Raw genomic sequence first — 72,089 nt, 5'->3', positions numbered from 1 at the left:
CAGCCCCCATCACCCGTGATGCCACCCTGCAGGCAGCCCCGCCACATGAGTCACCCCATCCCAGCCCCCATCACCTATGACACCACCCTGCAGGCAGTCCCTTCCACATGGACCTAGCACCCATCACCGGTCACCCCACCCTGCAGTCAGCCCCCTGCATATGGCACATCCCCAACCCAGCCCCCAACCCAGCCCCCATCACTCATCACCCAACCCTGCAGGCAGCCCCCTCCACAGGGGACATCCCCAGTCAGACCCCATCACTCCACCCTGTAGGCAGTCCCCTCCACATGGGACACCACAGCCCCCATTACCCGTGATACCACCCTGCAGGCAGCCCCCTCCACTTGGGATACCCCTGGCCCCCATCACCCGTGATGCCACCCGGCAGGCAGCCCCCTCCAAATGGGACACTCCTGGCCCAATCACCCATCACCCCACCCTGCAGGCAGACCCTTCCACATGGGACACCCCTAGCCCAGCTCCCATCACCCACCACACAGATAGCCCCCTCCTCATGGGACACCCCAGTCCCCATCATCCGTGACACCACCCTGCAGGCCGCTCCCTCCACATTGGACACCACTAGCCCCCATCACATGTGACGCCACCCTGCAGGCATCCCCCTGCAGACAGGACATTACCTGCATGCTGGACGCTGACATAGTGACACATCATCACTCCATCGATGGTGTGTCGTGCACCTTGACTGCCGTGTTGTGTCACTCTGAATATCCACTGGAAAATGTATCCTGCAATCCAAAATAAATGCATACACCTGGCCCACATCCATGAGTGTGGCAGCTGCTCAAACACAATTGCTGTCCGCAACCATCTCCCAACATACACATATAACAAGTTAATGTTAAAGTGAGGCCCTGCTGGCCATGTGACAATGTCATGTCAAAAATCCCCAGGGACAAATAGTCCTACAATGATAGAATAAAAAGCAGCCTCAATGTGTGCCACATGAACATACACTGGCCAGACATCTCACAGCCTGAGCCTCAATGAGCTGCTATTTCTAGAATAGATTTCCTAATAAACACATCACTGTTCCTCCCATGTGTGAAGGATATGATATTAAATCATATGAAATGATATGGCATTAATAGCGCGCCTATACACAAGTGTTTGAAGGTGCAACGAGGCAAGGGATGAGGAACAGAGGGAAGACAGAGACAATGATCTTACTATGCCAGGTGACATTGAAAAGTGCAGTGGTTCGGGGGAGGGTGGAGTGCAGTACATAGGAGGACATTAAAATAAATAGAATAACAAAGAAATTAATTAAAGTGTGGCAAGCTGGTGGCAAGTGCAAGGGTAAGTTCAGACATCTGGTGTCAAGTGCTGGTAGGGGGCTGTAGGAATACAGAAAAACAGTCCAAGTGCGGGGGATGCCAGGGAGGCAGTGCAGGGGTGCAAGTGGCGGGCGAGGGACCTGGGCCTTAGGTCAGAAGGTAGCCAGGTGACCAGTGCAGATTCAGTCAGGAGTTCAGCAGGGGAGAGGAGGAGAGAAAGCGCAAGCAAAGAGGAATGTTTTGAGGTCTGATTGAGTACATGGCAATCAGGCAGTGTGTCACGCACCGAGACAGCTGCATTGGTCAGCCGATGTGTAGATACAAAAAAATGCCAATATTGTATGCCAGGCAAGAGGTTGACCAACACCAGAGATAATGATAACTGCACAAATCATGTGCCAATATCCTGAATATGTAACACTCCCACAGTTACCCCACCCACCTCCATCACAAACATATTGTGGGTTAATACACAGTGATGCTGCACATGTGAAAGTAAATGCCATTTTACCATGCACACCCAAACTCCCACTTCACACTCCACCACCGGTCAGACACATTTGTATACTCACCCCGCAAATGAACCCCAAACATGACAAATGCATGCAAGTAACCACACACATGACCAACGGTGGTCAGAACCAGGGCCACTAAACGGACTACCAAAACGGCACACTGCAAAAATAACTGTGAGAAACAATGACCGTGAGATAAGAAAATAAATTATACTAAACAGTTTCATTGCGTTCATACAGACTGTAAATCAAAGTTCAAAATCTGTCCATGAAAATAGAAAAGATGTAAAAATGTTCATGTACATTAACATCATTTACAATGCCACCAAAAAATTAAAATAAACCATTAGCGCACGGTGAACACTAAAACACACGCTAATAAAACTACGTACATAATAAACATGGAGTAATGTTCAAAGTCCACTCCAAATAATAAAATAAAGAAAAGGAAGACTACACATGAAGAACTATGTACAAAAAACGGACTAATGTCGAAAAGCTCCAAATAATAAATCAAATCAATGGAAACTTACATCTAAAAAACTATGTACAAAGACAGCAGGCTAGTCCTCCTCCTCACCAATGTCGCTCAATGTCCGGGTCAGGGCATCATCGAGCACTGCGTCCACTTCCCCAATGCATGCCTCTGCTGCCTCCTCGAGGGCTTGCAGCTCCACCAACATGGCCCTCTCCCTCGCCTCCGAGTCCCTGCAAGCCTCCTGAAGGAAGAGGAGACTCCGCCTTGCCCGACGCAGTGCAATCTCGGCCCTGGCCATGGTGAGTCTCGCTTCCAAAGCCTGTTGCCTCTCTGCCCCGATTTGCTGCCCATATTGCTCACACATGGTAGACATCCTCGACCGGAGGTCAACATTTGTGTCCTGCCTGATGCCGGATACCTGCTCCCTTTGGATGGTATGCCCTGAGTTCCGAAGCCTCCTACTCAGAGACTGCTGCTGCCATATTGCCCGGTGCCTGCCTTGCTGCACACCCTGCAGGCTGATGAAATTCCCTGGGGGAGTCTGGTATGTGCCCTGATACTGGGTGCCTGCTCTCCCTCCATTGCCATTGCTCCTGTCGTAGCCTGGATCAGTGTGGTGACCACCTCAGCTGATCCACTGGTGACTCCCAACTCAGGCAGGGATGGTAGCTCCACCAGGCTGGCCGACGTGGGTAGGACTAGTACACAGGGGCCCTGGTGGTATCTGGGCTGGAAGGTGCCTGGGAGGATGACTGGCACACAGAGAAGCAAGACGAGGAGGGGGTCGCATAAGTGGCCAGCCCACACATCAAATGTGAGACCAGGAATGCTGCTAGCCAGTTCAGGAGACACCATACCTCATTGTGATGATGTGCAAGCCCACAAGTGTAAGCCTGCACATCATCACAAATGACGGCTATAGGCCTCACAATACCGGCTAGCAGGGGTTCCACTCTGTCTCAAATGGCCAGATCTGCAGGTATTGAGGTGTCGGTTTGGGTGGAAACATCTGACACCTGTGGATGGGTCTGGCCAGGGGCATGCCGGCAGGTGCATACTGGTGCAGGCACTGGCCCAGTGACAGGATTTGCCACAGGCACCTCCAGAGAGACCTGCACTGCCTCCTACCCCTGAGTCAGGAATGCACCAGTCACACCCACCTCACCACCCCTGCCGGGCCCCATGGACTGGACTAATACAGACCCCTCCTCCTCCTCCCCCGCCAACCTGGATGCCTCCCCAGCGTATTCCGCAGTGGATTGCCCCTATGTCAGCTCACCTGTCCCCCCGCTGCCAAGGAGTCCATGTCCTCCTTTGCCCTCTTGGACCTCTCCTCAGCAACTGTGGCCGATGGTTGAGATGCGGTCTCTGCCCGGTGGAGGCATCCCTGCTCCCTTGCTCCACAGCACTTTCTCTGCCCTCTTCTTCCAACGCCTCTGTGGATAATGAGACATAGAACATAAACATCAAGGTACTGTACCTATGTGTGTTTGGCACAACACATATGCACATGAGGTACACTGTCAAAGGTCACAACCCTCATCACCCTCCACAACACACAGGTACATGCAATGCACAAACATACGCATACATGTCTGTCCTTCACAACCGACAATCACATCCTTGGACATGGCACTGTGACCACCTCCAAATTGTGCATGCTAAACACATGCATCATGGGCCATACACAAGTCATGCACACACATCACCTGACAGTCCTGAAGCAGTGCACTGAGCTATCATATCAGAGTCCCGTCAACGTCAATCAGGCAACAAGACTAGGCCACACATTGAATTGCACCAGTTACATCCATCAAGGAGTGATGGCCAGTAACACAGTCACACCTCAGACACATACACATGTACACCATTCCTGTTCATGATGTTGACGACACCACCCATGTGTCACACCTCTCCCACGGGCATGTCTCAGACACATGTAAGAAACCACATGCACATTGTGTTATGCTTCAGTACAACACACATTGCAAAAGTGACACGGTTGAAATTACGGATGGTTGATAGAACACATGTGGAGCACTGTCTGGGACATGCACACAGACATCCATACAAGAGGCGTACTTGCTGTAAGGCCAAGGTGCACACTCCCACCATACATCAACATGCACATGCAAAGTGGAGGACAGCAACACATGAACACTCACCTGACGACTCCAGACGGTGCTGCAAATTGCTTTCCTGGGTGTGCAGCGCCGGGTAAAACCTCTTCAGGACCCGCATGTCGTGGTGTTCAACCGGCCCTGGCGCCCCCCTTGGTTGGCACCAGACTGGAGGAAGCTCTGGGCCTTGTTGTGGATCCTGGATTTAAGGTCCTCCCAGTGCTTGTGCACATGGTGGTAGTCATGGGGTGCCTCCACTTTGATGGCACCCACAATCTGGTCCCAGATCAACTTCCGTTCATCCTTGCCGACTTGCGGTGCAGCGTTGAAGAGGGCATCATAATGCCCAGGACATGCTCCACCAGGATGTCAACCTCCCTGGCTGTGAAGTTGACAGCCATCTGCCTCGCTGCCGTGGGGTTGCCACTTGCCTCCGAAGATGTTTTTTCAGACATGGCAACCCCCAAGGCAGGTGTGGGTGGGCAATGTGGTCCTGGGGCTGAGCGGTGGAGCAATGGTGGTGGTCTGGCATGTTGGGAGTATTCTGAATCAGCTGAGGTGGTCATAGGGCTGAGGACAGGAGCACTGGCAATGTCTTCACAGCAGGCACTCAAATTGCAGGGCAGATGCAGCAAAACAGTGGGCAGGCAGTAGCAGATGGCTCGTATGAGGCAGCTCAGGGCAGTAGGAGGCAGGTAAAATGGCTCAAAAGCAGGAGCGTGTGGATCTTCTGTGTTACTCGCGTGGGAAGACGGAAACAGAGTGACGGTTACTTTGCGCAGGCAGAATTAGGGTGTAAACATTAAATCAGAGGAAAGGGCCTCATTGCGTAAGTTATGTGACACGTGCTGGCCGTTGAGCATTGGCGTTCAGATTCGGGATAAAGGAGTGCGTAGAAGAACATCACAACGCTTGTGCGAGTTGTGCGAGTTGGAGCGGACGGACGTGTGGACTTCGGAGATTGTTGGGGTGCCACACATTTTGTTCACTACTGTGACAGTGCATGTATTTTTCTTATTTTGAGGCTAACGGTGAGTCACATATGCTTTATTCATACTCTGGGTGCTGTGCCCCTGTGTATCGCGTACCCCCATTGTTAATACATTGTTTCATACATGCTTTTACTATATTTGGGGTGCCTGTGCATTATGCGTCCTGTTTATTTTTTTACCAGGGGTAATATTGAGCCTTGCTGGACCATACTAGTATGTTTTAAATCACGTACGCTGCCCCCTCACTCCAATTGCCCAGGACAATTGCTTGGTGTGCCTCCCATTGTACTCATCCATCTGTACCATGAGTGGCAAGGCCACAAGAGGGAAAGGTGGCAGAAGTGGCAGAGGGGACGAGGTGGCCTGGGTCGGGGAGGTGCAGCAAAAGCTGTGCACCACCCCCAACTGGGTCTGGGAACTGCAGGGCCAGCTGCTGTCCCCACCAGCCAGGGTCATGATGCTGCAGGAGCAGCTGCAGTCCCCATCACCCAGGCTGAGGGACCACCAACCATAGCTGTAGAGGTCACAGCCCAGTTCCACAGAGACGCGGGGCAGATGTTGTCGGTGCGTCCAAGGGAAGAGATGTGCAGTGAAAGGACCTGGCACCAGCACCCTGATAAGGGTACCTGCAGGGGCACCTACTGTCCCAACATGAGTGGGTGATGCCATGGCGAGGCCACTAGTGCTCTAGCCCCTACTGACCTGAGTGGTCCCAGCCACACAGGGCCTGCATGACCTTCCAAGAAGGTAAAGCGTGCAGTAGCGGAACAGCCTGAATCCCAATGCACGGCACAGGAGACCACTACGTTGAGGAAGAGGAGCTTCAATGATGAAGAAATCCAGATCCTCATGGACCACTTGTGTGTACACTTCTGTGACATGCTCACACAGGCAGGGAGCACACATACCCCTGCTCAGAGTATGGTCCACTGGCAGCGAGTCACGGATAGCATCAATGCCTTGGGCAATGAGAGGCGCACCGCTCGTGAGGTTGTGAAGTGGTGGTATGTCCTCCACTGTCGAACCAAACACAAGCTGGGAGCCAACTTCGCCTCTACTCTGGTAACTGGAGGTGGGTCACCACAAGAGGACGAGGATTTCACACCACATTAAGAGGCCATTAGTGAGTTGATTAATGTGGAGCAGGTCCAAGGCGTGGGAGGCCTGCCAAATTACGAGGAAATGCCCTGTGAGTGATGAAGCGTGTGCATCCAGAATGTGTATGTCGATTGAATTAATTCTTATGATTGTGTAGCACTTCTGCCTGCATTTCCATGACTGCCATGGGTGAACCATGTCATGGTATACTGACCCGTGCTTGGTGTCCTGCAGACTGCATACAACTGATGCGCCACACCAAGATTCTCCTCATCACCACACCTGCTGCCTCCTTTCCTGTCACTCTCTGACCAGCCTCTATTGGCCCTCTTGCTGCTCCCACCTGTGATGCGGGATACCTTGGGTTAATCTTCAACTTTACACTCTACTTCTCTCCTTACATCTCTGATGTCTCTGAGAGATCAAACTACCAGCTGCACCTCCTCAGAGGTATTCTTCTTTTCCTCTCCTTCCCCCAGCAGCTCACTGTCTCTAGAGCAATGGTTCTCTAGGCTGGGCTACTGCAATGGCCTCTTTCTTAATTTGACTGCTTCAACTCTTTGCCCTCTGCAACTGATCCAGAACAGGACTGCGAAAATTGTCCCTCCTGGAATGTAATATTGACACTGGCTACCAGTGGCTATGATTATTAAGTTCAAAACCCTCTGCATTCTCCACAAGGCCTTCTGGGTCCTGGGGCCGCGATACCTTCAACTGTATCTTCCTAAATATCTTCCTTCTCAAGCTCTTCAATCATCACTCTCCTCACGGTAAGTCGCTTCTCCTAGCAAAGAGTTGGTGGTTGGTGTCTTTCTTCGGCTCGAGCCTCCGTCTTGAACAGTCTCTCTGCCTCCCTGAAACTTGAGGTGGACCTTCTCCGGTTCTGGAAGCACATCTGATACTTTCTCTTGGGTTGTGCTTTCTCTCCTCCTCTCCCCGGCTGAATCTGAAACTGCACTGGTCACCTGGCCACCCTCTGATCTCTGTCCCAGCCCTCTAGCCCGCCAGTTGCCTTCATGAATTGCCTCTCTTGAATCCCCTGCACTTGGGGACTGTTTACTGTACCCTACAGCCCCCTACCAGCACTGTACACCTGATGTCTGCACTTACCCTTCCACTGCCATCAGCTGGCCACATTTTACTTAATGCTTATGTTGTTATATTTCTTTGACTGCCGTTCCCATGTACTGCACTGCCCCCTTCTGTTTTTCCCCCGGGTCTCCCCTTCCCCCTTTCCCTGCATGTGCGCAATCTCAATGTCACCTGACCTCATAAAATCGTTGTGTGCGGCTTCACTCTATTCTCCCATCCTTGCCTCATCGCACCTTGTAACACTTGTGTATATGCACTTTATGAATACCATATCATATCATGTCACATACATTGAACATGGCTTTGGGACAGTAGTCATCAAGACCCGTCTCATGCTAATGGACAGTTCCGGCATGCCTACACAACGTGGCATATGGGTATTTACATCATTGATTTTAGTCCATCCACACATGTCCAAGGGTGGTTTTATGCTACCCATACCTTCCATTAACACTGGCAATGGGCCAGACATTGTGCCATGGGTGATATACCATGTTAATGTGTTGCAGGACACCATTGTGATACCTATGTGTGTGGGCTATGCTATTTATGTGGCTCTTCATGTATTTTTCTGTCCATGTGCAGGTGATGAGGCACTGGATGCAGAGGAGGAGGTTTAGGAGGAACAGGATCCTGAGCCGCCACAGAGGAGAGGAGAGGATGTGTCGTGGCAGCCCATGAAAATCCACTGGTGCTACAGACCATCCGGGGCCTGACTCAGTTTGAGTCCACCTCTGATGAAACCAGTATCTCTGTGGTGAACCGGGTGTGAATTCCTCTATGCTGTCGCAGGTGAGGGCATCAAGTGGTGGTGCTGTTGTAGCCCAAGCAACTGCAGGGGGTCACATCCTCTTACAGGGCCAGTCAGTGTTGGCACATCCATCTGTGGTGGTTACAACTGCAGAGTCATGCTCCACAGTATTGGTTCCTGGTCCTGGGACAGCTGAGCAAGGGAGGGATGCAGTCCTGCAGCCACAGACACCGGCATCACATCAAGGGCCATGCTCCCTTGGGTCAGTCAGGTGTGGTCCCGCACATGCGGTGGCCATGTTGCAGCTGGTGATACAGTGTGGGATCAGCCCATGTATACTGTTGTACAACAACAGGGTGCTTCCTATGAGATGTTGGCTCAAGCCATGGATAGGGTGGCCAATTCCATGATCCCACCAGCAACACAGGTAGAGCACCAGCTGCAGGCATTGCGGTCCACATGCCGCTAACACAGGCTACACATAGAGGCCAGCAACTGGAGCCGACGGTCGGAACGAAGATCTCTGCAGGCTTCCCTGCTTGCAGAGGGTCAGGACCACAGGGAAGCAAGAGTTTCTGTACCTCAGAGCTACACTGGAAGTGCTAGAGGAAGCCCGCAGTACACAGTATGAACAGCAGATGCAACTGTTGACTCGTACCATCTCGGAGGAACTCGTGCACCCCATGAGGTGTTGCATGCGGCTCTCAGAGGCTTCATGTTACAGATGCATTCATCTCAATTCCGCCTAGCTGCTGCCATGGAGAACCAGGCCAGGGCTATACGTGGTGAACCTCCCTTATCACTACCTCCTTCTGATGCTACACAGGAAAGTGGCGACATCAGCGACAGCCTTCCCAATCCATAATGGTCGTGCGGCCCATGAACCCATGGAGGGGTATTTCTCTTCTCAACATCCATACATGTGTGTGTTGACGTGCACCCTGTCCCTCCACCCTTCTGGGTGCCCCGCCCCCTTGGTCCAACATGGACATTTTTGAGTATTTACTTGTTTTTCCCTTTCTGAACCTTGCTGACTTTACTGCCTATTGTCCCCTAATTGTTTTAGTTGCCATTCTTGTCCTCACTTGTGCATCTGTTATTCCTTTGTTCAGAGGTAGGGTGCTGGGGTTCCCAGCAGGCAATCTCTGCACCTTCTGTTCCCTTGTCTTACCTCTGGTCTATTGTGAATTTATGTAACAGTTTGTTGCGTTCAGTTCCCTCCGAGGGCATCCACTGTAGGTTCCGGCTGGACCCAGACCAGCTTGTCTCGTGTTAGTACACTCCTTGTTTGTGACATAGGGTCCAGACACAAAAGACACTCTGGCTTCCCCTTTCCATGGGCTTGCAAGGAATGATGCCTGTAAAAGTAACTTACACAGAGGCATTGGGCTTCCCTTATATCTGTGGGCAGTCTCGAGTCCAACCTGTGTATACACCCCTAGTGGGATTCATCATTGTTTGTCCAGTGCATGGTTCCCATCCCTTTTTGGTTGAACATTGAGATCCATCCTTTGTTCCTCTTCCGTCGTTATGAATTACCTTGCCTATCTCCATTCTTGTTTGACTTACTGCTGCATGTGCTTACCTACCCCCTTAAATTATCAGAGCCACACAAAACATATTGTTGAAATATGATGAGTCACTATGAGACAGATTAATTGTTAAGTCCAGTGTTTATGGTATGTTGTACTAGGCAATTACTGTTCCTGTCAACATTAATATGGAAATGTATGAGCGTGTGTTATTGCTCAACTTGTTCCATACATCGTTGAGCGCTTTGTGACAGTAGTGTTATGTGTTGGCCATGTATGTATCTCGTTTGACATTGCAGGCCATTGCACGGAGTGGCGATAATTTTACATGACGTGCGGGAGGGTTTGTGTGACACACCGGCAATTAGATGTGTACTTTGACATGATGTTAGTGGCATACTCCCTCTTCTATGTGTTCCTTTTGTACACACCATGTTGAATTAGGTTAGGTTCTAAGTGATGCACACAATGAGGCACTTCCAAGGACACATTCTGAAGGTGGTTTGGTGGGCACAGATGATTGTCCCTTTGTCATTGAATGACACCTGGAATGTGCCAGGGCTGTGTGAACTCTGCAGGGGTTGGATTTTAGGTGAAAAATGTAGCCACAAGCCTTGCCACATGCCCTTTCCCCTACCATGCGCAGGTGACATGCATGTAGTTGGAGATGTGGGGGCACCACCATGTCCCCTGGTACGCCACGCTGTGTTGCAACATTGTGCAGGATACATGCTGCCACAATGATCCTGCACACTACTGGTGGTGCATATAGCAGCTCACCACCAGAGTGGTCAAGGGAGCGGAAGCGTGACTTGAGCACTCCGAATGGGCGCTCCACTATGGCCCGAGTTGCAATATGGGCTGCGTTGTATCTTACCTGTGGCGCTGTGGCAGGGTTGCGTATTGGGGTCATCATGTAGGTGCCCAGAGGGTAGGAACAGTACCCTGTAGAGGTGAAAATGTTTGTGAGTGGTGTGCGTTTGTCTGTGTGTGACATGCATGCATATGCAGGGGCATTTATACTCCCCAATGAGCCATGTGTTGCCATGCCTCCCAGCTTCCAGGGCCCGGTGTAGGGGTGACATTCTGAATATGAAACTACCATGGGTGGACCCTGGATAGTTTGCATATACAGAAGTAATGATTCTCTTGGCATTACATACAACTTGCACCTTGGCCAGTGCTTGCGATTGTGATAGATGTGCACCACCCCATAAACGTCCTGGACCATAGCCTGCCTTTCTGCCAGTGTTCTAGGCATGTAGAGGTGCCTGCGGACTGAGGGGTGTGCAGTCAGTATTGCCAACACCTGGTGTAGGCAGCGTGACTGTGTGGGCGTGAAATGCCCCCACTATGGCAGTTGTCCGATGAAATGACCCAGCGGCCAAAAAATGCAGTACATAGAGCACCTTTTCCAAGGGTCTCAGTTCTTGGGAGCACAGGGTGGGTGATGTAAGGTCATCTTGGCGCTCCGTGGCCAGGTCTAATATGATATGAGATGGAAACCTATACCAGGCATAGACCTGGTCATCAGGCATCTCAAAAAGGCTGGTCCTGGTAGAAAAATGCGGGCCCTGGCCATCCTAGCTGTATACGCGCGTTGGTTGTTCGCGCTGCATTTTTATGCATTTGTTTTAGTGCACGGTGACTTACACCAGCTTTCGCGTGGCAGACCTGTTTCCGTCTTTTTCCACGTGCCGGAGAGCCCTGTTCAATTCCATGTATACGGGTTGTTAGCGTGCGTATGGGTGTTGCAAGGATTTTACTGTGGTACTTCCCTTGTTACGCCCATATTTTTGCTTATTCTTCCCCATTCCAAGTGTTCTGCCCCCTTTTTAGGTGACTGCGCAAGAGGGTACGCCTCTTCGCTAGGAGTCTCGCACAAGGCGTTTGCAGTGTCGCAGTGACATGTTGAACCCGTGCGGATTCCTCGCAAGTCTCTGGTAAGCCCCATGCATTGTGTTCCATGAATCCACAAATGGGAGCTTGCGCGCGTTTTCACGCCCAAGTCCCCCTTTTTCGGCGCAATTAATTCCATGAATCAGGACCTAGATATCTCCAAATCAAACCCGGAGCGAGGGCTAGTGCAAGCATAATGCAATTCTAGTTGACAGCATTGGAGGCTACTAACTGGAGCATGAGTGGATGCCATTGCATGTAAATCCTTATGGAAACATGTTAAGGTAAAAGAATATCATTCTAGCTTCATTTTCCACATCCTGAAAGGAAAACTATAAGTGCCAGAATCCTAAATAATACAAGCCTGAAACAAATATTTAACACCACTGCACATTCATCACTTTAGGACACACATTAAAAGATGTTTTGTAATAAACTCAGTTAAACAATGAGATTGTCACAAACATCTAGCTGTACTTTATGAATGACGTTAAAAATATTGCACTATAGACATAGAAAAAACCTTTCATTTGCATGTCAAGCTAGTAGACAACATGGCTACCAACACATGTTTAAAAGGGAGCTTTATTCTATTACGCACTTTAACTTACTTTGAGGTAGACATATGTTTGTGCTAGGGAAATGATGCTGTTATGAGTTTGTCAATTAGAAATATTCCATCATTCATAGGAAAGACTCTGCTGATAACAAAATAAATGTTCGCCAGCTCATTAAGGTGCTGGCTGCATGGCCATGGATCCTGTGTGTGTCTCAGCCTGACCGTGAGCTGGGAAATGGGTGGTGTGTCCTTATCGGAGCCCTACTGATTCTTAAGGCTACTTAGCAAAAAAAGGAATCAACAACACTGCATCCCCTCCTCTCACCCTGCAAAAAGCTGTGGCCATTTACTTTGCAGAGTGAGGCAGAGAGAGGGAAGTAGCTGTGCGCATTGTGAGAGGACGGTTTGCAGCCCCAGCCCTTGGGGTGCCTCATGTAAGGTACTTGTTGCTCACAATCGTTTTGTTGGAGACCCTCGATTTAGATAGTGTTGATTTCATGACTTGATCCACGTGCAATATCTTTGCCTCTTCTGTTCATAGTGGCAGGTGAGGAGGACATGTTGTGGAGTAGCAATGGTCCTTCATCACTTTCCACAGCTCTGATGGAGTGAAATTTAACCCACTGCACATGGGTACCCATAATGACAACATTAGGTCAAGGTTCATAAATCTGCAACAACAGTTCTTCCCAAGTGACAATAGTTTGACTTCCCATATCCCTCTTTGTGGTGTGGTCAGAGTGTTCCAGTACTTCTTTTTGCTAGCTCTCTAACGAAAGGTATAAAAACTATAATTTGAGCATGGTGGGTCAATGCTGTCAAAGTCCAAAAGATAGAAATGCAGTCTTGATTCTGAACACACTTAGAAGTCATGAAACAAAAGAGACAGTGAATTACAGTAGTTGTATTTATCAGTCCTGTACAGCCACCCATGTTTTTTAATGTGTTAGGCACCAGTAACTGATTATGTGACTGGGTCAGTCTCATGCTGCATTAAGATAATGACAATAATGCCTAGTTAGACAAGCAGTGTATTTTGTCGACATATAGCTGACACTCAATTTTGAATTTCACCATGTGTCACAATTTGTCATTCCGTTGTCTTTCAAATATTTTGACAATTAACCGAAATATAGAGATTCATACACATTTAAATTCTTGTCAATAGAAAACGTTAACAAGAATTACAAATATAATGAGAATATTGCAAAGAGTCACCAGGTCCTGACTCAATACTCACCATCATGTGCTCATCCTGCTTTAACTCTACCGATTGTGCACTTTAATAAACAGGAAGAATAATGACAAGTTCAGATCATGACTCTATACATTAAAACTGACATACACAGACAACTATGACGTCACACTATATAGCCTTGAATAAAGGACCACCTAAAAACCAGAAAATCAATGCACATGGTATACCCTTGTGTTTGGTCCAATGGTGCAGACGTTAGAGTTGACATACAGTGGGAGTCCTTCAGAACAAGAAACTATAAGAAAAGTGAAAAAGGGACACTATTGAAACAGGTAAAACACAGGTTGATATGCATTGTAATATGATGATAGAAACAGCAATTCTGCTCACTTGTGAAATGGTTGCTTTCAACATGCCCATTAACCTTACCCATGGATATCCACAAAGCAAACTCTACCAACATATCTGTTCTCTTTGGATGTTGTTGTACCTTACATTAAGAACACTGCCCATCACAGTAGTCTCCTTTGTTACAAGCAGTGAATAAATAAGTGAACAAAAGGAAAACCAAAAATGATATACAATTGATTGATGCTAAACATTCAAATTGCTGTATGACGATTAAAAAAAAGTAGGGTATTGACAGGATAGCTTCAACTTCCGAATTTGCACACAATTAAAGCACTAATACAAATTATATGAAATACCTGTTCCCCTCAGTAGTGTCATATGGTCCTGCAATAAATGTAAGCACGGTTGTTTCCTCCTGCGGAACATAAATGAACATATTGTTGATGGCAATCAATATTTACAAAATAGAAAGGGCTTGTTGGTAGCCAGTGATCTATGTCGAGAGACTCCAAACATGTAAATCCATGAAATGCATGACGATGCCAGCATGATTTTAAGTAAAACCCATTTAAAGATAAATAAATACTTTTTCCCCCTGGCCTGTGCCTGTAAAGTGGATAACAGACCTGATGTAATCAAATCATCCGTATTACATGTTATAAAGATGGAGAAGACTAGAATACATATTGATTACACTAGAAAACAAGAATGACAAATAACTTTTAATCGGGCAAGACAATATCATCACGTAGGACATTCATGCCTCTCTTTGAAAAAATTCAACAAATTCACATATCAACAGTTGTTGTGATACACACATCTAGGTTTTGGAGAAACATGAAATTATATGACATATATCTTTTCATGTAAGATGAAGAACCCAATTAGAAATGTATGAAAGAATTTGATTTAGGACAAACATATGGAATGGCCACACAAAGAATCAAAGTTGACAATAATATGCAGAGAAAAATAGTGTTGATATTGTTTCCCCCCACTAACATAGGCTTAAATATCTAGATAAAATGCATAAAACAATACAAGCAGTCATGCCCATTCACCCTGAGTGATTTTCAATGATGCTGTGAACGATAAAGAGGCCCTCGTCATCTCGTGTATCATAGAAATTGCAATTAAATTATAACAATTGACCTTTTTTGCTTCAAGCTTAAGTTAAGGTTGACATATTTGCTACTTTGAACACACAATCAAAAGTAAGGTTTTGTTCAACAGACATCACATAATGTTAAGTCTCTAAAAAATGTGAAAGGATAGCTCTACCATATAGATAAAACAATTGGCTGGTGGCAATACACTCATGTCAATCTCCTTGGATTTTTAAAATACATAAATAAGATCAACCATGACTGCAATATTGTGTTATCGTAGGACAACATAGAATAGTATGAAACATAGCAGAGAACATAGAGAATTACAATAGTTCTGACAGAAGAATGGTATTGATAAAGTATCAATAGAAATGTTAAGACATTTTTTTAAAATTGTCATTGTGACATAGCATGCCTGACCACCAAGCAATGTGTCTGTGGGATCAGGTAAAGTACTAGACTTCGACGTTGTCTCTGTTGGCAATATATAAAATGGGTCCAAACACTGAATCAATGATACAACAACAGCAATAGCATAGGCAACACACATCATATTAAAAATGGCATGTTTGCTGTCAATAGAAATGCCTTTCATGGAACCAACATATGGTGCAATGCAAGACATATAGGACTACATGATGATTCAATGAAGTGTCTGTTATTTCACCTACATGACTTGAAAGGCTTTTCCTTTGCTCTGTCTATGAGTACGATTTCAAAGGTATGAATGATGCCAGTTGGATGGGTTTAACATGCATCTATAATAAGGTTGTGGACATTGAAATACTGAATTTTGTAAAATACAACTCAATGATGACAATCGATGCATTAAACATAACAAGCGGCACAGTAAATTACATTTCCTCAATCAGTTTCTATGAAGATCATAGGCTAATTTGTGGATGGATCACATTAATTCATCAAGAAATATAAGAGGATACTAGACCCATTAGAAGTTGAAACATGTTGTAGAATGCTATAGAAATTGAGTACGCAGAAAATATTAAAAACATGGTTTTACTTTATACTCCCTACTCCATGGGTATTCTGAAAGATCTTGGGAATATAATTAGCAATTAATCTATGACTCTGTCTCGGAGGACCTTTTTTGTAAATAGAGACTACTCATATACCTCTGAGGAAAAATGATTGCAGCACACATGGACATGATTGCCTTTTATATAGACCAAGAAATCATTGGCATAGTGTCTACCTTGGAATATGCAATTCCACATTTGAGCAACGATTTTGGGAAAAATCTGGAGCATGACTAAAGTTGGGACATCCCATCACAATACAGGAGGGCATCTTCTTTGAGAAATGACTTTCTGAAAAAGGGCATTGAAATTACACTATAGCATGGCATGGAAGACAATTAAAAAAAGTCCATATAAAAATCGATGCAGAGATTTGATAGTAATAAAATTGTTACACAGCGAAACAAAACATAATATTTGTTGTATTCTCTAAAACAATTTTTTGGATACAATTTTTTGTTGGTTGCAAAAGAAGACTGAAAAGGTTTGTCAGTAGGACTATCAACACAACATAACCAAAGTCTGGAAATACCTTTATGGAGAAGATGGTAGGAGTGTTTCCAAATGGGAGATAAAGTAATAGATGGTGATTTTTTTGTAGTTGAAATTCGATTTATTGACTTGTTTTTAAATGAAAAGTTATGACTTTTTGCCCAAGGTTACGGGGGTGTATGTGTGAAAGGGGGTGGATAGCAGATGCGTTCTCCTTGGAAAAAATTGGATGGTATCTGTTGGGGGTCAGAAATATAGTGATGTAGAAAAACGATATGCTAAGTCTACACTTAGAAGTGGGAGGTGGTCTCAAATTGACGTGCGTCAACCACTTGCTCGTGGTGGACATTTTGTTAAAATATTTCATAGATGAATCAAGCAGTCTTCAACTGAACCCATTTTGAGAAAAATAATGTCTGTGTCTGCAGTTTCTGGTATGCATTGAAGCTTATATTATTATGTTTGTTAAATTGATTGTTAAAAGAGGACAGCTGCAGCTTCCTCCAGGACTAGTGAAACACTCACCTTGTCAGATACTAATCTAGACTTTGAATTTGGAGATGGTGGTGAAATGTTGTGGGGAGACAGGCTGCTTGTGACCAGCTGGACAGATGACATATGTCTCTTTATTCAATCCTCAGACAAAGGAATAGCTAAAACCACCTTTCTGCACTGGTCATTACATCAATGGCATATACACCTTTATTCCTTTGTGTTGTCAATTGAATGTGAAAGGAGGGCCATTGTAGCTTCCTCCAGGAATAGTGGTGTCAGATCCTTGCACTTGGATTTGATGATGGTGTCAAAATGATGTGTGGAGTCTAGTGGCTAGTGGCCAACATGACTGAAGACATATGTCTCTTTATTCGGGACTGTCTATAAAGGAGTAGAATGAGACACTATTTCTGCACTGGCCAAAACCTCAATGGCCTATAAACCTTTATTCCTTTATGTTGTCAATTAACTCCGAAAATGGGGCATTTGTCACTTCCTCCAGGACTAGTGGCAGACTCACTTTCTTAGATATTTTGAATACAATTCGCACTCTCTATAACATGAAGGAGTAGGTTGTCTCAAACATATGCCCTCGGTGTCCAGGCATGTTGGCCTATGCTTGAAGCATACTTCACTTGATGCGATTACATGTATATCATTTGATGGCACAAAGATATTGGGCTCTTCACAATGGATAACATATTTACACGTTAATAGACTAAACCCATAGAAAGCAGAGTGGAAACTAAGAGCCAACAGTACGACCTGCACCCATCTACACCACAGGTATTGCATTTGTATCTGTAAATTCCCACTAATAAATCCTACCATCCTTTTTTCTTATAGAGCCATGTGCAGCTACATAATGTATAGTGCAAAAACAAAGAGGTGATGGCTGGAAGGTTTATAGAATAATGTATAGTGGCAGAAGGGTTTTATAGAATATCACTTGCATTTCATTTCAAATGTGATATTAAAGCTAATTGATATGATAGGATACGATATGATATGGCATTTATAACGCGCCTATACACAAGTGTTTCAAGGCGCGACCAGGCAAGGGATGGGGAACAAAGGGGTGAACAGACAACGATCCTACTAGGCCTGGTGTCATTCAGATCGCACAAGTGCTTGGTAGTGGGAGAGGGGAGAAGTGCGAGGGGGGAAGGGAGAGGGGAAAGTGCAGTACAGGGGGGTAGTAGAATAAATAAGATAAAACAGCCAGATGGTGGCAAGTGCAAAGTAAGTGCACACATAAGTGCTGATAGGGGGACTGTAGAGAGAACAGAAACAGTCTCTAGGTGCAAGGGTTGCCAGGGAGGCAGTGCAGGTGCGCAACTGGCGGTGCCTGCGCCCAAAATCAGACAGGGTGGCCAGGATGTTTGACCAGTGCAGTTTCGGCCAGAAATTCAGCAAGGGAGAGAGGGAGAGAAAGCAGAAGCAAAGAGGAAGGTCTTGAGGTGGTTACGGAACCGGAGATGGTTCTCCTCAAGTTTCAGGGAGGCAGGAAGGCTGTTCCAGAGGGAGGCCCCTGGCGAAGAGAGAGATCTACCACCAACTTGTTGCTTAGAAAAGCGACTGACCCTGAGGGAGTTGGAGGCAGATGAGCAAAGAGCTTGAGAAGGAAGATATTTGGGAATAGAGAGTTGAAGGTATTTTGGCCCCAGGTCCTAGTAGGCCTTGTTGACAATGCAGAGGGTTTTGAACTTAATACTCGCAGCCACTTGGATCCAGTGCAGAGATTTCAGTCCTGGAGAGATATGATCCCTGGGCTTGAGGCCAAGGACAAGTCTCGCAGTCCTGTTCTAGATAGGCTGAAGAGGGCGGAGAGTAGAGGCAGGCAGGTTTAGATAGAGGCTTTTACAATAGTCAAGCCTAGAGAGAACCAGGGCTCTGGAGACGGTGAGCTTCTGGGGGAAGGAGAGAAAAGGAAGAATACCTCTGAGGAGGTGCAGCTGGTACTATGACTTCTTAGAGACATCAGAGATGTGAGGTGAGAGGGACAGTGTGGAGTCGAAGATAACCCCAAGGTTTTTAGCCTTGCATGTGGGGGCAGGAAGTGGGCCAAGAGAGGCCGGCCAGAGAGCTGCAGGGAAGGAGGAAGTGGGCGTGCCGATGAGTAGAATCTCAGTCTTACTGGCATTAAGGCAGAGGTCATTTGTTGCACACCATTCCTGGATAGCAGACATACAGTCAGAGATGAGGGAAGAGGAGGAGGAGGAGGAGGCAGAGGGTAGCCTGAAAATGAGCTGTGCATCAACATGAATGAAAATCAGTTGTCGAAAACAGATAATATAACAATATCAAATTGAAATATGAGACTAAGGGGCTCATTACACGGTAGGCGGTAAGGGTTTACCGGTACCGGTATTTTACCGGTACCGGTAAACCCTTACCGCCTTACTACGAGGTCCCTCTGCGGGTTGGAGAATTTAACGCCTGCTTATTGCAGGCGTTAAAAACCAACCCGCAAAGGGACCAGGGAGCTAATTACGGTACCGCAATTTGCGGTGCCGTAATTAGCACCTTCCCCATTCCCATTATGCCCTATGGGGCAAAAATAGGAATGGGGAAGAGCAATGGGGGAAGGGGGAATTACCGCCCCACCAACCTTGGAATAGGGTGGTAATTCCCCTTTCCACCAAGGCGGTGCCGGTATTTTACCGGCATGGACCAAGGCGCTAATAGCACCTTGGTCCACCGCTGTCCGTGTAATGAGGCCCAATGTAAATGAGTGGAGGGCAGAACAAGGAATATATTTTTAAGAAAAACTCTTTATATCTGGATTTCCGGTGAAAAGAAACTTCATGAACTTATTGTAAAAATAACATATTAATAATGAGTGCTTGACAGAAAAAAACAAACGACAAATACTAGATACGAAATATAGGAAAACTTGAGATTGTTGCACAAGTGGATTGTGTACTCATTTTAAACAAATTGCAAATTGGTCAATCTGTAAAATATGTAGACAAAATACTCATTCCCACTTACTGGGAATATGCGGACGAGCAGCACCACGAAGTTCATGAAAAAAAGCCATCAGCATTGGAAGAACAGAATGTGTAAGGCACACAACTCTGAATTCACAGTGCAAAGTGGCAGGGGAATCATCTTCAGATAGATAGGCCCTGCAGGTGGAGGTGTCTTTCCGACATGTATTTCCTTCCAATGGTGGCATCAGGGGACAACGATTGCTCGACACCAAGTGAAAACATCTTCCATTCTGCAAGATTATGGATCAAGAGAATCATTGTCTACAAAAGTTGCATTTAGAAGTTGGGCCCAATAGCCTCTCTGAGAACAACTGCATTTAGAAGTTGTGCCCAATAGTCCCTCCGAGGAAAGTTGCATTTAGAAGTGTGCCCAACTGCATTTAGAAGTGTACCCAATTGCATTTAGAATTTGTGACCAATGGCCAGTCTGAGAAAAGTTGCATTTAGAAGTGTGCCCAATTGCATTTAGAAGTTGTGACCAATAGCCTTTCTGAGAAAGTTGCATTTAGAAGTGTACTCAATTGCATTTAGAAGTTGTGACCAATAGCCTCTCTGAGAAAAGTTGCATTTAGAAGTGTGCCCAATTGCATTTAGAAGTGTACTCTCTTTGAAAGTTGCATTTAAAAGTATGCCCAATAGCCTCTCCGAAAGTTGGAATACATGGAACACATGAGTGTATGCGTGGGGCACACTGGAGAATGAGGGACAAACCAGAGCACGCAAGGTGGACTAGAGTGCGTGAGTGTGTCGAGCTGACAGGAATGTGTAGGGCAACCTTGAACGCATGAAAGGAATAAAAATACATAGAACGGACCTGACCCCATAGATTTGCGTGACGTACATATTATGCTTTGGAACGCAGGGAACATTTGTAAGAGCATATATCATACCACACCCCACGCTTACTCTCTTCTTTACACCACCACTCAACTAGAACACAGAGATACTATGACACCATTCGGTATAACTGTTCTCATATCAACATCTCCCGCTCACTCCCCATCACTCTAAGTAAACACTGCTGGTTTCACACCCCCCAGCCAGGCGTTCACCTCAGGCCTAACGCAGCCACACTCGGTCTGGATAAATCCTGCCAGAGCGAACACATACTCCTGATCTCTCAACCACCACACCTACCGCTAAGAAGCAGCTACCACACGAATTCCGCACCAGCTGCACACATACCTGGTGCGCACACGCACCTTTGGACTCTCTCTACTCTCTCTACTGACCTGAACTTCGGTTCCCAAGGGTGTTCAACCTACCAGCGCCTTCAGACCATACCAATGGTATATAAGGCGCTATATAAATGCAAAATAACATAACATAACATCAACGTGCTCCTCCCTTCCTTCCTGGCCTTTTCCTGATTCCATTCTTCTGTCGGTGAATTCAGGTTCATACATGAAACCTACATGAAACCCTGAATACCAGACATGCTTGTAGTCGAAGGACACATTAAAAATCAAATCTGTTGAAAACGAAGGAAAATTGGTTTTATGTGTAAATTCAACAAGATGTTTGCAATCTGCTACAAATGAAATGAAGTACCGCGAATTGTGCTGTTAGCAAAAGCTTCACTTAGAAAGGGACAATGGGGGAAATTGGATATAAACAATTATTTTGACAATATTAAAGTTTGAATATGTCAATGGTTTTTATGGTTCCAAAAAGAAATCAATAGAGACTTATTCAGATAAATAGCTAATTCATAAGGTTTAATTGCTTCATTATATACCATGGCCCATGGAGGTGAGCTGTTTGTCGTAGTGGAAACAGATACATAAGCGTAATTGTTCCAGTTCAGACGATGTTGCAGTTATTGAGAACTTCCCACAAATTATGATTCTAGTAGGTCAGAAATAAATAGAATGAACACTGAGCGATGAACAACACTAGTACTGACATTTCCATGGCGACACATGAATGCATTGCATAGGCATTACGGTTAGCTGTGTCATCCACCCACATCACGTCCAGGGGCGTGATACTGTGTATGTGGCAGCTGATGTGAAAACAGGTTTGTGTTGCTATGATTTATTGCCACCAGGGAACTGGACTTTGAGCCTCATCACGAGTTTGGCAGTAACCCTTAAATCCGGCGGTAGCGATGTTACCGCTGGATTTAAGGGTCTGCCAAATCAGGGCTTTGGCGGATTTCTCCCCAGCTCTGAGCTGGGGGGAAATCCGCTGAAAATTTGCGCTCATACCGCCGGCGGGAAATCCGCCGGCGGTATGAGCGCAAAATTTCCCCATTGAGCCCAGTGGGGAATGGGGCATTCCCGAATGGGCTCAATGAGGAATGGGGATTTCCAAATCTGCCAAACCTGTGATCCGGCGCTAATAGCGCCGGGGGGTTTGGCGGTAGGGCAGATAGCTCCAGCACTATTAGCACCGGCGTTACCGCCCAACTCGTGATGAGGCCCTTTATCTGGATCGCACTGGAGGTTACATTATCACAGGATGGTGGCTGGGAACAGGTGCGGTTCACAGATATTAATTGTTTGAAATGTATGTTATGCTCTGCGACAAAAAAAGTTTAATACATCGATATATTTTTCAAAGCAGATGTCATTACAATTGGTCAAATTAAACACAGTGGTGAGACTTTCCTTAAAATAGCTGCATTAGCAAACACATACACACCTCCACTCTTCTGTGAAGTTATATTTCTTCCTTTGATCACGCAGCTGTCAGCTGTGGTGATTTAGAAAATGCACACCTGACAACATGCCTCTCACCCACACAGAAAGAGACAAAGACAAAGAATGAAAAGAGAGTGACAGTGAAGAGAGAGAGAGAGAGAGAGAGCTAGATCAGTGTATGACATGCCAGTTACAGCTAGTAATTAGTTAAAACAATGAACACATTTTAACATAAACTGCAATACAAAGTTCTTGCTTGGTGTATATCTGTATTTCATATAGTCATGAAGGTAACCTTAAAGGATAGTTCCGGGACTTTTTTTTTATTGTCCCTACGGGTCGGCCATGTGTTTGTAAGCATAAATCGGTAGATCGTAGGAAACTTTCCTATGGACCTTACCCGACTTTTCGCCCATTATCGCACTCGAAATCAGCCTCCATTTTGTGATAATCCTATCATTCCGCCGCATCGACCTGGCTCACCTGCCTTTGCGGCACTAAATCAAATCCCCCGCCCCTGAGCCTGACATCAGCAGACGCGTACTGCCCATTTCAAGCACGTCTCGTGTCAACAATCGCTGCGCCTCAGCTATTGACGTGTTGCCATGGAAATGGCAGGACGCCTCTTTCCCCAATAAGTATAAACACACCGTTTCACAACACACAGCAGCATATTTTCGATTCCATTCCTCTCTCTGTGTTACTTTGAGTATTCTGTGACTCGTTTCAGTGCTCTGGTCAGCTACCTTCGCCGCTTGTAGCCCGTGTGAACACCTGTACCATCTCTGTAAATTATTTTACTATCTTTACCGCACAATGGCCACAATAATGCCGTATATGTACGAGCCCGAGTACACCGAGGAGGAACTACTGGAAAGGCAAGCACGCGAAAACGATGGGGATTCGGACGGCAGTTGGGAGGACCAGTCAACGGATGAAGAGCCTGGACCATGTCGCATGGACGGCGTCTCCACCTGGTGCACGTGCAATCGGTGCGAGCTAATGCCAACTGAGGAGGAGAACTGCTGCTGCCGTGAAAATTCCGGGTGCTTGGCCTACATTTCGGAAAGCGAGCAAAGTCTGCAGGAAGGCGAGCAAAGTCCGCAATGCATCACCGAGCTGCCAGAGTTCAGGGAAGCCTGCCTCTCACGGACAGTGTTGAGGATGATGATGGTGCTTATGCACGAACTTCGTGGCACTGTTCGTCCGCGTAATCCGAGTAACGAGTAAGTATACTCTGTTTGTGATGTCAGTGATGCCACCACTATTTCATGGTCGTCTCCCACATATAAAATTACATTTACATATCATTCAAACGCATGTAAATTGGTTCCATATAGTGCATTTTCTAGATATAATTTTTTTCTAAGAAAAATGACATGTGTTACCTGAATCGACATTGATAAGAAAGTTTGGTCAGTTTAATACAGTTTGCATCTTTTTTTTCACAGGTGGTACAGGCTGGTGGCCTATCGTTGCTTCACTTGGTGGCTTCACGGGAGGCTCGGACACCGCGTTCGGAGAGTAATACCTGCCTGTGCGGTACTTGCCATTAGACAACATTTCCCCAGTGACAGTGGACAATACCGCGGATTTTCCCTCGATGTGCTGCAACCTCAACTTTACAATGTGTAATGTTTATTATTTATGTTTAATTAAAATCTAAAATAAAGCACAACATATATTTTAACAATGGTTGTTTTGATTTTTTAAATGAATCTAGTGTGTCTCCGTTGAATAGCCTTCCAGTGCCTTGTCTTGTCACACCACATGTCTCCGGCCAGCATCCTCCCTCACGCTGGCCGCACACCTTCAATCCACATAACCGTTGAACCCATATATGCAGCAGTCATACATATATTCTTTTGTGGGTTGGCATCAAGCGTTGGCAATAAAAAGCTGTTGGATTTTATTGATACAAAACATGGTTATGGGTAAATAATAAATATGGTTGATCATAATAAATCCTCTTTTTGGGCACCGGGTACAGAGATGACCCCCATATATTCTCCTGGGAGGGTGAGGTATTTATAAACTCACCCCCCTGCCTTCCATGTAGTAGATCCTGCAGCCATCCTCTTACATTCAGTTAGATGACCTCTCCTTGGTGAGGCCCTGCGGCAAACGGGTCTTGTCTGCACGACCACCGCCCCGATCCACCCCCCGCCCTATCAAAGGCAGTTCGCACCGGGGTACTTGCGCTGCTGGCAAGTGGAGCTGTCAGGGAGCGATAAAGGCCAAGAGGTGCCAAAGACCATGTACACTTCAAAGTGGTCTATAGAGCATGGGTTGTTGTTCCCATGTCTACCTCCAGACCCCGTGTCTCCTGCCAAGCATCCCCCTCACGATGGACGCCCCCCTGCAATCCACATAAGTGTGTCTCCATTCACAAGTCTTCCTGTGTCTTGTCTGCACGACCACCGCCCCGATCCACCCCCCGCCCTATCAAAGGCAGTTCGCACCGGGGTACTTGCGCTGCTGGCAAGTGGAGCTGTCAGGGAGCGATAAAGGCCAAGAGGTGCCAAAGACCATGTACACTTCAAAGTGGTCTATAGAGCATGGGTTGTTGTTCCCATGTCTACCTCCAGACCCCGTGTCTCCTGCCAAGCATCCCCCTCACGATGGACGCCCCCCTGCAATCCACATAAGTGTGTCTCCATTCACAAGTCTTCCTGTGTCTTGTCTGCACGACCACCGCCCCGATCCACCCCCCGCCCTATCAAAGGCAGTTCGCACCGGGGTACTTGCGCTGCTGGCAAGTGGAGCTGTCAGGGAGCGATAAAGGCCAAGAGGTGCCAAAGACCATGTACACTTCAAAGTGGTCTATAGAGCATGGGTTGTTGTTCCCATGTCTACCTCCAGACCCCGTGTCTCCTGCCAAGCATCCCCCCTCACGCTGGACGCCCCCCTGCAATCCGCATAATGCCACGACATATACACGTCATTCATTCACAAACACACCCCTGTTTCGAATTCTTTATAACCCACTTCATATTTCTAATGAGAACTTCTTTGCGCTTTGCTAGTCAACCCGTGAAGGTGCTGGTTATCTGCTCTTCGTCTCTGTGAACTTCCGTGACCACTTTGAGCAAACTCGTCAGTTTGCAACCTGTGAACTGCTCCCTGTTCTACGACAAGAAACTACTCTGATCCCTGCATCTAACTGTTTGTTCGTCAAGGTAAGTCCATGTACCATAATCATTTTGCGTCCAATTTTTTAATTTATATCTATTTGCTAGTAGTCATCAAATTGCATCCATGTTTTCTTTTCGTTCACGACAGTACATGCAAGGAACTAGTCACATGTTCTGAGTTTAGTCAAATTACTTTTTCTATTTTTTGAAAGTTATTGAAATACTTATCCGCATGTGAATAACGTGTATAGTTCCAAGAACCAAAACGGACCTTGCATTGAACCTTTTATGTGTCATTTAATGTTTTAACACATTGGTATTCATAGAGAATTGTTGATCTTTACTTTTCAGAACTTTCCATAATGCCTGCCTGTTCCATTGGCGGTTGCCCTTCGAAGACCCATAACAAATCTGAAGATACTATAATGCATGTTTTCCCTAAGACAATAGATCAGATAAGAGAATGGGTCCGATATTGCGGATATCCAGCCTCTGAGCTAGAAAGTAGAGTCCTAGAAGTCTTTGCGGACAAGAGGGGTGATCGATACCGCATCTGCAGCAGGCACTTTAGCCCAGACATGTACTCCACATCATTGCTAATAAAGAAGAAAACACCGCGAGCGAGGCGAAAATTGCTCTCAACCGCTATTCCCACTCTATTCGTCCACATCCCTCCACTGGTGAGTCAAGTTTACGTATTTGTCTCTCGGCCTTGCGGTAGTGTGTAGCATTAGCTAACAATAATTTCCCCATTTATGTATCCACTCAATATGAAGGCGGAAGATTCTCCATCCGTGTCGTTATTGCAGTCATCAGCCACTTCAAGCGCCTATCGGGTAATCTTACTTAGCTACTCTGACACTGACTTGTTTTAGGCATGTAAATCAATAGTTTTAATTGATCGTGTAATTATTTTACCTAATGGTACACCACAGTACTCGTCCTCTAGTCTTTGTTTTCAGTTATAATTATTGTTATCCAAAATAATGCAAGTACTGTCTTTCAGGGAGATGCTGAGGAGTCCAACGCATTGACGACAACCGTAGATGTCACTCAGATGCTCGAGGTACGTTTCCGGACAGTTCCATCGATGGAGATCATCAGATCTTGCATTCTTGTAGCGTGATTGTTACACACAATGTTTCTTTCGTTTTTAGCCATTGGTATGTCCTTCTGTCGTCGCCCTCCTATGTGTCTTCTTTTTTCAATATTGTGTTCATTACTAATGAAAGTCCTATGTTTCAGGGAGTCGATGGAGCATTAGTCCAAGAAGAAGGGGGAGCATGCAGTTACGGGTCGGCGCAACAGCTTGCAGAAGTGTGCACCGCAGTTACAGCGTCCCTTGATGTTCTTATGCATTTCGAGGTATGGATACTGACAGATCAATCATGCGAGATCAAATGACGTGATTACACCCGCTATACTTCCTTCTTTATTAACGCAAGTACTATGTTTCAGGGAGCTGACGGAGCTTCTTCAACAAGAACATCACCCCTAGTAGTTGATGCAGATCTCTGGGTGGTGACACTTCCACCGATGGAGCAAATCGAATCATATTTAGATATCCATTATTTATTTTAGACAACTGATCATTTGTGCAGGTCTATTTAGATGAGCCGTTGACGCCTGCAGAAAGTTTATGTTCTTTTAAACAAAATAGAAAACCATACTAATGCAATTACTGTGTTTCAGGGAGTTGCTGAAGCGTCATCTTCAATAATATCATCAATGGAAGTCTATGCGGAGCCCGAGGTATGGATCTTGACAGTTCAATCTAACTAGATCAACAATGCGTGAACTATTGTCGTTTGAATGTTCTACACAATGCGTTCATTCGTGTTTTGCTATTGAGATGTCCGTATGGGTATTGGTCCCCAAGTACATTTTGTGTTTTCAATATTATTATACATACTAATGAAAGTTCTATGTTTCAGGGAGTCGATGGAGCCTCAGTGAGTGATGGATGTGCTTATCATGAAAATATAGTCGTTGCAGCGCGAGAGGAAGTGGAGACATGCACACACGAGTCGGAGCAACAGCGTCCAGATGTTGAAGTTCGAGGCAAGAAAGTTTCAAAGAAAAGAAAGCAAAAGAAGGTTAGTGTCCTGTTCACTATTTTATGTTGTCTTTCACTGTCAATAGTTCAATACTGTAAGTTGTGTTTAAACTGAACATCCCTTTTCTAATCTGTCCTCTAGTTGCGAGTGGGTGTAAGAACTAGATCTACACAGACAGTGAAGCGAACGAGAGATGTTGCTTGTCAAACCTTTTGGCAGGGACTTGAGACTGGAGATGCATCGTGCCAATGGGAAGAATATGAAGTGATTGACAACGGAGCTATACCACCACCAGCCATTGATAGTGAATGTCCTCCTGGTAGTTTGGATGCAGTCGGAGATCAATTCACAGAATCCACACCCGCAAAAAATAAGAGCGCGCGAAAGTTGAAGACATTGTTTTTTTCTCCCATCTCCGGACAAGGAACAGATGTTGCAATGGAAGAGAATGAAGTGGACGACAATGAAACACCATCAATATCACTCAGCATAGCGGAAGACGATATCAGAGATTGTACCTTCCATGCGAGTGACATGTCCTCAACGTTACAGGCCGAACCAGCTGGGATGCAGAGTGACAGTATAAGGAAAGAGGCCAAATTCATTGTATTCGATAGCTGTTTGATGGATATTATTATGATGATGAAATGTGGGCATTGGGTTGGTGGGGAAGTATGTGGGGAGCCATTGATTAATGTGACTCGTGCAATTCGAGGCACTAACCTTAAAATACATGCCACCTGTACACAATATCATCCGTTCGCATGGTCTGCACAACCCATGCTGGGGCAACTGCCAGCAGGCAATCTACTTTGTGCAGCGGCCGCACTTTTTAGTGGTTCAAGTTTTAAAAAGTTACAGTATTTCTTTCAGTTTGTGGGAATCCATTTCATTGCGAAAAGTCAGTTCTACAAATACCAAACCGATTATCTATTTCCAGCCATCAGCGAAGCTTGGAGAATGGAAAAAATGTCAATGGAAAGTACATTCGCGGGCAAACGCTTCAGGCTAGCCGGTGATGGACAGTGCGACAGCCCAGGATTTTCAGCCAAGTACTGCACCTACCACTTTCAGGACATGGAAAGTAAGAAAATTGTGAGTTCGGTGGTCGTGCAGGTGTCACAAAGTACATCCTCAGTGGCCATGGAGAAAATTGGCTTTGTAGCATCATTGCAAGAACTACAATCGCGGGGAATGGTGATCGACCTGATAGCCACGGACAGACACGTTTCAATTGCCAAGACAATGAGAGAACAGTACAAAAATATAAATCACCAATTTGACGTTTGGCATCTTGCAAAATCAATCAATAAAAAATTGTCGGCTGCAGGTAAAAAAAAGGAATTGCAAGGTATTTCACAGTGGTCCAAGTCAATCAGCAACCATCTTTGGTGGAGCTCAAAAACATGTGAAGGGTCGTTGGAAATTCTACTGGAAAAATGGCGGTCAGTAATTTTGCACTGTAGCAACGTACATCGATGGTCGACAAATGAACATTTCCACAAATGTGAACATGGCCATTTGTCCACAGAGGAGGCACGGAAGAAGAAGTGGTTGATTCCTTCATCACCCACTCACAAAGCCATTGAAAAGATTGTATTTGATAAAACTATAACAAAAGCTTTGAGGGGACTCACGGAATTCTGCCACACAGGAGATTTGGAGGTGTTCCACAATATGTGCCTCAAGTACAGGCCAAAACGATTGCATTTTGGCATGGAGGGCATGATAAATCGGACTCTTTTAGCGGTCTTGGCACATAACCATAATGTTGGCCGTCAACAAAGTAGGACGACCGGAACTTTAGGGACGCTTCGCTACAATAAGGCCTTCACTAAAAGAAGTAAACAATGGGTGATCAAACCAGTGTTTGAGGATATGCAATATGAGTTTATTGAGAAACTTATCGTTGACGTCCTAGATAGGCACATACATGGAGTGGTGAACGAACCTATGCAGGGGACAACTGCATTGCCACCCAACATTGCCTCTGTTCCATGTCCACCTAAAGCAGAGCTCATTGAGAAATACACATCACGGTTTAAATGAATGTAATTTGATTCTGTTCTCTCGAGTCTCCTCATGTTGCAGGCCCATTGCAATTAAACCAAACAGTAATATAAATCATTTTTACAAAAATTATAGAATGTTTCCGTATTACAAACACATGGCCGACCCATAGGGACAATAAAAAAAAAGGCACGCAGACAAGATGTCCCTAAAACTAACCGCAGCTAACTAGAAATGTGTGCTCGCTCAAAGTGAAGGTCAGCTGCTTTGATGTTTTGCTCGGGTGGCGGAACGGCCCACGACCCAATATAAGGTTCTATTGTGATTTGACCTTGACAGGCCGGGACCATCCTGAAAGACTAAGAAAAGATAATGAATAAAATTTCAGAAACGAAACGATGAGCCACGTTCATTAGAAGAAGTAACGTCGGCAAAGAAGGAGTGGTGTTTCGGGTCTGCCCTACACAGAGACACAATGGAAAATGCAAATATAATGTAAGTAACTTTTGATGAGTTTATACCTCAATTTCATTACTATACAGTGGCTTTAAAGACGGGTTCAGTTGTACTTGTTCGTTCTATGTGGCATATTGTTTTCTACCGCGCACTATCTTGAGGAGAAACATCTGCTTTTACTGAAGCACCTCAAAACCTTCCTCTTTGCTTCTGCTTTCTCTCTCCCTCTCCCCTGCTACAACTGGTCCACTGTCTGCGACCTCGGTCCTGGGCCCTTCCACTCTCCACCTGCACTGCCTCCCTGTCAACCCCTGCACTGGGGGACTGTCTCAGTATCCTACAGCCCCCCCTTCCCAGCACTTGTTCTGCACTTACCTTGCACTTGCCACCAGCTGGCCCTATTTATTTATTATTTTATGCTACTTACCTTGTACTCCACTCCCCCCCCCCTCCATGCCTCGCCACGCCTTTAAACACTTGTGTACACCCAGTAGCGCTGTCCTCGCTATGAAATGAATAATTTTAATAAGGATCTGATGGTGAGACTAATTTCATTTTTTATGTTTTTAGGTACATCATTCACTACTGTCTGTGTCACGAGTACCAGACACCGGCGGACGGCTTCTACAGCCGCCAGTTGCTTCTCCGCGTGAACAACGTTACCACCCTGACCATTTTATGGGACGATCGCCAAGTACAAGTATGCCCTTACGCGGTACTAACGGTTAGATGCAACATACCTACCGTTGTGGTGGCCTAGTGCCTCGTTGTTGGAACAGCCATGCGATTATCAGTGCGACCGAAGAGCTTATTTTTATCGTAAACCAACACCCTGTGTACTGCACACGAACATCGCTTCCCTCAAGACGAACTAATTTGGATCGAGAGCAAATAAAAATGCAAATCGCTGAATATTCTCTAAACATTTGATGTCCAATAAACGTACTTTGCCAAATGTACAATCTTGCCGTTTGCTTTTAAACCACGGTTTCACATTCCGAATTGTGGTGCTGTATTGTGAGATGCTCTAAGACCCTGTGTCCAGGAAAGGACCATCGCGTTCCTCAATACGAACTTTTTGGAACATGAGCAAATAAAAATGCAAATCGCTGAATATTCTCAAAACATTTGATGTCCAATAAATGTACTTTACCACATTTACAATCTTGCGGTTTGATTTCAAAGTACAGTTTCATATTCCGAATTGTGGCGCGCTGTGTTGTGAGCTGATCTGTGTTGGTTTCCGGGTTCTGTGTGGAGTCGCGTAGAAGACGCCTGGGCGCGTTTGCCTACGCAGCACAGTCACGTCACGGATAGAGGCGGGGAATATGAATGTTTTGATAAAGTCTGTTTCAGGGGCGGGGGATTTGATTTAGTGCCGCAAAGGCAGGTGAGCCAGGTCGATGCGGCGGAATGATAGGATTATCACAAAATGGAGGCTGATTTCGAGTGCGATAATGGGCGAAAAGTCGGGTAAGGTCCATAGGAAAGTTTCCTACGATCTACCGATTTATGCTTACAAACACATGGCCGACCCGTAGGGACAATAAAAAAAAAGTCCCGGAACTATCCTTTAAGTAGATGGAAACCCAGGTTCCCCTACCTCCACCTTCCCCAACGACAAAGCCTGATGCTCCCTTATTCAATCTACCCTAACAAACAAAACACTTAACTTCACAGACAAAACTGTCCTCAGGAAATCTCTGCCTCCTTTGCCAAAGATGATGGCCACACTCCCATCACACCCACCTCCCCCTTTCCATTTCCACACCGTCTCCCAGACAGGTACGCTTACCACCATCCAATGCCTTAGAGCCTTGAACTGCATTGGTGATATCTGCTCAGCTCACCTCATTAAGCTGTGTGCAGAACCCCTTGCTCCCATCATTAGTAAATGTATCAGTGCCTCCTTCAACTCCTGCGTAGGGCCTAGCTCCATGAAGGAAGCTTGGGTTACACCCTTCCTAAAGAAACCCTCCCTCAACCCGACCCTACCTACAAACTACTGCCCCATCACAACAGTACCCTACCTTCTGAAAATTCTGGACCGCACAGCCTACCTACAACTCCAATCTCACCTAGAAACTAACAACCTACTCGGCACTCACCAGTCAGGGTTCAGACCCAGACACATCAGAGAATCCACCCTCCTCGATCTGAAGATTCAGCTTGACCATATCCGTGACAATGGGAACCTCACCATACTCCTGCTCCTGGACCTCTCAGCGGTCTTCTATCTCGTCTATCATAATATCCTCTGTCACCACCTCACTAACAGCTTCAACCTCTCCCCCAAAGCCACCAACTGGATTAAATCCTTTCTGAGTGAGCAAACATCTAGAGTCTTCACTGGTGCGGAAGCGGCTGACCCCATCCCAGTCTACTATAGGGTACTACAAGGATTCTGCCTCTCTCCCACACTGTACAACATGTAAACCAAGCCCCTCTACGATCATCTGGATAGTCTCAACATCCCATACACAAATTTTGCTGATGATATGCAGGTTCTCCTCCAACTCATGGGCAACTAAGAGATTGACTCTGCCAGCATCAATCGTGTCTAAAGCATCATTCATGCCTGGATGACAAATCATCATCTCTGTCTGAATGATGACAATACGGAACTGCTCGTTGTCGGCTCTCTGCATTGCCTCAAACGCCTGGACCCTGCCTTCTCCAACCTCATCACCGACGGGAACACCCCCCCATCTCAACCCATGTCAAAACACCAGCGGTATACCTTGACTCAGACCTCAATATGCAGAAACATATCAAAGCCATAGTTTTGTCCGCAGCATATTTGACAAAACTCATTAATCTATCCAGAATGTTTATTACCACCAACAACGGCATCCTGCTAGCCACAGTCATCATTGACAGCAAGCTAGATTATTGCAATACCATCCTCGCAGGCACCTCAGCAAAAAACATCAATAAACTACAATTGATCCAAAACAATGCCCTCAGAGCAGTGTGGGGCCTGAAACACTCAGATCACGTCTCCCTTATTAGACACAAAGCTCACTGGCTTCCAATCAAGGCTTGCATAGAGTTCAAGATATTATCCATCACAAATTGTTGCCTCCACAATACAGCCCCTCCCTACCTCTCCAATTGCATCAATAAAAAATCCCATCCACGCAACCTGCGATCCTCCTCGACCACGTCGCTATCCACCCCCAGATTCATCAGAAAAAGAGCAGGAGGATCAAGCTTCACTATCATCGCATCCACCCTTTGGAACGCTTCCGCCCTCCATCCAAGAAGAATCCTTCTACCTGACTGTACTCAAAAAAGTCAAAACGGCTCTGTTCAATTAATTGGCCTACTGTCTTCCATAATGGATCGTCTGTAACCATAACGATACCATACAAAACCTTGTATGTATCTGTCATTATGCTGTCCTCCATAATTGGATCGTCTGTAACCATAATGATACCAAAAAACCATGTACTTCCCTGGATGCTCTGAATGTTTCTATACTCACTAGCGCCGTAATAGCTCCGGGTCCTGGGCGCTATCAATAATTAAAGTAAAACAAATAAAAATAAAATAAACAGCATTGGCGTATTCATGGCTCTGGTTCTATACAAGAAAACAAATCTTGTGTGACACATTAGGTAACATGTACAAGTTTATCACTCAGCAGATTTGACCAAAGATGCTAGACCAGGCAGGAATGGACAAGACAAATTGAAATGACCCACTCAGTCACACAAGGCCCCCATTTTCCCCCAGACCCACAACCTAAAGGCTTTCATTTCCACAGCAGTGTAAACACACACTTTAAGCAAGAACAAGTAAAATGCAAGAAAGTACTGTTTGTGGCATTAGGATTTGTAGCAAGATCAACCCCTTTAGTCATTGAGTTAATATTTTATTGTTAAATAATTACGCCCAAAGCCCGTCCTGAGCATGCATTCTCGGAACAGCTTCTCTGTATGTGTTTGCATAGCCAGGTTGCGTTTGGATACGAAATTTGGCAGCCTTCATTGGAGCCAGGGCAATGTCTGCACTGGCAGACGCCGCCCAGTGCAAAGATGTAAGTGTTTTCCTCTCCCAGAAATTGGACATCAGGCTTCTGTGCTGTGTATGTTTGGGAGAAATCAAAAGCAAGAAAGGCCAGGATAGGAAAGCATAAAAGTAACCTCTGCAAGCAAAACACGAAATCAGCCATTCTCAACATCTAAATCAACCGGACAACACTGCCATGGCGGGAAAAATTGTTGTGTCTGAACCCAAATATTCCTAAGAGTACACATTCAAAATAAATGCGCTGGGCTTATAAATTTGATATTTTGCAACGACATAGTTCAAGTATTTGTCCTGCTTCAATCATGTTCCCAAGGTAAACAGATGGAACATGGGGTACATTTCGTCCAACTCTTTTTGGCTTTGGAGTATTTGGTGATGCGCTTTTGCCACCTATTGCCAAAACATTGGTACTGTAAGAGAGAAAGGGGAGTTCGGAGCATTCTCACATTGCCATGGCAACTGGCCGACACAGGACGAAATGGCCGAAGCACCAGCCAGGCTTTGATATGTTTCCAGGAGGACTGTGCTTCTGCCATTACATACAGTAAGCGTTGATGGTGTTGAGATTCAGAGCATAGGAGAACACCTGTCTTGTTTTCTCTCTCTGCTGGAACGACACTGGTTGGCTTAGCATCTGGGTCACAGTGTAATGGCTGGGCGACCCTCCAATCACAAGCCGAAGGAGGCAGGGAAACGAGTGCGATGCTGGTCTGTAAAGAGCTCAGCATCATGGCGGCGGCCATGTTTGCAAGGGGTACAGAGTAGCTTTTCAATGTCCCAGCAGGGTTTACCTTCATCACCTTCTCACTTGTTTGGTTGCCGGTTGCATTTAGGCAGCACAATCTCACTTCGGGATATCCAGGAGCAGTATTGCTGGTTGCATTTAGGCAACACAATCAAAAATCAGGATATTGCGGAGCAGCATTGCTCACATCAGAGGGCCAGACAGGGGATGATCTTATGGGCCTTAGAAGTTGGCCTTTGTAGCGGGTGAGTTTTGTCTGCCGACTCACTGGGTCATAATGTAATGGCTGGGCGACCCTCCAATTATAAGCAGTAGGAGGGGGGCAAATGGCTCAGGTGCTGGTCTGTAGAGAGGTCAGCATCATGGCGGCGGCTATGTTTGCACGGGGTACAGGGCAACATTTCAATGGCCCAGCAGGGCTTACATTCATCACCTTCTCATTTGGCTGGATGTCGGCACAATTGCAAATCAGGATATTCAGGAGCAGCGTTTCCAGTTCCATTTAGGCGGCGCAATCGCAAATCAGGATATTGTGGAGCAGCATTGCTCATATCACAGGGCCAGACAGGGGATGACCTCATACAAGCCTTGCTCGCAAGGCCACTATGCTGAAGAGGTGGTGGCGAGCGGCTAGTACATAAAACTCACCTCCCAACCCCAGCCCACCAACCTTGACTCACCGAGAAGCGACACTAAGGGTACTGTTACCCAACCACTGCCCCTCTTGGATGACATCACCCGCACGACCCTCTGCGAACCTTCTTGGGGTAGTGCTACAAAGCGAGCTGTTACACACAAGCCCAGTATCATAGCTCCTAATGGCCCTCAGAATCTGCCTACCAAACTTCCTAACCAAGCTACAGCAGACTCGCCTACTTTACTTTACTTTACTTTAATATACTTGAATAGCGCAGCCTTGAACCCGAAGGTGTGAGGGCACTACAAAAACACATATAACAGATAACAGGAAACGGTTTAAGAAGGCAGGGCTGAACGGGTGAAATCACGGACCAAAAAGTCGTTTAATGAAACAGATGTGTCTTTAGTCTTTTTTTAAAGAGTTCTAAAGATTCGATGGATCTAGGGCCAACAGAGAAGAAGGCCGAGTCGGCCGTTCTGACAGTGTTGCACTTAGGTTCAGATAAAAGGAACAAGTCATTCGACCTAAGTGCTCTTGTGTTAGATGTTATGGGTAGTAGTTGTTGTAAGTAACCAGGCATCTTCCCAGATCTACACTTATGGACAATCGTTAGGGTGCGAAATAGCGCTCTAACGGCCACAGGCAGCCAGTGTAGCTCACGTCTCGCTGGTGTGACATGATCTTTATGTTTTAGTTTCATAACGGCTCTAATAGCCCCATTTTGACAGATTTGCAGCCTATTACTTTCGGATTTGTTAATTCCCATCAGAAGGCTCAAACAGTAGTCTATTTTTGAGCCTACAATTGCTCTCGCGATAGTTTCCGCGTTATCCTGAGAAATGAGGGGCCTTAGGTGTGTTAAGAGTTTAATGTAGTATGCACAAGACGACACAATACTACTAACATGCTGTTTCATAGACAGATGTTGGTCAAAGGTTACTCCTAAAGTTTTTACTTTTTGCCTAGCTCCCGTAACACTAGCACCACCTGTACATGTCTACCTACCAATCCGGCTTCACCTGCACCTTACACACTGAGTAGCTTCACAATCAGCATCACTAGTAGCACTTTCAACATCATGCCTCTTATCTCTCCAGCCACCCCCTTGAACGGTGCCCTAGTTAACGTTAACTCTAGATACAAAAAAAGCACACCCTTTGGACATCCATTACCTCATCACGGCCAATAACCTAGACATCCTAGCCATTATAGAGACTTGGCTTTACGCCACAACAAGCCATGCACCTGGGGTTTCAACATCCTTAGGAGCAAAAGACTAGACTCTATAGGTGGTGGAGTTGCACTGATAGTGAGAGACACCCTGGCCCTCAGACAGGCCAACACCACCCTGACACCTAATTGTGATATACTCACAATTAAACTACCTTTACCCCATACAACCACCATACAACTCGCCCCTCCCAGTACAACAAAGAAATGACCACTGCCAAATCATCCTCCCATAACTCCAGAATAGACAACGCCAAATCCGAATCCAAGGAACTATTCGCCATCTACAAAGAGCTGGCATCCCCACCAACTAACACCCAAGAAACAGTCAAAGACCAAGCCTGGTGCAACTCCATTCAAACTGCCATGTTAAACAAACCAAACTTAAGACTCTCCAAGAAAAAATTAAAACCCACTGCAAAGCAATCCCCATAACCAACTCTCCCCCCCAAAGCCATGAACCAAAAAAACAATCACACTAAAAACTACTAACCATTCTCCTTCCGTGATGTGACTGAATCAGAAGTGGTAGCACTCATGAAATACATTAAACCCTCCTCCTGCAAGGTGACACCTGCCCAGCATCCCTGATCAAAGAATGCACTGAACCTCTAGCTCCATTCCTAACAGCTTTCATCAATGCTTCACTATCCTCTGGGGTCGTGCCACCCTGCCTAAAGGAATCCTGGGTACGCCCGCTTCTGAAAAAACCCTTGCTTGACCCTGATCAACCCAATAACTACAGACCTATAACAACCGTACCTTTCATGCTAAAAATATTAGACAAAGCAAACAGATCCAACAACACCTGGAAAACAATAGCTACCTGGTAAAAAGACAATTTGGTTTCCGGCCCGCCACGAACCGAGACATCCCTACTAGACTTAAAGATGCAGCTCCAGCAAACCATGGACCAGAGCAAGCCTGCCCTACTCCTATTTCTCAATCTATCCACCGCGTTTGATCTCCTAGACCATAAAATACTATGAAAACACCTAAAAAACGCTGCACAATTCTCCCAACAAGCCACCACCTGGGTCAGATCCTTCCTTGAAGACAGGCTCATGAGAGTCTTCTCCAGGACAACGCATCCCCCACTCCCATCCACTGCGGAGTTCCCCAGGGATCATGCACATCACCCACCCTCTATAATATTTTCACCCTCCCCCTTTTCAACGACCTTGATGATCACAACATAGCCTACACTAACTATGCTGATGACACTCAGGTCCTCCTCCCTCTCACTGGCTCATACGAACAGGATGCAGCCACCCTCAACAAGATCTACGCCATCATTCAGACCTGGATGGCAGCAAATGGCCTCTGTCTCAATGGAGACCAGACAGAAATACTCATAGTAGGCCCCAAACAAGTCCTCAGCAAACCTGATAGCAAATACGCCTCCTTCAATATAGACAACACAAACATCACCACTGCAGCTTCGGCGAAAACCCTAGGAGTCTACTTAGATGCCTCGCTCTCCATGTCCCGCCAAGTCAATGCCTTTGTATCTTCTGCGGCACTAGCCACCAAGGTCATAAATGCTGTCAAGCCCTACCTCTCCCCCAAAAACTGCCTTGCCAAAGAGCAACAGTAGGAGCTAAGCTTGACTACTGTAACGTCCTATTTCTGGGCACTTCTGTCAAAAACCTAAAAAAACTTCAAACCACACAAAACAATGCACCGAGGGCTGCCCTCAGCATCCCTAAAAGAGAACACATATCCCAAGCAAGACGAAACGTTCACTGGCTCCCTGTTAGAGAGTGTATTCTCTTCAAATCGCTCTCCACCACTCACACCTGCCTTGCACTAACAGCCCCACCTTACCTCTCAGAAACCATCCACAGAGAAATCTCCACCAGACACAAACACACCCAACACTGCAACCTACTCTCCGTCCCTACCTTCAAAAGACAAAAAGTGGGTGGATCCAGCTTTGCTGTGCTAGCACCCAAGAGCTGGAACGCCCTGCCACCCACCCTCAGAAAGAACCCTCCATCACCGCCTTCCGTAAGGCCATCAAACACAACTATTCCAATAAATACTCGAATGATGCTCTCTCCTTACCTCCTGACTTACCCTGTACCACCCTGGCATATAGAGAACGTTGTAACGCTCAATACCTTCTGCTATCATGTACACTGTATTCTGAACACCTTGTAAATATAATGTTTACTAAACCACCATGTAAATCTATCTCCGGAAAGATACGACTGTACTTGATATAGAAATGTACCTTCCAATGTATAAATAACTATATCCGCAAGCAAATTTCCTTGTAACATCACCACAATGCCTCTGGGCCGCTGGTGCTTTATAAATCCAAATAAATAAATAAATACATAACCAAATAAATAAATACATTTAGTCTACCACCCACCTGGCCACCTCCTATCGTTTGAAGAGGACCGTCTTCTCATGTTCGGCTCGATCATAAAGCCTGCATCCAAAACTATCCTCTTAGTTCACATTAACCTAGGCCTTACCAACACCGAAAACACAAATGCGGCCTCAGTAACCAACTCGCTCAGTGCCCTAGGATTCCATCACTGAATTGCGACCCCCACCTCTCCAAAGGTCACACCTTTGAATGGACAGCACATCGTAACTGCCAATTCTCTATCCTTTGCAGCCATGCCCCTGGACTGACTACCACATCATCTCTTTTACAATAGTGCCCACCCAACAACCTACATGCATTGCCCCAGTGATGCCACCCACAATGGCACGCAGTTCATGCAAACTAACTAAATTCCCCATTCTGCCCCTTCTTGACACACTACAATCAGAGCTGTTACCTCACTTGGACACTGACCGCCTAGCGGACTTATACTCCAAAACAATGTCACTGGTAGTTGATTCCATCGCCCTCCTTAGCACCACGTAAAGCCAAACCAACTATACACCTTAACACATAGTTCACTCCGACCTAGCAACACAACGTTCCAAAAAATGTGAGTCAAAAACAAATGGAGAAGAACACCTACTGATGCCCACAACTGGTGGTTTGCTACGACAGCCAAGTTGTACAAACAAGCCATCCTACAGGACAAATCCACCAGATACAATACAAGAATCGCTAATTCCAAAGCCACGACATGAGAAATATTCACTATCCTCAGAGAATTGGAATGTGCTCCTCTCAAACTTACCAAAGATGAGGCCAAGTGCACCAAGATACAAAATGCCCTTCTCGACAAAAGCGCCACCCTTCAAAAAAGAATCTATGTCAAACAAGCTACCATCAGCACCATTCCACAACCCCCACTTCTTGCCCACTCCTCCACCCACATGCAAAACTATCCCACTTTTGACTTCAAATCTATCACTCGAGCAGAGATCTCCTCCATCTTGTAAGGTTTGAAACCATGCAGATGAAAAGGAGACAGCTGACCAGCCGCAAACATGAAACACTGCTCGGACGTCCTGACCACTTTCATCACCACATTCATCAACGCCCCCTTCTCCTTGAGCCTGGTCCCCACCACTCTCAAGGAAGCCTGGGTGCTAACTTTACTGAACAAAAAGTCCATGGACACCTCTACACCTACCAACTATCCCCCAATCACCACAATCCCCTTTTTCCTCAAGATCCTTGCAGGTGTTACCTACCTCCAAATCCAGCAATACCTGGAATCAACCATATCCTGAGGGTGTGGTAATCTTATTTCCACCCTGGTCATGGTACAGAATCAACCCTGCTAGACTTAAAGAATCATCTAGATGAGATCAAGGATACTGGAAAGCCAGCCCTACTACCTCTCCTAGATCTTTAGCTCTGTTTGACTTGGTCGACCACAAGATACTCTGCAAACATCTGACATCCGCTGCCAACTTCTCAACTGAAGCAATAAGCTGGATTGCCTCCTTCCTTGTGGGCAAAATTATTAGAGTCTCCACGGATAATGCAACCGCGCCCTCGCACCGATCATCTGTGGCATTCCCCAAGGCACCTGCTTCTTTCCCACGTTTAACAACATGTTTACCAAACCTCTCTTGACCTCTTTCACTCAATCGGCATATCCTACACTAACTACGCTGGCAATATGCAAATCCTCCTTCCACTCACAGGTAATCACGCTGTCGACTCTGCCACACTAATCCAATAAAAGAAAGGAAATGAGGGTAGGTTTCATACAAGTCAATGATCAAAAAATATCATTTAATAATTACAAATTGTCGCAAGTCGCTGGCTTCAACACAAACATGTTAAAAAACAAATAGCCAACACACATTGTATACAACACATAAGGTACAGAGAAGAGTGGAAGGAATAGAAGTAAAAGATACACAGAAACACATTCATATGCAGTGGATACTGTCATATGTAGTATCCACTGCATATAACTGTTTTTCTGTTTATGTTGTACCATTTGGAAACCATTGATGTGGTTGATACTATTTTGGCAACCACAGTTTAGATTGTGAATTAAGAGGATTATGTTGTTTCGAAACCCATTGAATTATTTAATGACATTTATGCAATTTAATTGTTGGTACTTTTGTGTATTATTCTCAAACTGTGTGTATCTTTTACTTCTATTCCTTTCACTCTTCTCTATACCTTATGTGGCATTTTATCCCCTTTAAAAAAACTGGGTGAGCTCACTGGGATATATGATTCTCTTTTAATTAAAGAAAAAGTGGCCCAATGTTAATCAATGGGAAGGCATTACATGGGTCCCTCACCAATTCTTAGGTTTCATTTCCCTTTTATGAGCTGATCAGGCCATCTGGCTGGCCTATGTGATTATGCCCTCCCACCCTGGGCTTCAAAGATTTTTGTTCGAAGCTAATGCACAGTTAATGAGGAACCTGACCTTAAAGGTCATTTCATCTGGCTGTGTTATCTGTAAATCCCATAATTCTGAACGACTTTTCTGTATTTCATAGCAAATAAACTGAAAACCAGACCTACTCCTCCTAGAGGTCCTCAGCCAAAGGTCTTGAGGTCAAATTTTCAAAGGTGCAGTCTTTTAAGTGCAGTGGGGAAATCACCAACTGCATCCATGCTTCACACAATACAAATTAAAACGACAATATGTGCTTACATATAACATTTTAACATTATATCTAGGCCTGTTGTTAATAAATACAATCTTTCTTTTCTACTATATTAGAATAGAGGTAGATTCACTATTACGCTGCTGATCATAAATAGGCCACAGTTACATAAGAAACCACTGTTCACTTCTACAAAAACAAAATAGGCCTTAATCTTTACAGGCTGTCATTGTACATGATGAAAATGATGCCTCTTTATTCCTGATAAACACAATCTTTCACTTGACTTCATTTCTTAAATATCAGGCATCATTCCTCCTTGGTATTTTTCACATGCCTATCCTTTCAAAGTATATGTGTACGACAGCAGTTTTGAGTCTGCAGAAAGGTGCCTTTTCCCAGGTTACACAAAGTCAGCATCTGCAGCACCTGTGTCTTTTTGTTTGCCTCCATTGGACACAGTTACAATCACAGTTCTAAGACACCCTCTCCTTCAACTCGGTGTCTTTGTATTTTACTAACGTTACAATAGGCACATTTTTGTTCATTCAGTAGGTCTGATATCAGGAAACAATGTTTTGGACTGGCTTTCATATTTCAATGGAACTCCACATTAGCCAGTTTCATTCGCACAATAGGGGCCTAGCATGACCTCTCCATGTCTGTCACTCTGGAGCTGTCTACTTACCCCACAAGTACCCCCTCTGGGTCTTTGACTCGGTTGACCAATAGAAAAGAGCAAGAGAGAGTGGGGTTTTTGTTTTCTTTTTTCTTTTGCTCATTCCATGTATTTTCTTGTTGGAGCATGTCTGCTCTTTTCCTATCCTGAGGGAGTGGCACTCTGGTCTGCACTCCACTCTTTTTGGATTTTGGGGTTTGGTCCTGCAACCCCTCCCCTTTTGGAATCTCCTACCTCCAGACTGTGAGCCTGCAGAGAGTAAAACAAGAGGTTAAGTATATTACACAGTACTTCTTTCCCCAGTAAATAGGCAAACAATTTGAACAGCAAAACACATCCCATAACACATTGACATTTATTTCCCTTACATGAACATTTCCACACATACATTATTTATTTATTTATTTTTCCTGATTTGTATACATTCTTTGTGAGTATAAATTATGTTACTACCTGTATATATGGCCGATATTCTACATCCGGGTTTCCATACTTTCCTTAAATTCTTCAGATGGTTCCTGAGCTCTACCCACACTGGGCTCTTCAATCAGTCACAGAGCCTGTCTGGGGTGACAGCTCTTCAACTGCTTGATATGGATCCATTACTCTTCCGTATGTTCTCATTTAGGGATGCAGATCTTACAGGCGACAGGTGAGATTTTATTGACAATTTCAAAGGCACCACGCCAAGAGGGGTGGAACATCCACTCCTTGGTCTGGTTCCTTTGGAAATTGTACGAGTAGACCCTGTCTCCCACTTAGTACTCCTTCATGGTAGTTTTTAAGTGATAGCAGGCTTTCATTCCTTCTGCCGACCATTCTAAATTGTGCTGAGCATAAGCAAAAGCATGCTGAAGGTGTTTCTGTACATTCCCAATGTACTCATGAGTAGTGGACGTGTTGACCAGGGTCTGCTCTTAATGTCTGTAGAACAGATGCTGAGGTAGCACAATTCTTAATCCACTCATGAGCTCAAATAAAGAAACTTTGGTTGCAGAAGACGGCGTGGACCTAATTGCCATTAGGACAAGTGGTAGTCGGATGTCTCAACTTGGTCCATAGTCCCCCACAAACCTCTTCAAGATGCCCACAATTGTTTTATTGTACCTCTCAGTTCCCCCACTCGAAGCTAGGTGGTAGGCAATGTGGAGTTTTTGCTTTACCCCTAGTATCTCCCTCATCTTGGTCATTACCTCGCTGGTAAAATGACTTCCTCGGTCTGACTCAATTCTTTGAGGAAGGCCGAAACAAGAGAAGATGTGATGGATCATTAGTGCAGCAGCTGTCTCTGCCTTACAATTCGGGGCCAGAAGACATTCTAGCCACTTGGTAAACAATAAATGTCACGGTCAACATGTACTTGTTTCCTCTAGAAGAGCAAATCGCTGGCCTGATGAAATGAGAGAACTTTGCTGAAACTGGGCACACAGAAGGCAGCCCACTAAGTAGATGTCGAGGTCCTGGTCCATGTGTGGCCAGTATGCAACCTCATGCAAGATTTCTAATGTAGTATGAAACCCCTTAAAACCAGCAGTGGCAGCGTCATGGGTGTGACTTAACATCAGGCTTTGGAATGAGGTAGGTACCACCCACTGTTCACATCCACTGTTCACATCCAGATATGGATCTCCATACCAACAAACCGCCTTGGATTCGGAACATTTTGGAAAACTTAATCAACACCCAGAGATCCTTGGTTTCCAAGAGATACTCGTCTGCCAAGTCATTTCCAGTTTTGTCTATTTTGGAGTGAACATTGAGCATCCATCCACATAAACTCTGGGTATCCCCTGACACGTGTCTTCCTCATAGACTTTGTGCGGGAAAGTAAGGTACGCCTCCACATTGTCTTTAGACTTTTTTCCTCGAGACAGTCTTCTTGAGCACAGTTATGCAAGTCAGCCAATCCTTGCACTACAGGACTCTTCTTGTTTCGGCCATATCTAACCTCCACAGGGAAGCCTTGCATGGAGAGAATCCTGGAAGTAATTCTGGAATTACTCACGTTCCCTGTTCGGAGTCGGTCACTTTGTAAGCATTACAAGGGTTGGTGAGGAGTCTCCATGATGATGTGCTCCCCCTGTATGAATGGGAGGTAATTCATCAACACCCACACCATTGCCAGGAGTGCCTTTTCGCAGTTATTGCATTTTTCCCCCACAGAGGAAAAAGTCTTGCTCGTGTACGAGATTATTTGTTGACCTTGTCATGCTTTTGGTATAATACAGCTGTTAGCAAGTATCTGAGAACCCCATCTCAAAGAACTCCTTCAAACAAGGGGCTTGGGAAAGGCTTCTCTTTAGTTGTTTTACTGCCTTGGTTTGTTCTGGAACCCACTCCCGCTTGACCCCACCTTTAATAAATAGACCAAAGGTTGAGTGACCCCTGCATAGTCTTCAATTTATATTGATATTGATATTTTATTTTTTATCACGCTCATACACACGTGTTTCAGAGCACGCTGAGGCAAGGGAAGAGAACAAGGGGGAACAAAAACAATGATCTTACTATGCCCAGTGACATTGAGAACGTGCAAGTGCATGGGAGAGGGAGATGGGTAAGTACAAGGGAGGGGGGAGAGGTGAAAGGTGCTGAGCAAAAATAAAAATAAGCAAAACATGAATAGATAAATACATAACAAGGCAACAAACAGTGGTAGTGCAGCCAGCAAGTGGCAAGTGCTAGGAATAAGGCAACAGACAGGGTGTGTAAGAATAAGCACAGAAAAAGAAAAAGGGGTGGGACTGTAGGGTTACAGATACAGACCCCAGTGCAAGGGATTGCCTGGAGGCAGTGCAGGTGAGTTGCAGGGTGAGCAGGTGGGCCCTGATAACAGAGGGAGACGAGGTGCATGGTACCGATACAGAACAGATCAACAGGGGAGAGGAGGAGAGAAAGCAGAAGCAAAGAGGAAGGTCTTGAGGTGCTTCTGGAACCAGAGGTGGTTCTCCTCAAGTTTTAGAGTGGCAAGGAGGCTGTTTCAGAGGGAGGCCCCAGCCGAAGACAGAGATCTACCCCAAGCTTATTCCTTAGAAAAACAGCTGATCCTGAGGGAGTTAGAAGTGGAGGAGCAAAGGGCTCAAGAGGGAAGGTATTTACGAGGGACAGCTGAAGGTATTTTGGACCCAGGCCCCAGAAAGCCATGTGGACAATGCAGAGGGACTTGAATTTAATCCTTGCAACCACTGGGAGCCAGTAAATAGATTTCAGGGCTGGAGAGATACGATCCCAGGGCTTGAGGCCAAGGAAAAGTCTTGCAGCCCTGTACTGGATAAGTTGCAAAGAGCGGAGAGTAGAGGCAGGTAGATTTAGAAAGAGGCTGTTGCAATAGTCCAACCTTGAGAGAACCAGGGCTCGAGAGACAGAGCTTCTGGGGGAAGGAGAGGAAAGGCAGAATACCTGTGAGGAGGTGCAGTAGGAAGTTTGACCTTTTTGAGACATCAGCGATGTGGGCAGAGAAGGGAAGCATGGAGCCAAAGATTACCTCATAGTTCTTGGCCTCACAGGTGGGGGTAGGAGGAGGGCCAAGGGAGGCCTGCCAGAGAATGACAGGAAAGGAGGCTGAAGGTGTGCTCATGAGGAGGATCTCAGTCTTGCTGACATTCAGGCAGGGATGATTGGCGGAACACCGACCTGAATGGGAAATAGGCAGTCGGAGATGAGAGAAGGAGAAGAGGTGGCCAGCTGGACCCCCGGGGAACGCTGCAGGTAGAGAGAGAAATAGATGAAAGGAAGGACCAAGTTGGACCTGGGGGGTCAATCAGAGAGGAAAGAGGTCAGCCAGGCCAGAGACTGATCGTGATGGCCAGGTTGTCACAGAGATATTTGAGCAGGATGCTATTGTTGACCGTGTCGAAGGCAGAAGAGAGATTGAGTAGGATGAGGACAGTGGGAATGTTAGAATCAAGGTTTGAGAGCAAATGTTAACACATCTTAATGAACTTTCTGCTACATTTATTGAGTCCAAGAAGACTTCTCAGTTCTCGCAGAGTAGTAGGGTCTTTCAATTTCAATAATGCTTCCACCTTTTCGCCTGGGGACTGAGACCATCAGGGGTGATTTCGTGCCCTAAGAGGTTCACTTGGGTCTTACACCACTGTGCCTTCTGAAAGGACATTTTGGCTCTGGCTTTCTGCAACTGGGTCAGAACGTAGCATATTTCAGCTATGTGTTCCTCCACAGTTGAGTTCTTGATTAAGATATCATCCACATAGGCCAGGTTTTCCCTTTTGCTCAAATCGGGCCTGGCCTTATGTAGGAAGATGTTAAATTTGTTGCCAGAGTTTATGTATCCAAAGGGGGTTCAGGTCCACATGTATTGCTGCCCCCTGAAGGTAAAGGCAAACTTGTACTGGTCTTGCCTACTCACAGGTACTGTCCAGTAACTGTTGGGTAGGTCCATGTTGGTATACACCTTTAACCCTTAGATCTCGGCCAGTCCCTGATCAATGTATGGAAGGGGACATCTTGAAATGTGCACCCGTTTATTGAACTCCCTTAGGTCTGTGCCAAGTCTCCATTGGCCATTGGGTTTGAGTATTTCCAGTACTGGTTGTTAAAGGTACTGTGGATCGGACGAATTACCCCACGGGATTCTACGTTTTTAATAATCTCTGTGAGTGACTCCATAGACGTGAGAGTTTAAATGGTATTGCTTCACAAATACTGGAGCCATCTCGCGGTCCATGTGTATGGTGGTTGAATGTATCCCTGTGCATCCACAATCATATGAATCCACTGCAGAGATATCCTGCAAATACAGAAACACCTGTTTCAACTTCTGTTTTTGCTCCTCTGTCTCGCAGGCATCAGCGAGATTGATAAGTTCTTCGACCACCTGCTTAAAGCCTGTAAAGAACTTGGCTTGGCAATTTCGGCGGTATCCTCCAGTTTGGTGGAGAAATCTCTTGTTATGGTGTTGGCCTGTGTTAAGACGGATTTCTGAACTCTGTCCTGGCGGCGCAGAAGTTCAGAAGGCCAACCTAATTACTTGGAACAGGGTAACCTCTGGACAAGCCGGACCAATCAGGGTAGTGATCGCAGCGGTCAAGACTAGGTCTCAAGAGGGGTGAGGGTGACTGAAAGCCCGCAATGAGCACACAAAGCAAGGACACTTACAAACTACTCCAAACAGGTGTTATATTAAAAATATATACACATTTATTCCAAGGCCTTTAAAACAATGACCGTAGCGAGAAATCACAATACAACTCTAGTAAACCAACACATACCAAACCAATACAATATATATACAAATACAAACGAGTCTAAAGCATTAGATGCACGAAATGTGTAGTCCACCTAGAAGGGGAGGAAAACAGGCAGTGCAAAATAATGATTAGACCCAGTCCGCCTTCAGAGGCACCTAACTAAAAGGAAGTCCAAGCCCTACGAAGAGTGGAGCCTTGTGCTCAAAAGTAACTGCACACGCTGGTGCCAACGGGCAAAAAGGGGAATCTCTTCGAGGGAATCAGGCAGTTCAGTTTGGTGCACAAATGAAGAAGAACAGAGTTCAACGACTCAAGCGCAGCCTCCACTGTGGGCAGAAGCAGAGCGCGAGTACGGAAAGGCGTGCTGTTTGACACAGCAGGGAAAAGCTATGGGCTCCTGCAGGAGGGCGACCAGTTCCGAGCTTTGCTACGCACCGGTCCCCGATGCAAGCAGACCCAGGCTTCTCCGCGTCAGTTTCAGTGCTGGCAGGTTCAGGAGAGCAGGGGACTTCTCGTCGTCGTGTAGATTCTGCAGCAGCAGAGTTGAGTTAAAGATGTCCCAAACAAAGTGATCCCGCACAGTTTGTTACCACAGCAGGGCAACGGAGCGGCCGTGTGTATCTCAGCCAAATGTACACTACTCACTTCAGACCTGGGAACGCCAAGTGTATGAATCGTGTAAGAGTGACAAGGACTAGAAATACAACCCAACCTGGCGGCGGTTACAGAGCAAGACTCCTGGGTAGGCTGGTCAGTCTGCTGGATGGCCCCAAGACACTTCCGAAGGCTTACGTGCAGGAGATGGTGAAGATGCCGAGAATAGCTGTTCCTGCTATTCCAAGGGTCGAAGTACCAGTACAGGGTCACCAGCGATTCCTCGGTTCAGCCTCGTGGTTGCAGGATACTTGGCTCCTGTATTCCTTTGTTCGTGAGAACTCAGGAGATCGACATGGTAGTGGCGTTTCCAGCCCCCTTTTATCCACGGTTCCCTGCGCGCCAAAACGGAGGGGACCCAATGGGAGATCCGCTCATCAACACTCACACCATACGTGGACCTATCACAGACCACAGTGGTCCCAGGCATTCACACCACCCTAGACTCTCTGGCACCCAGGATGTGTATTGGGACCAGACATCCCAGCCCACATCCTGGAGGCACACATAAGGCCTGTAGAAGCCCACGAAAGCATCTTTGTTTTGCAGGAAAGTACATGCCCAAATAAGGAAGGCCCCGGGTCGGCTCGACCTGGGGAAGGTGAAGGGAGCAAGACGGTCAGCGGACAGGACAAAGGAGCCTCGTGGTCTGGCCATTTTGGGAGCCAGGCCACCATTTTGGGCTAAGCACGAGAAACGCGCTTAAAACGCCAAAAGGAGCTCAAAACACAAGAAACGATCGCTGCCACCATTCCCATCCGTGATTCACTTGCACCGATCAGTTACAATCCAAAAAGAGTATCTAGGGCCTGTAGAAGGCTAGAGACCCATGAGAGCAGTAACTTAGCTTACAGTGCCCTCCTGTGTCATGTTGCACGAAAGCCGCAACATGATAAAGAAACTACGGAAAACAGCGTTTCCCGGTACTGACTGTCTTAAGGGCATGTCAGTTTCCCCGTAAGAATGGAGCGAAAGCCCAGAGGAGTGTGGCAGAAGGCTGCACTTCTCTGGCAAAGTCTAGATCATGGTGAAAAACAACAGCAAAAAGTTTAGGGGTTGCCACATGGAAGGAAAATTACCCACAATTACGAAATCTTTCCTAACAGCCTGGACATGAGGTTCCAAGGATTGGAGGTAGTCACTGTTGACTCGGAATACCACCTCATCCTTCCTAATGTCACAGGTCACCTCTTCCACATCATATGGGCAGAAAGAGTACACTAAGAAATTCCCCTCCCCCTGCCTGGTGATAATCTCCTCTGGAGGGATACAGTCGTCGATATGGAAGCAGTCATTTGGAATTGGTCCAATGATCTCATTACCTAAATCAATAGAATAATGTTGGGCATCAACCACCACTCCAATAAAGGTGTCTGCACCCAAAGTGATACTTCAAGGGGCACTGTTATCCACCAATTTTCGAATGGTGTCATGTTCTAGGTTGATTAGGGGTGTCGGTTGTAAATACAAACCATGCTGTTGGAGATAATAATTAAAATTTATATAGGCATCCTTATTTTTGAGGTTCTGTCCTCACTTAATTTTTAGGGGAATTGTAAATTGTCGCATCTGTCCTGGGATGGTAACTTCTTCTCTCACTTGAACTTCAACCGCATATGGCAGCAATTGAGCTGACGGGAATGCTTTGGCAGTGTTATTAAAGCCCATGGGGATACCCCCCAGTCGGGCCAGGCTTTGTTATTAATTATGTACAAATTAATTGCGAATCGATTGAGAATGTCACTGCCTAAATAAAAACTGGAGGGGACATCGCTCACAACCCAACTATTAGTTTTATTGATTATTTACAGTTGAAACCTTTAACGATGTTCCAATTTTAATCACTTTTAAAAGGAAAAGGCAATCTCTCATGTCCTCAGGTGCTCCTCAGGTGCTCGCCAGATAAAATATTCCTCTTCTTTCCATAATAAATATATTGCTCAGTTAATGAGTTAATTAATCAATTAGTTATGTAGTTCTTTTCTTTCAATAAATGTTCCACACACTTCATAGCAGCCAGTACCAGACCAACCTTGTCCCCCATCAAGACCCTGTGCCACCATTCTTCTGCCATCACTGAGAGTGTTTGTTTAACATGGGGCCCGAAGAAACTCATTCTTGCCTCTGTCAGGGCATTAGACAATGGCCCTCATTACGACCCTGGCGGAAAGTGACTGACCGGACCGCCACAGCGTAAATAGCGTTTCCGCCATTGCACGATGGAGCAAAGTGCGGCCCATTCCGACCCATCGGGCACGAGCACCACGCCATGGCGGAAGTGCAAAGTCCGCGATGGCGGAAATGACCCCAAAACGGCCCACACCGCCGCCGTACGGCGCCCTAGGTGCAATACCGCCACCCATCATAGCGGACACCTCAGTGAGCGCCAACCGGAAAGTACGGCAACCGTAAATATACGGAAACGGAAGTAAAAACATGGGCCCGGAATGGGAAACAACACCCCGTACACCTATAAAACCACAAAATACACACAACCACTAAAAACACCACCCTGAGACACATCCCAACCCGTCATCCACCCTAGTGAAACCAAGAAAAATGGGAAAAGTAGCGAAGAAAGTGTGCGACCGCAAGCGGCAGGTCCACTTCTCCCGTGAGGAACTCACCGTACTCACAGAGACCCTCCAGGAGAATGCCGCCGCCGTCTTCTCCACGCAAATGACCAGGACGGCACTTGCGAACAAGAAGGCCATATGGGCCCTGGTGGCACAGCGGGTAAGTGCGGTGGGGACCGCACCCCGCAACCCACAGCAATGCAGGAAGCGGTGGGACGACCTGCGGATACGCGTCCGTAGCATACTTTCTGCCAACCGCAACATTGCCACAGCCACCGGGGGAGGGTCGGAATCACCCATCAAGTTGACCCCCTGGGAAGAAATCTGTGCCTCCACCATTGGAATGGAGAGCATAGAGGGAGTCGGAGGGATGGAGAAAGGAGTGCAGACATCCGGAGAATCAGGTAGGTGGCCCAAATAAAACCATGCCAAATCCACAATGTCCAATCATGTGACTCACATGTGTCCACATAGCGCAACAGCAACACATGGCCAGGAGAACGTCCACACACATTGGCCTGATAGCGCACTTTAAAACCACAATAAATACATAAATAATTAAAAACCCCAAAAACACCCACTACACGTGCAGCAGGCACACCCTAACTGCAGGCTGCCAAACAACTGCACCCTCACTCCACACACAAATGAAAGCACCTCCAAGGCCCCGACCCAAATCACCCTCAGGTACCACCCCAATGCATGTGATACATTGCCATTCCAATTCCCACAGACCCATTAATAACGCTCGCCCTCCTTTACTCCACCACAGGGTCCGATCCAAACGACGAGCTCCAGGACACCCCTACCAGCACACCTGCAAAGAGGGCCAAGACCGACGGCCAAAGACCCTCCACCTCAGCTGCACGCATCAAGACACGGCAGCAGCACACATCAAGTGGCAGCACACAGGAAGGAACATCAACAGGCACCCCAGCAGCCAGCATGCCCACAACAGCACCACCACAGGTCCCCCCAATGGATGCCACAGAAGGCACTGCCTCTGGTGGCAGCAGCACCATAGGTGACACCCCATTAATGGCAGCATGCTCCGACACAGAAGACGGGGATGTCGAAGTCAGATCCATCCATGACCTGTCCCAATCCCCCTGTCTGTTCCATCCCGTACACCATGAGGATACCACGCAGGGGCACCCACAAGACGACGACTGGCCATCCCCCACAAGCCCTGTGGCAGGGCAACATGAGGCGAACAGCCCCTCTGTGACACCACCGCAAATGGCCGTGGCCCAGCAGAGGCAACAGTCCCTCGACCAGTTAATCGTGCAACAGCAGCAACTGGCCACGCTCCTCAAGGACCATGCCGATGGATGTGGGGGCACTAAGGCAGACATAGAAACATCAACTGAGACACTTAGGGCACAAATCGAGAGTAGCACCGAGAGCCTGAGAGTCCAAATGGAGAGAAGCACCGAGAGCCTGAGGGGGGAACTGCATGCGACGTCCAAAGACGTATGTGCCGAACTTGCCGCAGTGCGCCGTGTGCTCACTGAGCTCTCACAAACCCTTAGGGACATGCATGGACGTGAGCAGGCAGAGACATCATCCGTTGCAAGTTCCGTCCAGGGCAGCCCCCAACGTAGATCTGGGAGGAACCTGCGCTCCACAGGCAGGGGTGCCCCTGATACCCGCAGAGGGGGCTTGCAATAGCGACTGCCCACTGACAATGAGCATCTTTGGACACTGGTGTTCGGGGGGGAGGTGGGAGGGTGGAGGGGGTGTGTTGGGCTCACTTGGGTGGCGGGTCGATAGGGTGTTCCACATGATATCACATATGCCATAAACAATGCACGATCAAACAATGAGATGTGTGGACAATGATCTTTGTGTACTAGGCCATCATAGGCATACAGTCCATATTGTGCATGTACCAGACACACACAGTGCCACGAGTCCCGTGTCCATGTATCAGCCACCAGGCGTGAGTGCTAGAAGCATGCATCTATGAGATGCTGACGAATTTCACGGCCCTCCTGTGCCTCGCAGACTCCTTGAGGTGCTGCCACATCCCCACCCTCATCATGACCATCTTCAGGTGCTTGCTGTTCTGCGTCAGGGGGCATGGGCACATTTCTACGTACGCACATGTTGTGGAGCATGACACATGCCATCACCATCTTTGCAACCTTCTCATGGCGGTACAGGAGTGCCCCGCCAGACCTGCTGAGGCACCGGAAACGAGTCTTCAGTAGGCCGAATGCCTGTTCAATGACTACACGGGTACGTGAGTGGGCATGGTTGTAGTCCTCCTCATGCTGGTCCCGTGGGTTCCGGACTGGTGTGAGGAGCCATCTCTTCAGTGGATATCCGGCATCACCTGTATGTGGACGATAAACGAATTATGTGGAATGCCATTGCTACGTACGCACCCCCCCCCCCTTCCTGCCAGGTCATTGCCGCATCACATACCCCACATCATCATGCATGAAATGAGACTCACCGAGTAGCCAGGATCTGTTCCCTGCGTGTCGCTCCATGTAGCGTGGTATTGTAGAGTTCCTCAAGACCATAGAATCATGGGTTGATCCAGGGAATCGGGCACAACAATGTTTAATGATCCTGTTGGAGTCACACACCATTTGTACATTCAGTGAATGAAATTGTTTTCGGTTGCGGTACTGGGCCTCCATGGCATGTGGGACGACCAATTCCACATGGGTGCAGTCGATGGCACCAATGCAACCCGGTATGCCGCCAAGTGCATGGAATCCCACTTTTGTGTTGGTCATTTCCTGCTCCGAGCGTGGTAGAGAGATGTAGTCGTCTGCGTGCTGCAGGAGGGCATCGAGCACTTGCAATAGTGTCCGTGAGAACAGTGGCTGAGAAATGCCATGCAACTGTCCGACTGTGTGCTGGTAGGTGCCTGTGGCCAGGAAGTGTAGTACAGACACCACCTTCAGTAGGGGTGGGATGGCGGTTGGGCTATCTATCATGCTGACAAGGTCAGCCTGTGTCATGTCCACAATGGCGGCTATGGTGTCCCGGTCCAAACGGTAGAGGGTGTGGATCTGCTCATCAGTGAGGTTGAACGGATGTGCTCGGAGGCGTGGGATTGCGGGCTGCCTGCGTGGTGGTAGTGGCTGTGCTGGCAGCCCTTGCTGGCCCTGCCTTGCCCTCCTCCTCCTCCTGCGTCTCCTCCGTGCGGCCGGTTGTAGTTGGTGTTCGTCTTCTTCTTGGAGTTGGAGTACTTGCAGTGCTATCAGGTCCCCCAGGGCCAACATCGCGAGTCCTGCCGGTAGCATTTCGGAGTGGTTGTGGGAGGAGACTGGGCGTGCAATTTATGTGTTTTCAGGCTGTATGGCCTCCACCTGTGGTGATTCATTCCACCTGTGCAAGCTGCTCTCCCCTTTGGGCGAGCACGTCCCGCACACAACGCTGCAATCCGAGGAATGGCATCTTGCTATTACAATCATGTATTAGTACCCGATGGCCGTGTAACATTGGTTGATATGTTCATTCGGCTATGGTCCCATTGTTTCACATGCATTCTTTGCAGTCGCGAACAGACTTGTGAAGGGTCAGTGGAACGTAGTACTCGAGTAACGGTGGGCCCTCATGCATCACTGTACCGAGTTGCACCGACGGGCGGGGCGTCCCATTTGTGGGTGAAGGCAGTTGCCATTTTCACACACAGCCGCACTAGATGGATTAATTTGTGATTTCAAGCGGCCACAGATGCCTTTTCGACGTGATGTTGCAAATGAGGAATTCGAAGGGCGGCGCTTTCGGTCTTCAGCTAGCGGCGAGGAGATGCCCACAGGTCTGACTGCAAATATAACGTTCTATTGTTCAGTGTCCTTGGGACAGGGGCCATGGCGAGGATGCAATGATTGATATGAATAGTTTGGGATGCGCAATAGCGAAGTGGATGATGAGGCCGGACGTTCCCAAATACATGTTACTTCACAACACTGGAATTACGGGCTGGGGCACAGTGGATTTTGCAGGCTGCATAACGCACAGACTCAATGGAATTCTCACATGTTATGTGAGTATGGAAACAGGCGTTATCATTACGGGATGAGGGAATGATGAATGGATGCATGGGCAGATGATTTGATACGGTGTTTGCCATGTACAGGGCTTCTTGGAATCTGTCCGCCTCCCCTGCGCTATGTGATGCAGGGCTGCCATAGTGGGACCATCGTCTATCTGGCCTTGTTGAGCCCTCCCTGTCTCGACGCGCCTTCAGACACTTGTGTCCATGCACGTTACCAATCCCATCTGATGGATTCTGTTTTCACAGACGCATGCACAGGTACACTCGTTTGTGATGGTGTTTTCACCTCGATATGGATAGTTATGAGTCGCAAGTGGTTTTGGGGTGGTGATGATCCTTTGGAGTGGGCTAGCATGCATATGGCTGTGGATCTAGTGTGATCATTGAAGTGACTTGTTCGAATGTAGTTCTGATGGCCATTCTATTCTTTTTCTTTTCTTTTGGTTGACAGGTATCTCCTCCCCTTTTGCCACTGCCATCTGTATGCCACTCCTGCAGATGGGTTTTACTCCCGACACCTGCTGCTTCGTGTTAATCAGTGGAGCAGCATTACGATCTTATGGGACGATCGCCAATGGGCCACATGCCCTTACGCAGTACTAGTGGCTCGGAGCAACATTTCGGCCTTTCAGCTGGACTAGTGCCTCCCTATTGGGACGGCCCTGCGGTTCTAGGCGCTTCCATGTTGCCTTTTCGTACGAGAATGTAGCCCCTGTGTACCATGAAGGAACAGGGTGTCACACAAGAAGTAGCTGGTCATTTCTTGCGGATGCAGCCCACAATGGTGAAATGTGTTTTGGAGTTCATGGCCTAATGGCTGTATGGGCTTGGTGAATTTGTTGTGCATTAAATTTCTATTCTGATATGGGCCGTGTAGCGTTCTTCTTTGCAAGTGATGTGGCATATTCCTATTTGGGGAGCGATGTATTGTGAGGAGATCTGCATTGGGTTCCAGCTTCGGAGTATAGTTGCGTGGTACTGTGCTGGGCGCGTTTGCCTACGAAGCCCAGTGAGGTCAGGGGTGAGGGCTGCCAATATGACTGTTTGGATGATGTCATGCTCAGGGGCGGGGGATTAGGTTTTGTGTAACAGATGCCGGTCAGCCAGGTGGATTGGTGGAATGATGTGATTATCGGAATTATGCTGCCTGTGTTTGCGTGCGTTTCTTGGTGGGAGACTAAGGTCATGTCCATTGGTATAGCTTCTGTATTCGTGCCATCTGTGCCCTGCAGCTCCCATTGGCCCCTCTTGTGATTCTTTTGTTCGTTGGCATGCATGGGTGACTTGTACATTTCACTGGTTGCATTGTGACTTCGTTGCACCTACGGGGAGTTGTACTATGTGGCCAGGGAGCGGTGTACAGGCACTCAGTGGGGCCGTTTACGGTTGATTCGCGATGCCGTACTTCTCACCATGGCGGAATGGTACTTTCCGCCGTGCTTGATGGCGTTAGGTACATGTCCGCTAGGGTCGGAATTCGCGTACCCTTGCGCCATGGTGCTAATTACGGTTTGGCATGGCGCGCGCGCGCGTACTTGGTGCAGTTAGCGTTGGCGTTCACTACGGTGTCGCTAATGGCATCGTACTTTACGGTGACGGGTCATAGTCGCACCGAGCGCTATTCAATGGCGGTATTGCATTTCCGCCATCGTTTTTCGCTTTCCGCCAGGGTCGTAATGAGGGCCAATGTCATTAGGTGGTAGAGTGTTTCAACCTCACTGGTATCTCCACAGTATCTACAATACGAATTCAACTTCAATATTTGTTTCCTGGAAAGATGTACATCCCTGGTCGCCAGGATGTTCAGCTGGCATCTCATCAAAAGGTCTCTGTAGTGGGCTGATGGACATTTTTGAAGGTAGCATGTTGGTTGATTTAGCCCTCTCTGCTCCAAATTTAAAGTGGGCCTCAATTTATCATTACGCCTGGCTTACAGCGTTTCTTTCCAGTCAAGGCTTTGGAGCTTTTTTTTTACCTTACTTGGATTTGATATGAGTAGGTCCGGTTGAATGTTGCAGCTTTCAAGGTGAGTCTTACAATTCATCTTCCAGCGTGCCAGACTCTTGTCCTGTACATCCTCTGTAGAATCTAAGATGGAAAACGGGATAGGGCTGCTCTCGACCAGACATTTCCTGTACAGACATATTGTTTTCCACAATACAATTGATGTTAGATATTGTACTTGCAGTTCGCATCTGATAGCATAGCCTGGCAGTGAGTTAGGGAGTCTCAAGGTCTTCCGCCAAAAGACCCCCTCTAATACTCCCCACACCTTCTAAGGCATACTTAGGAGGGCTTTTGTTTGTAGAAAGCCAGGAGTGGGAGGGTTGAGAAGCTTCCGTATCTTCTGAGCAGAGCTTTCCCCTGGCTTATTCATTTTACCAGTTTGTCTCTTAACATGTGGTATTGGCCTTTTTCATTCAGATTTTTGTTTACTACTATACCTAAATATGCCATAGTATAGACTGTTTCCACTTTCTGATTTTCCACTCTCCACATGAAGGTTTCCTTCTGTTTTCTTAGCACTGATGTCATTGTCAGGATTTTGGAATTCCCTACATTGATCTTCATTTTGTTTTCTTTTAGGTAGCTGTTAAAGGCATTTAATGGCCACTGCAGAGTGATGGGTGTTTGGTTGATGACGACCAAATCGTTCACGTACAGTATCCAAGGTATCTCTATCTAGTTTGTCTTAGGTCGAAAAGCTCAAATTCTTTTTTGAGATTCCTTCAGATCCGACATGTACAGGCTGAACAACAGGGGAACCAGAGTACATCCCTGTTTTAATCCACAGTCTTTATTTTCATTGACAGGATCACTTCTGTTGATAATCTCATTTGGATTGATGTATCAGCGTACAGAGATTTTATTGCCTCTAACAGATCCGGAGGGCATTTCCACTCCATAGGATTGGCCCGCAGGCGCTCTCGATTTACCCCATCAAACGCTTGCTCCAGATCGATGAAGGCCAGGTAGATTCTGCTCTTTGTATCCAGAGCCCTCTGTTTTAGCAGGTTCAATATAATCAGGTTCAGCGAGGTCCCAATCCCCGACTTATCAAACATATCTGCCTAGGGCCTATTCGACCTGCTTTTATAACCTATGCATTAAGATCTGTTAGTAAAACTGACGCAAAAAGTTTCCCCACTGATTCCAGAAGGGCGATAAGGCGGTAGTTCTTCGGGTCGCCTCAGTCGCCATTCTTGAAGATAGGCACCACTATAGCTTGCGCCACAATGTTGGCACTAGTTTAATCTGCACAAATTTGCCACTAGATCTCCCCATGCATTCCAATTCCCCTTTAGAACCTGATTTGAAAGATTGTCAGGGCCCGCTGCCCTTGATGAGGTGAGCTTACCAACCATCTATCTTGCATCGTGGACATGAAATTCAATGAACCATCTCTTCTCTCTCGTCACTTCGCTTTTTGCTCTTGGCTCGCTACTCTTGGTAAATAGCGTTGTATAATGGTCGACCCATCCTGTGTGCCGGTCTGAAATTCCCTCCATCATTAATGAGGCCCCACAGATATTTTGTATTATTGGTACAGATTACTGTCAGCATTTTTTCTGCCTCCACTTGCGACCTTACGATTTCAGTATGTCTGTTTTTATTTCCTTATCTTCTCTTTCATAACAGTCCCTTTCTCCCTCTTTAACCTTCTGACGTTGGCCCTGAATTCTTTTCTTGCTGTCACTAGATCGTGATCAAATGCATTTTTTGGTATCATAGTTATTTTACCTCCTTTATCTCTTCTCTTCGAACTCTTTCAATATACATGCATGTTCAACCTTGGTTGGATTTTCCTTTGTGCACTGTTCGTACTACGAGGCAATTCTTGGGATCTCTGATTGTTTTATTTTGAGCCTATTTTTGCCCCAGTTTACTTCAACCAATACCATTTGATTCCTCTCCTTCATATGGGTCGGCATCTTTAGCGTGATAGCTAGAAGATCATGATCACTTAAGCTTTGTTTCATTATTTCGAATTTCTCTACTAGAGTAGTAATATTTCCAGAGACAAAGCAGTAGTCTACAAAAGTTATATATGCTCCTCTTCCCCAGTTACCGGCTCCTGGTCAATCGCCGTTTGTCTGACTGTTTAGCATTGAAAAGTTCCAGGACTCAGTCTCCGTCACCCACATTCAGGCTCTTTTCTCTAGGAGCGCCTCTATTTGCGGTTTGCCATCTTTGTCCAGCAGTTGATTATTAAAAAGAAGATTTTTACTTTCAATCATGGCCTCATCGACCTGGCTCATTATTGATTTTATAAAAACTTTATCCTGGCACATATTTACACACCAATATGTGTTTTTCAACAGTATTTGGATTTTCCCCTCCTCCGTCCCTCTGCTCATTTTAACTATCTGAAAAATTGGATTAGGGCTCAGTATCCTCTCTACCTTCAACCCTCTGTCCACCTTAGTCATAGTCAGCAGGCCTGAGTAAGGTCTTCCCATCCTTCCTTTTACCGCTAGGTTCAGATGTGTCTCAAAGCCTTCACATGAGGGTTTGGTTCTCATCCAGGTCTCTTGAAAGCAGAGTATGTCAAATTGTGCCAGGTTTCCAGAATTTTATGAAAACAAGGATCTAAAGCCCCTTGTATTCCATGAGCCAATGCGGAGGCCTGTGTCCTTCTCCTTCATATGCATGTACAGTTGTTTGGAGTTTCCTAATACCCCAGCTAACCAATCCCAATATTTTGATTCCTCCATTTCTTGTTGCTGAGTTCTCGTGGATTTCATGGTTTACTTTTTTCCAGTTGAATTTCCAGTGGTACATTTTAGTGGCTTTAAGCGTTTTTGCTGGAATTGTTGGTCCACATTTTTTTGTGTCTTCTGCTCCTCGCTCAGCCAATTTATTATTGATGGCTTGTCCAGAGGGTGTGCCTCACTTTCACTTCCTGCCACTGCCTTCCTCCTTCTCAGTATGTCTGTCTTTTCCTGCTCATCTCTTCTAGCTACTCCCTTCATCCTGCTTGATCTGTAAATGTTTTCTTACTCATTGCACTTCTCATACTCATTTAGCTCACACCTTAAGAGTACTAGTTACTCGTTTGGCTTATGGTTGCTTAGTTCGTAGCCCAGAGGCAAGAGTTTGTCACTGGACTCCAGTAACGTGTCTTTAATAAGATGGGTTTTGAGATGGAGTATAACCCAGTCCATTCTGTTCTCCTTCACAAACTCTACTACTCGTATGTCATCTGTGGATACATATCCCAGTGTTGGAATGTGTTGCAGGATCTTCATTGCATTCACACGATTTAAAATTGGGGCATTTGATCCTGATATGATTCTCTCCAGGCGTACTTTGTTGTCTTTATTTTCAAATTTGGGGTTGTTGTCTTTCTTTTTGATGTTCCCTCTATTTATATTTTGGTCGCCCACCAAAATATTCTTCACTTTTGTTTTTACCTTATTCGTATGGCGAGACTCTTCCTTCTGCACTACTTCTAATGCCATTATTTTTTCTACCAATATTTTAAAGGCCGGGTATTTTGCTGTTGGCAGGCTTGGTTTATCCTTCTCATTGGGAACCATAGTCTGCCGCAGGCACAGGTCTGCTGCTATTCGATTCACTTTTCTTTCAATTTTGGCACACTCTGAGCAGCCTAAATTATTACACTCCTCATCCTCTTCTTCCCTTTCCCTTGTTTCTATTAGGTCACTTTGGCAGGTCTCAGAGACGGATTAAATCTTGTGGTTCTCTGTGACTTTCTGTTACCTCCTTGCCTTTCTAAGTCAGGCTTTGGTCAGGTCCTGGTTGAGTTTCTGAATTGGGCACTTTTGTTGCATTTCTCTCTCGCCGGGCCATGATCCTTGCTGGATCTCCAGGTATTCTTTGATTAAGGTCTTCTCTAAAGAGATTTGTCTCCAAATCAGAGACTAGGACCTACCAAGATTCTTCTTACTTGACAAAGCTTGAGGGCCAGTTTTGGAGAAAAAAAATATTGCCTCTGCCAAATAGTCAACCCATGTGTATAGTTTGACAAGAGTTTGGTCTTCTTTCCTTAAGTGCTATGCTTGGAAAAGGTTTAATCTATATAGAAAATGCATCACAAATGCTGCCGAAGGCTCTCTACTATCTACCTTTGCCCTTTACTTAAATCAACCTTTGGACAAGAACATTGCACCATGGAAAGAACATGTTATAAACATGAGGACAGCGGTGGCCTTTCTGTAGAGTTACTAACAACAAAATCCTGGTAGGACTAAAAAAAAGTTGTGGCATCTAGACTGGATCACCACTCCCATGCACTTGTGATTTCGCAATGTCACTGGGCCTAGTAAGATCATTGTTGTTTTGTGTTCTCCTCTGTTTCCCCTCCCTTGCCTAGTCAGCTCTGAAACACCTGTGTGCGAGCGCGATACAAATAAAATATCATATCATATCATATCACTCGTCAACAGTGCATGCATTATCCTGACTTCATGAGAAACAACCTTGGTGATAAACCACTGCACTGTCCGGAGAGGTACTTAATTCTGTTATCTGCATCAATATATAGCACATTGTATCTACGCTTCAGATTAAATCTGTGGCCCACATGTGAAATCACGGCATGTAGACACAATATAGCTAAATCGGACAGATCTTGTAGATTTTGTTGAGTCTCTTCAGAATTAGAAACATTATAACAGCTTCTGATACATTGTCTGGTATATTGTCCTGCCCTGACGTCTACTACATGTTTGTAAATATGCTCTCTCACTTTGTATATGTTGTTATATTGTAAAGCGCTTTGGCTTAAAGCGCTATATAAATTCAATAAACATAAACATAATAGTCGTCTTCATCTAGAATGTCTATATAAGACCTATAGATGCCTATGCCACGAAATGTTATGGACCAGCCTTCTCACAGGAGATCGCAAAATTGTAATCTTTGCAGCAATGAATTTCTTACAATCCCTAAAGTTGGAGACTAATACAACCATTTAAACACAATATGCCTGTTATATTTAACTAGTTGGAACCATTTCATCTAGCTCATTAGCACCCAATTAAACTAGGACTTAGTTCTAGTAATTTTGTTCTACAATGAACTGATCAATATGTGATTTTGTTTTACAATGAACTGACTAATATGTTAATCCTTGATTGCTTCATCGATTACTCTGTCACTAGAAAACTAAATATTCTTACACGTGCTCTTGACGAAAACCTGATTTGAAATACACATTGATTTGATTGTTATTTACAATGTTTTCTACAAGCATGTTGGTATTGAAACCAGACAGAATATGTGATTTAACTTACCTACTTATCTTTCTTTTAATACTGTTGGTCCAACATTTTTCCTCTGTTTTATGAAGAAATGTTGACTTGTTTTGTAATTAATATTGAAAGGTTGTATGCAACCATACCAATCAATAAAAAATAAATACTAAAAAAAAGATCTGTCTTCAAGGTCCTATTCTGTGGGCCTTTCAGCACAACATGTCTCCCTTCCAGGCCCTTCATTACCAGGCCTTCTGCTCTTCTTTCCTGCTCCCTTTTCCATTGGCTCTGCATCCATTTACAATCTTCCACTATGGCATCCAATAATATGGTTTAGTCAGTTGATTCTTTTCTTGCCATATCACATAGTTGATTTTGCCCTTGAATTGAGGATCCAGCCTCTTTATTCAGCCTCTCTTCGACCTTCTTAGCAAAACCTTCCATTCCTGTCATTTTAGTATGTGCCATTGCTATTAAAGTGGCCTGATCTTGTATTGAATTGTTGATGGATTCATATAATTTGGTGAACAAAACTAGTGATATATTCAGGGCTGCCATCACTATTTGTTGAATATGGGTAAGGTCTTCCATCTTGTGACTTCTTTCCCTGCATTTCCCCCTGCACTCATGGTAGGGGTCCTCCTGTGTATTCCTTATGGAAGGAGTAGAGCAGCTGCTGCCAGATGAGCTATTTTCCCATTCTGATAGATCTTCTTCAGTTCGTAGCGGGGTAAGCTTTCTGTTTGTCTTGGCCCTTGACTCCTCCATCAAACCCTTCTGTTCCTCCTCAGTCCCGTTCTTTGGGGTCTTTCAGGGTTTGATTGCCATAGAGTGACTGAGTTACTGCTTTCATTGGGCCGTCCGGCTTGAACCAAGATGTGGTTTCCCGGGGTCTTCATTCTTGCTGGGGTATGTACCAGAGCTGAAAGCTCTGTTTCCCATACTCTTGTCAGAGGATGACATTTCGTAGTCCAGAGCGGCTAATCGCTCATTTATTGAGGACAGACTTTTTCTCTTTTGCAATGAGATTTTTTTCTGTTAGGTCTGATAGATCTCTTTCAAGCTGAGCTGCCAAGTCACAGTTCCTTAGCTCTATAGTTGGGGGATAGCTTGCTATCTCCATCTCTTGGGTAGGCACCCCCTAGAACGTCCAATTGCATGTCGGAGCTCGCTCTTCCCACTTCTGGCATATTCTCTATGGTCAGATTGTAATTATGCTTCTTTGGATTCTCCGTTCTGTCCATTACTCCATTTAGCTTCTGCTCTTCTGGGCTCACGTTTCTTCCCTTTGCTAGGGGCACAATTCCTTCTGGGACCAATTCCCCATGGTTTCTCAACTCTGTCAGGAGTGTCTGCTCTTTTGTCCCTTCGGCGTCTCCTGGGACTCCTGGGACTTCCAGGTCCAACTTCCCAGTTTCCTGCATTCTCTTTTCTAATGATTCAGGGTTTATCGCAAGCTCCTCATAGAGGGTAATGTGTTCACTTGTTCCACCGCCCCAACAGGGGTATTTAGCCATGGCCCCCATTCCCTTTCCCTCAACTCCCTCGGTTCACACTGTGGCCGTTCTGCCTCCTGGGTTCTCGTTCCCGATGATTACCTTGGTTCACATGGCAGCCGTTCCACCTCTTGGGGTTTCTCTCCCGATGATTCATTGGAGTGCCGACATCTGGTTGTAATGTTTTCCTTATAATTAGCCATAACTGGGTCCTTCACATTTAGATTTCAATAGCAGGAGGTGGGAGGCGGCCAGGCCTTGGCGCCTTACCTGTTGTCGTGTTTTCGCTCCGAGCGGGCTTTGGGTTTTTCTACTGACTCTGCCATCTATTCCTGAAATACATTATCAGCACTGGGGTCACTCCTGCGCACTTGCTTACCGCCCGTGTATGCCAGCCAACATCACCTGCCTCCACTTCGCTCCGCTTCACAGAGGGGGAGAGCTTTATTTCCTGCTTCTCCAAGATGCACAGTGTAGCCCAGTATACTGGGTAATCTCACTCGTCCTCTGGAAGGTGCAAGTGCTTTCTCTTCCGGACCTAACTTGGGCAAAAAAATTGCTGCCGAGAAGTCCACAAGAAACCGCCAAACATGCCCACAGAATATCAACCTGTTCCTGCGCTTTTGTCGCCAATGGAATTTTTTTAGCATACACCTGCCAGGCAAGAGATATTTGGAAGTTGGAGTTTCCAGGCCCATTTTCCACTTACAAAACAATTTAAATGTAGTAATGGTCTGATCTTTTGGGAGCTTCCTGAATAATGTTTCACTGATGAAGCTTCTCCCGTTATTCAGGCATACTCTGGCGAGAACAGGCTCTTCCATCTCATTTATCTGAATGGGGAAAAACAGCTTGTTCACCCTTTATCTGGATGTCGGTCAAACTTTGAGTTGGTCTTTCATCATCTTTTGTCATGAGATTTGGGTTTTTCTCTAATTGTGGATTGTTATAAAACCTCATAGAATTTCCCTCACGTGTGGAATGCCACTTAAAACGAGAGAAAGGTTGATTTTCAGGAAATGAGAAGAGTTCCCATCACCAGTTTGTACTCCTACAGAGATTACGATGATGTCTGGGACTTGATTGTTCCTAAAATGTAATTCCATTTTGTCGGACCGCTCTTCAATCATGTGCCATTCAAGCTCACATAATTTGTGCTTTGTTTTAATTTAATTGGCCAGTTAGTCTGAATCCAGAGGACCTTGTTCACGCAGTCAGTCAGGGGTGACAACCTCCAAAGGAGGTCATTCCCCAATAGACAATGTGTGCCCTCTGGAGTGACGACTATCACCAGGTGTTTCACCCTATGACGGACAATTTTGATCTGCAGTCCCTTTGACAGAAATATCATTCCCATCAAAGTTTTGGAGTTATCCGGGAAGAGGTTTGAGGGGAATTTGGTGACCCACCGTTCCTGAATTTAGTTGGTTGCACCCAGAAACAGGTGGGATTGGGAAGTCCTCTTTACCCCACCCCCGATTCTTTGCTGTCCCCCTTTTCCTGTAGACAGTTACACAAATCTATTTGGGGGGGAGGACCCCTCTGTGATTTCTGTGTCCTCTGGGTGACATTGTTTGGGTTGAAGAGCTTCTTGCTCTGTGTCGGTTTCCATACTTACCTTGTTAAAATCAGGGTTTCTTGGGACCCATTTTTCCTTGGGAGGGATCCCTCCATCTGTGAAAGAAAAGGTTTTCTTCCCTGAATCCTCCAGGGATTCTTCTCCTTCGAAAGGGATGATGCAGACTTCCTCCACAAAGTGGGTTGTATTTGGCTTTCGATTTCTCCTACTTACCCTCTGATTTTTAGGTTCCAGCTTTTCGGGGGTAGGGGATTCATATTCAGGCTCAGAGGTTTCCAGGGTTTTTTTTCTGGTGGGGAAGGAAGCTTTCTCCAGGGCTTCACATCTCCCTTCCACCCGGACCCCCTTCTCTGGAATCTGTTGGTTGTCGAAGTTTTCTTCTCATCATTGCCCCGGAACACCCAACCCCGGGCGTCGATTTATTCTAGGCAGCAGTTTCCAGTTGAGGGTTCTGCTGAGTACTCAACACGCAACCCAGGTCTTGAGTTAGTTTTTGGACTTGTCGCTCCGTTTTTGTGAAATTTTCTCTGGTTGGTAGGGAGGTCTTGATTCATACCTTTGCTGCTCCCGGAAAGGTTAGCTGTCGTTCTCCCAGAGTAGCTTGGGTATTGGGAGTTTCCCTGATAATCTTCCATTCTAGGTCTCCCTTCTCCCAGATTGGGGAATCTATTGTCCTGAAAGTGTGGCGAGAGAGGAGGATTATTCTGGAAATTGGGGTTTGAAGGGTATCTGGGAAAGAAACTTAGGTTGGGGCGGAGTGTTTCTTCCCTCCTAAGGGAAGTTTGGTGGGATGCTTTGAAGGACGTTTCCCAGGGCAGTACCTACCTGGTTGGGCCCCACTTTCTGTCCTGGGGGAATGTAGACGTGTCCCAGGATGGGTCTGTTACCCTTGTATCTTGGACTGATGTAGGTGGCAGGGTCTGATTGAGTTTTGCTCTGGTATCCTGCTTGGCTACCACCCGATAGGGTTGGGTCCGAGGGTCTCCTCTGTCTCTCATTCTGCTGATTGGTGGGAGGAGTATTTTTAGGCCCCCCGTCTCCAAGTCCAACAGGGGAATATTTTTCACCTCCGCTAACTTGGCAGCCGCAGGTGTGTTTGATGGTTTGGCGTTTTTAGGGTTGTTTGAGGGCTTTTGTACCTTATAAATCCAAGGTGCCTGTTCCATCACCCAATCCAGGGTCATACACTCATGGAAATCCCTTACTTGTTGGGTTATTATGTATTTAGGGAGCGCATGAAAATATGTGTTGATGAACTCCCGGCTATTGGTGTTTACCCACCTAGAAGTCTGTGCAAATGCTGATTTCAGCTCCTGCACAAACTCTCTAGGCGCTTGGTCTTACCCACACTGCAGGTTGTATGCCACTTTGCGGGCCTCCTGCAGGTTCCTATGAAAGGAGATGTGCTTTAATATGGCCGCCTTGTAGGTGGTCCATTTTTGGTGATCTTGGTCCTCCAGCCCTGCAACGAAGCTGGAGTATTCAGGGGAGAATGTCCATTTGACAAACTCCATGGAATTTCTATCACTCCTAATACCAAATGATGTCATGCAAAATATTTGGTGTTCTTATTTTAGGGTGTTATAAAGCTCTTTATGGCCATTATCTGTCGAATTGGGTCTTTCACAAGACCTCTCTTCTGTTTGGCAGACTTTCTTTTCCACTGCAGCTGTGTCCACTCACCCTCTGACTCAGAGCTGTTGCTGTTGGTGGTCCAATCTTTGTCGTTTAGGCACCCCCTACCTCTAGGAGACTGGGCATACCTCCCAGAATTCCGGGGTCTGGACTCTTCTCTCCTGTGGTGCTGTGGGCTCTTAGGGTCATTTCCCTTGTACTCCCCTTTTTGCACTGGAGAGTACTCATCGTCTTCATCCCTCCTTCCATGGATGGTGGAGAATTACCCCCACCTCCCTGGATGTGTAGAGGTATTTAAAATACTATTTTGAGGCCTAAACTTTGGCCTTTCTCTTTATGCAAAGCGGACAAGGGGGTCCCTTTGTAACTTCATTTTCTGCCAGTTCAACTCCCTGATCTTTTTATCATAGGAGCCCTTCTGGTCATAAGTACATGCAAGGGTATTTTTAAATTCTCAGAGCCCACTGATCCGGCCACCTTCCCTTCTACTTGGTAACCCTGAACCCTCATCGATGTCGGATAAGGACTGGCTTTCTGGATCAGTTGGACTAGGCCTGGTTGACTCTAGCTGCCTAATGTTTCCCTGTTCTTGAGAATTGGTATGCATGAAGTCAGCTGCACTCTGTACATATGAGGTAGTGAGTCGGCTTGAGGTCTCTGGTAAGGAGGTCATTACTCCATAATCGGAGGGTGCTTTTCCATACCCTGATGGGCCATGGTGCCTCAAAGCCTGTTTATATTTGGCTATTTGACCTTCTACCCTCTCACATTTATTTTTCACAGTCCCTATCTCATGGTGGTATGCAGAGACCTGAGTCTTTAATTCTGACACAAGTGCTTGAGTGGCTTCTAGCACTTTACTTTGTGCCATAAATAGGTCTCTGAGTCCCTTGTTCTCTTCACAATGGGTCTCGTTTTCCTTCTGTGAGTCATGCATTGTCTGCGCATATTCAGAGTGCTTCTTTCTCAGGAGACTAATCTCCGCCGCTTGCACAATTTTGGCCTGTGCTGCCTGCTCTAGGACAATCTTTGCTTGCCTCACATGTTCAGTTACTTGTGTATTTTGTAACCTACTGTCAGCAAGTTTCTGAGAACATGACTCACCTTTCTCCACATCCACCCTTAACTGATGCACTTCCTGAAACTGGGCACTATTCTCGTGACTTAATTTGTTATTTTCCTCCCCCAACTGCACTCTTTGCTGTTTCAAGGTGTTCAGATCTTGGTGCATCTAATCGAACTGACTCTGAGAATCAACTCCCTTGATAAGGCTGTTTTCAGCTTTCAGTTGCTTTACCAGTGATTGAAATGTCCTCTAAACAGGCTCTATTGTGAAGAACCTGCACTGTTAATTTGTGTTGACTTGCGCTGAGATTTTCAACTTTATACTCCTCTTGCAGTGGAGAAAATTGAGCCCCTCGCTCTCCATTTTCTTGCTGCTGTGTTTTCAACTCCTCTTTAGCTGTTCAATAATATTTTCTACGTTTTGGCTCTGTTGCGCATTTGATTCTGATTGTTTCATCTCTTTCTGGGCTTCATTGAAAAGCTCAGCCAGGTTTTGCACAGAGGCCACACTATCATGGTGTCTTTCTTCCATGATCAGCATGTGGAAATATATGTATGCTGTGAGCTGAGCCATTTTAATTTGCTCATCTTTGCTGGTCTAAGTCATGTAAAGGTTTGCCAGGGCCCATTATCCTGCCACATGTCAACATTTGCATAGGTAATGTCCTGCATCATTCTGGCTTGCCACATTTCATGTTCTTGTTCTACCCATTCAACTTTAATAAACAATTTGGATAGGAGGTGCTTCCTGGCCATATTGAATCCTACGGTGCTCATTCTGAAATATGTTCTGCACCTACTCTCTATACAAGGACAAAAATCTCAACCGTGTTCCTGCTTAGTTTCCACTCACAATGACAACTCAAAATCAACACGGTTTTATCTATACACTGCCCTGAAACCCAGGGTACAGGTCTGAATGACACCTTCACAACGCAACACAACTTTCCATCCACTGCAATGCAATTACACCCAAATGAATAGTCTGCTTGTACTGCACTGTCACAAGTGAAGACTCTCAACCAAACCCTGGCTACGAGCCCCCAGCGTTGTCACACTAGATTAGGTGGTCACTCTCACCTCAGGGAGTTCCTTTCCCCCCAAGAAAGGTGAAACACACCTAACGCGCTTATACAGATTCAACATTAGTGAGGCCTCCAACCTGTCTCTCACCACCTCAACAAATACCCTCTGTACCACCAATGGGCTAGGAACCAGACCGGTGTATATAAAAATATATATGATTATTTAAGATTTGACAAAGAAGACTAGCAACCAAGAGATCACCCACCAATGCTGTGGCACTACACAAGGTCGCAAATTCAAAGTTCTTGCACCAACTGCCTGACATATTTGTAATGAACTTACAGATCCTACAACACACAGGTAACATTCAGAGATGACAGTCACAATTTACATCAGATTTCTTGCAAATTAACCAATAGGAAACATACAAAACACACAATAATTGCTTAGTTTGCACAGTACTCCTTTCTCCCAGCAGTCCCTACCCTCCGGGCATCAATTAGATATGGCTCCTCTGATCTGAAGGCAAGATACAGGGAGTGGGGATACAGTAGCAACATTGTTTTGGTTTTTTATCTGAAAGGGAAAGTCACAAAGGAACTCAATGGGAAAATCATTTTGGGCTTTTTATCTGAAAGGCAAAGTCAAGCAAGGAACTCAATCGGAAAATTGTTCCGGGCTTTTTATTTGGAGGAAATACAGGGCTTTGGGAAAATTGTTTTAGGATGCAAGTAAATAAATGGGAAATTTCGTTTTGCACCCTATACAGTCAATTGAATAGCAGGATTTTGGGGTTACTTATTTTGGGATTATGGACACCCCACTTTGATACAGAAGACAGGGGTTTCAGAAAGGTAGAGTGAACCAAATACTTCATTGTCTATATCAGCTCTAACACACTGGGCATGAACTTTGTTAGTTTTGAACTCTAACAACACTTATCCCATTATTTTCTCTATGGGAATTACGGGAATTACGGGAATTAATTGATTTAACTTCAATGCGCTAAGGGTCTACACAGCTTCCCCTCTCCCCACCATTTAATGGAAAGGATTAAGGAAGGCTGTTCCCAACACAATTAAATTTAAATGGATAAGGTGCTTTTCATTCTCTGTAAGAGTCCAGAAGCAGACTACCTCCAGCAATAGAGTGGGGAAGTCAACGGACAAATCAAAAGTCCAAAGAAAGGTCCCAAGAGTCGAAAAGTCAAAGAAAGATCAGCAAGCCAGTCCCTCTCAGATAGACCTGAGCTTTTATAGGGCTGGTGAAACTCAATTTCTATCATATTTCCGACTCTACGGATTGGCCAGAAGCTGGCTGTGTTATCTGTAAATCCCATAATTTCGATCTACTTCTCTGTATATCTTAGCATTTAAACTGAAAACCAGGCCTTCTCCTCCTAGAGGTCCTCAGCCAAAGGTCTTGAAGTCAAATTTGCATAGGCACAGACCTTTCAGTTCAGTGGGGAAAACACCAGCCGCATCCGTGCTTCAGAAATCCTACCTAGAGCCATCATTGGCTCAAAACTGGATTATTGCTGCAGCCTCTTGACAGGTATAAGTAAAGCAGAAACTAGTAGACTTCAAGTGATCCAGAAAGAGGCCGTGAGGGTGGTAATGTGCCTCTTTAGATGTGATCATGTATCAGAGGAAAGAAGAACCCTGCACTGGCGGCCTGTGGAGTCACAAATTTGTTTCCTCCTCCTTATGATTACATTTAAGTGTACACAGGACACTATTGAACAAACCAACAACCAGGTGTAACCACTTGGTAATACCTGAAGCTCTCACCAAGCTCTATCAAATTGAGCACAATCGATTTTTATTAGTGTATCTGAACAGCATTCTTTTTCTTCCATTCTTATATTAATGCTTTGTGCCAATGTTGTATATTGTGCTGTAGCATCCTTATTTGATGTAATAGACTCAATAATTCTTAATTTGTATATAAAATATGAATTTATTCACAGCTTTTCAAGGCCAGAATGGTTCAAAAGGCAAACACTGATTCTAAAGTCAAAGAGTAGTTATGCGTCAATGCATTTCGGAGTGCTATACTCCATCTTCAGGGTTATGTGCATGTTGTAATCACACCACATGTACATATGTCAATACACTATATTAAATGTTCCATACATACCATGATCATTGTCCATGTTTCATTACAGTGAGAAAGAAAGAATAAACAAAAATCAACTTTAATACCAATACCACACCTTCAACTATATCTATGCATTTCAATGATGTGCATTCCAATGCTGTGCATTCCAATGCTGTGCATTCCAATCAAATGGAGTCTCATCATACCTTACGACTTTGAATCTCCTCCATGAAAATCAACATGATATGTGGGTTAATTTTGAATTGGGTGCCATTCACCCGTATCTTCAACAATCCCCAATGTGGTAATCCCTGTTAACTTCTAAATTAAAGTAATGTAAAGTAAAGAAAATACAGCTTTACATCGGCAAGATGTAACATTTCAGCATTTTATCTAGGCCTGCTGTTCATAAATACAAACTTTCTTTTCTACTATATTAGAGCAGAGGTAAATTCACTATTAATCTAATGCACAAAGAAAGGCCACAGTTACAGGAAGCAGTGTTCACTTCTACAAAAATGAAATCGGCCTTTCTCTTTACAGGCTGTCATTTTATATGATGAAAATTGAGTCTCTTTATTCCTGATAAACACAATCTGTCACTTCTTAAATGTCAGGCATAATTCCTCCTTGGTATTTTTCACATGCCCATCCTTTTAAAGTATATTTTCACATGTGTACTGCAGCAGTTTTGAGTCTGCAAAAAGGTGCCTTTTCCCAGTTTACACAAAGTCAGAATCTGCAGCACCTGTGTCTTTTTGTCTACCTCCATTGATATGATATGATATAATAGTTTTTTTATATAGCACCTATACACAATGGGCATCATTACGAGTTTGCCGGTCCAGTAACAACAG

This window comes from Ambystoma mexicanum, chromosome 6p (assembly GCF_040938575.1).
Source record: "Ambystoma mexicanum isolate Mex_15411 chromosome 6p, UKY_AmexF1_1, whole genome shotgun sequence".
Taxonomy (NCBI): Eukaryota; Metazoa; Chordata; class Amphibia; order Caudata; family Ambystomatidae; genus Ambystoma; species Ambystoma mexicanum.
This window is presented reverse-complemented; position numbering follows the sequence as displayed.